The sequence below is a fragment of the Mercenaria mercenaria genome, chromosome 5, assembly GCF_021730395.1.
Source record: "Mercenaria mercenaria strain notata chromosome 5, MADL_Memer_1, whole genome shotgun sequence".
Classification (NCBI taxonomy): Eukaryota; Metazoa; Mollusca; class Bivalvia; order Venerida; family Veneridae; genus Mercenaria; species Mercenaria mercenaria.
In genome coordinates, this window is record NC_069365.1 from 4,567,028 (window position 1) to 4,622,179 (window position 55,152).

At 37.7% G+C, this 55,152-nt stretch overlaps 2 protein-coding genes across 2 annotated transcripts; both read right to left on the reverse strand.

Moving 5' to 3' along the window:
- Positions 1 to 13,608: 13,608 nt before the first annotated feature.
- Positions 13,609 to 24,684, reverse strand: LOC123556306 (uncharacterized). Its single transcript, XM_045346910.2, has 11 exons — positions 24,536 to 24,684; positions 21,333 to 21,559; positions 20,393 to 20,559; positions 18,805 to 19,055; positions 18,414 to 18,553; positions 17,915 to 18,106; positions 16,252 to 16,335; positions 15,706 to 15,987; positions 15,198 to 15,389; positions 14,397 to 14,544; positions 13,609 to 13,943 (listed from the first exon to the last, which is right to left on the reverse strand). Exons 1-11 carry the CDS (start codon positions 24,594 to 24,596, stop codon positions 13,693 to 13,695), a joined length of 1,995 nt encoding a protein of 664 aa, XP_045202845.2. The 5' UTR covers positions 24,597 to 24,684; the 3' UTR covers positions 13,609 to 13,692.
- A 131-nt stretch (positions 24,685 to 24,815) lies between these two features.
- LOC128557237 (protein qua-1-like) lies at positions 24,816 to 26,317 on the reverse strand. Its single transcript, XM_053544413.1, has 2 exons — positions 26,155 to 26,317; positions 24,816 to 25,942 (listed from the first exon to the last, which is right to left on the reverse strand). Exons 1-2 carry the CDS (start codon positions 26,315 to 26,317, stop codon positions 24,816 to 24,818), a joined length of 1,290 nt encoding a protein of 429 aa, XP_053400388.1.
- Between the last annotated feature and the right edge of the window lie 28,835 nt (positions 26,318 to 55,152).

Genomic DNA, 55,152 nt, shown 5'->3' on the forward strand with positions numbered 1-55,152 from the left:
GTAACTTTTGCACTTACCCTTTATAGAGGCTGAATCAAGGTTTAAAAACAAGGTCTCCTGGATTGTATGATCTGTGATGCAAACGTAAATCATAGTCCCTTTTCATTCTTTCTTGACTTGTATTGAGAGTTTTGCGAGCTACCTCATGTGCTTTGGAGATTGCATGTTCTAGTTCAGAGACATACTCTCCAACATCAGCAGTTTTAGATGGTGTGGGAAACATGATGTTTACAGGATGATTTACCTCCTCCCTAACATTAATTTGTTTGGAGTGAAGCCCGTTGACCTGTTAACACTTGATTTATTGCACTGGCTATTTGTGCCAAGTACTTATCCCACTGAGTCTGGTTATTCCCAATATAACAGCGGATAGCGTTCATAAAGGTTAAATTTGTACGTTCTGCTTGACCATTAGAAAGAGGTCTATAGGGAGTTGTACGAGCTTTATGTATATGGAGCATTTCACAAATTTTGTGAAAAGTTGACTCTCGAAATTCCGCCCCTGATCCGTATAAATTTCGAATGGATAGCCGAATCTGGTAAAAAATTGGTTCACAGCAGCATGAGCAGTCACCTCTGCTGTTTGTGAAGGCAGTGGGACACACTCTATCCACTTAGTGAACTGATCGACCATCATGGAATGTATCATTCCCGTTTTCGTTTTGGGAGTGGGCCTAAAAAATCAAGATGTACTCGCTCCATTGGTGACCCAGCATGAAATTTTGTCATGGGAGCCCGTGATATCTTACTTCCCTTTTTACTTTGCTTACAGATGGCACAAGAAGAAATGTACTGTTCAATATCATTTTTCATTCCTGACCAATAATATTTACATTTGACTGTAGCTAGGACTCTATCTCTTCCTTGATGACCTGATGATGGAATATCATGACTCAATCTAAAATAGATGTTTTCAAATTTTCGGGAACAAGTAATAAGTATTTCATCATGTTTGTTTCTAAACCAAATAACATTATCTTTTAGAAAAAATCTTTCTCTATTGTTCCAATATTTCTTAGTTTTGGAATTAGCCAAAAATATAGTTCCTTCGGAAGGGATAGTACCATCTGTAAGCCAGTTTCCGCAAAATTGACAAATTTTGGTCATCCGCTTTTTTTTGAACTATTTCTTGTTTCTGATGTCCCCATATGGTTGTTACACTCCTACAAACCTTGGTTATGGAAGGATTGTGGGAACTAGGACATAGCAAAATGACTGGTCCAGGGGTTCCCACAATATCTAAATGGGAATGCAACAAGATTATCTTCATTTTCACAAGAAACAGTTTTTGTATAGTCAGAATGTCGTGATCTATCGGATTCTGCGTTACTTAATACTGAACTCGGCCAATTCTTGTCGGGCCTATTTTCAGAATAAGTGTTAGCATCCATTGTAGAATCAGACATATTATCTACATCAGGTAAGTTTGGCCAATTCTTGTCAGGCCAACTTATGTCTCTTGAAGGTTCTGACCAATTTAGGGTACATTCACAAATAGAGTTTTGGTCATGAGTAGTGAAGTTTTTCCATGAGGACAACGGAATCACATCATATACATCCTTGGCAAAATTTGACCAATTATCATGGGCTCTTACACATTTTGAACAACCACCACAGGCAGACTTTCTAGAATTTCACTTCCTAGCTTGTAATTTGGACAGTCTATCATGTCTCTATCTGGAATTCTTGACAAGGCATCGGCATTAGTATGTTTATGACCTTTGCGATGCTGAATTTTGATATTATATTGACTGAGCTCTTCTATCCAGCGGGCTATTTGGCCTTGTGGATTTTTGAAGTTCAGCAGCCATGTCAAACTACTGTGGTCAGATCTTACAATTACTGGTCGGCCTAACAAATAATGCCGGAATTGCCTTGTAAATCGTACTACAGCTAGAAGTTCTTTTCTAGTGGTACAGTACTTTTTCTGTTCTGCAGTCAAAGAGTAACTACCATAGGCTATGACTTTTTCTTCATTGTTTTGAATTTGTATGAATTCACACCCAATAGCCAAGTCACTGGCATCACAATCTAGAATGAATTGACCTTCATTATTTGGTAGAGCTAAGACAGGTGGTGAGGTTAAATTTTGCTTAATTTGATTAAATGCAATTTCTTGTTCATTTTCCCACCGAAAAGGTTCTTTGCCTGTGTTTTGATATAGAGGGGCAGCTAATTTTGCATAATCGGTATGAACGACCTATGATAGTTAGCTAGACCCAAGAATTTTTGTACTTCCTTCTTATTTTTTGGAATTGGCCAATCTTTGACTGCAGCTATATGTGTATCGCTGATTTCCAGACCATTTTTATCTACTAATCGGCCAGGAATTCTACCTTTTTCTGGAAAAATTCGCATTTTTTAGGCTTCAACTTAGTTTATATTGTCTTAGCCGTACGAAGACTTTTTCCAAATTTTTAAGGTGGTTTTCAAACGTTCTACCCATAACCAGAATATCATCCAAAAAGGCAAGGACGATATTCCAATTTAGCCCATGTAGGATTAAATTCATGACCCTAGAGAATGTGGCAGGAGCATTGCATAAACCAAAAGCCATTTTTACAAACTCGTAAAGGCCGTACTTTGTTAGGAATGCAGTTTTCTTTTGATCTTCCTTCGCTACTTTAATTTGCCAGTAGGCGGAATTTGCATCAAGTTTAGAAAACCATTCATTTCCCTGCAAAGTATCCAGACATTCTTCTACATTAGGGAGAGGAAAAACATCCTTAACCGTTGATTGATTAAGAGCGCGGTAGTCCAGGCACCATCTGACTGAGTTGTCCCTTTTACGAATAAGGACAGGGGCAGATGCCCATTCAGAAACTGATGGCTGGATGACACCTGCTTTAAGCATTTTTTGTAGATGTGCTTCTTCCTCTGCAGCAAAATGCAGGGGAGTACGTCTCAGTTTTGTTTTGATTGGTTTTGTGTCGCCCGTATCAATTTTATGTTCTATTTCACTAAAATTTCCAAGATCAAATTCATCTCGAGCGAACACATCTTGATATTCAACTAACAATTTACCGAATAAGATTTTTTTGAGATTCATTTAGTTCTAAAGTAGATTTTGAAACATGTCTGTTAGATGGCCCGGTATATGCAATTCAGAACATTCATTCATGAATTCTTGCTCCGCCTCTTCTGAATTTTGAGAGACATAGTTTTCTGAACTTGAGGGCCAACTTCATTTAAGTCGTCAGGCCCAGGCAAGATCTCAGTAAAATTCATTTGCCTCTGCAATAGGTTTAGTCTTTTTAAGAGTTATGTACCTATCCGTGATGTCAACACGCAAATTTTAAGTTCGTTATTTGCAGCATGAACAGTTCTTGGTACCAAGACTTTTAATCCTGATACAGGTTCATCATATAGTCAGGCATGGGAAGTACTTAGTTTGCATTTGACATGTGCTACAGAGTTGGGTGGTATACTGTACGTTTACTCACTGTTACTTTGGCTACTCTAATAGGCCTTTGAGAATGTCCTACATTTAAAGATACATGTTCATCTTTAATCTCCAAATAAGGCATATTATTGTCCTTAATTTCAGGGATACTATTTTCATACCATGTTTCTGCATAAAGTCCAATCCCAGTAACATGTCATCCTCAATAGGAGCTACATGAATAATCTCTGAATATGAATTGTTACCAAGATTAATCTTTACTGGACCTATGACGTATCCGTCCATGGTTAATTCCCTACCCGCTGTGAAAATTTTGATCTTTTTCAAATTGGAGGCTTTGGGTCTAGCTTGTTGAAGATTTTATCAGATATTAACGATACCTCAGCAGCTGTATCTAATATTGCTGTTGTATCGATATTTCCCAGATTAATCTTCAAATTAAGCATAGAATTTGAACGTAATTGACAGATATTTATGCCTTCAGTTTCGGGAATTGAGTGTAATTCAGGATTTTGTCAGGATTGTTATCCGATTATTATCCTGCATACAACACAGAAGGGAATCGTTTAAAAGGGAACGACTACCATTCGGTATTGGATAATTATCCGGCTCTAATTCTGATTTTAGCATCGGTCATAGCCGAACTATTTAAATCATTTTTGTCAACTGGATGTTATCCATATTTGACCTATTTTTTGGCAAGTCGAGGCCTTCTAAAGACTCATGAGACGGGGTCGGGCTTAGGCCTCGTTGTCCGACCGGATTCGTTTAAAAGAATCTTCGTCATTTCTGTATTTGAGACTAATGATACTGATTTATTGTTAGGACATTCATTCTTATAATGACCCTCTTTACCGCATCCAAAGCAGGTAATGATAGTCTTATTCCTAGAAGGGGAAGGACTGCTATATTGCCTACGAGATTGCCTACTGTTTACTAAGGTTGTCAAATTTTGACACGCTTGTAGCCAAAGTATCTTTTTAGATTCCATAGCAGTCATTCTTTCTTCGAAACCTTTAAGTGTTCCATTTGAACGTGACCTTTTTGCCTGACCATAGATTGTTTGAAAGTACAGACTTTTTCTGGGTATGGGCCTCACTAGTAGATCTGGTCTTATCTGATGAACGGCTTTTCACAGATTGAATCAGAAAAGATATCTTGATCAGATTCATCATCAGAACTTTGATATTGAACCGATCTGATGTCAATTCTGTTCCCAGTTTCATCAAATTTGACCGATTTCTTTTACCAAAGAAATTGCATTGTTATGTTGGAACCATCGGACTCGGTCAATAGCGTCCTCAATGGTAGCAGGACGTATATTTGCAGCATATTGACCACTTTCCCTATCAATACAGCCCTGGCAGAAACGCATAACGGCCATTGAACTAACTTTATTGTCAGGTAAATCAACGTATGCCCTATGTGCGAGATCTAAAATCCTTTCAGCCCATTCATTTAGATTTTCGTTAGGGGTTTGCTTGGTATTGTGAAAGGTCAGTATCAATGTCTCGGGTAGATCTCTGAAGTCGAATCGTTTTTCAAACTTTTTGATGAGATCGAAATATTCGATCTCCGGGTTTCTACTAGTGACATGATAATAGAATTCACTGGCTTTACTTTCTAAGACCCAACATAAGGCACGTTTTTTTTCCCTGCCAACCACTGCATTTCTTCGGAAAATGACGAGAATTTTGTATAGAAAGCCCGCCAGTCCCGGTACCATCATAACAAATAGATTTGGAATTTTCCCAAACTTTGGCTTGATTGGGAAGGTCTTTGACCCTGTCTGTCTACAGTAACATTGTCACCTAGATCCGCGGTTTGAGTCTGGATATCTAGAGGACTTAGATCTGTTGCTATCATCAGGATAGTTTCCAACGTTTTGAGGGAAAACTATCCATGTAGTTATTTGCCCAGTTAGAATTTTCCCGTATTTGCTGGAGTGTTAGCCCAATAGATTCCAATGGGTGTGGAATTCTATTATTTGGATTGTATGGAAAATTTGGGATATGACCCATCCCCACCATAATTTCAAAGTTTCTAGACATTTGATTATATGGGGGTGTACGGAGTACTATATCTTTGATTCGAATAATCCTCAGATTGCATTGAAGGATTACCCATAGGAGTACTCGGGTATTCTGGTCTATATGGTTCAACTAGGGGTGTGTCCATATGCACATGTGGGGTATTATAATTTCCTGGAAATCTAGGGAGTTGTTGCCTTTGATAAATATTTCCGGAAGTTTCTTGTTTCAATTTCTGGTTTTGGGGAAATATTTTGATTCTTGTCCCAGAATTGCCCATCATTTTGTCTATTAAAGATTCCCTTTCAAACTGATTTCTATTAAACTCTCTAATTGGTGTATCTTCATGAGAGTATCTTTTGCCAAAATTATATTGGGTTCCCAGTTAGCTTTGGACGGGCCCCTAATTGGCGATTATCTTGTTTACCAATTTTCCTTTGCTAAATTTACTCCCCTGGAATTTCTCCTGGTAACTACCTATTACATTTGGCTGTTCCCTTCCGTATCCCCCATGACGTCTGGATTGATTCGCCGTGGTTCACGGGTTTCGTCATCCGCGTCAGGACGATCCATTGGGACCCCTAATGTGCCACGTGTTTGGTCTTTTCCTTTTGTTCTTGAGTATTATCTATTTGCCCTGGGTTGATCTTCAGTTTGCGTGGAACTGGGTTCATTTAGCTCTGAGGGCTTACTTACAGGAATTTCCAACAGGATCCTGCGCATTAATATCTAAAGGTTCAGTTTGGTTGGGATTTATGACATTATCTACATCTTCCTGAAAGCTTATTAATTCCTCTTCTTCGGCAATTTTTGGGAGTGTAGGTTCAACATTTTCCGCCATAATTTCAATAGGGTTAGTGGAGAAATCAAATAGAGAACTATCTACCCTTGGTGCTATCTTTTTTAAATATTCAGGTTCAATAGTGTATTTTCGCCTATAAGTCAAAATTTTATTGGCTATTTTGTTTCCAATAAATGGTATTCTCAATAAATCTGATCTTGTAGCTATGTGTATGTTAAGTTTCGGTTGATCAGACATAAGTTTTAACAAAAATAGCTCCTAAACCTTAAGATTAGAAAGAGCAGGTTTCGTTGTTAAATATATCCTGAAGACTCTTAATAGATATACAATATCCAGTATAGCTGGATTAAACACGTGGTCTTATATGTGAATATATCCAGTGATATCAGTATTTTCATGTAAAGCATGAAAACCAATAATCTGGAATTTCACTTCTGTTCGGTTTTATCACCGATAATTGGGCTGAATCCCTTTGCCAGGGGGATTCAGAGACAAACTATGACCAAATATTCTCCCCAAAATTTGAAGGAGTAATATCTAAGGTCACAACCTACTTGGTTTCAAGTTGTCTTCTCTACCCTTGATATGTGCGGCTTGAGCCTTGCTACACAGGTAAATCGTACAGCTGGCCTTTGCTGAGTGTTGAACAGTATCAGCGCCTATAAAAATAAAAAAGTATTGGCAGTAAAATGTGCCCAGTGAATTTATAAATTCATAGATTGAACAATTTTTATTCAAAGTGTTCTTTTTGAAAAAAATGGTTAATATGTATTAAACAACTATTTTAGGCCGAAATGTTTCGAGATTATTTACCCGGCATATCTAACCAATAACTATTCAAGTTGAATTCCGGAATGAATTACAGCCCATATTAATCAAGTAAAAATACCAAGAATGAACAAAGAATATTTCACACATAAGTTCCACGTAAGAGACATAAAAATATTTATCTAGCGAGACTGGTGAATACTGTAACAAGTATGCCCATTGCAATCCTGTGGTAAAAATACAAAAATTTAACACAAGATCTCACCAGTGCCAGGGCTCCTTCAGGGATCTATTATAACTCCTAAGCCTGTCGGGAGTTTTATTTAAAAACATTTACCACTGTTTGAGTTCCGGTCAAAAATAAAAAATTATAACACATATATAAGCAATGAAATTTTTAACAGCAACACAGTTGTCGATTTACATCAATAGATTAAATCTATATGCCATCTCCCCTTAGAAAACTCAAGATGTGTGAAACAAACCTGATAAAATTCAAAAAATCAATATGGCTGAAAAAGTATTTCCGGTTTCCGGTTTCTTGAAATTGGAAAATGAAGCTCTCAAAAGTAGAATTTATATCTGAAAACATCCGAGCCCCACAGCTAAAATATAATTGAAATACATAAGAACCTATCATAGTAATTAATTGAAAAAATATTTCTAACCAAATTTTTCAACTACAAGGTGACATTCACCTCAAATCGATGGCCGCCATATATGCACATATCCTTTTGAATGGATATTTCCATTCCTGGCAAAATGACCGCTACAGGCCGCGTAGCAGCGCCAGTAAAGTAGCTGTTGCTAGCTACTTGTAATTAACAATCATAAAGTTGTATTAAATACGACTTACCTGTTCGTAGTCGACTAAAGTCGGTAGAAGTAGAAGTTTTGATGTTTACTGAAGGAAAGCTGGTGAAAGAGTGGGGTTTGACAACTTCTCGCGCCCACGTACGTCAGTTCCGGTATGCTTGATGTAAGTAAATAGTGGAATGGAACATGTTCCTCCCATAATCGAGCTGATGATCGTCGGCAGTAGTTACCTCCGTAAACTGACAAAGTGTAGGGCTACGACATTATGTTATGTTATGTTATATAACTTTCATGAAATCATACACAAATTTGGTCATTAATGGAAAAAAATGGTTAATCTCCTTTTGTGTTATTCTTGGTACTGGATTACATGATATGGTTAATTACTCATGTCTGTGTATTTAACTTTTAAATGATGCCGCATGATTTGTTATTGTAACCATGAATGCACTTCGTACCAATTAAAGGTGTTTTTCACAATTATTTCTAGCGGACAGAATTTTTTGTAACTTTGCATATTTATAGATTAATGTATGACAAGTTAAAATAAAAAATAAAAATGATAGGTACCCGTGCTTCTTTTTTCAATATTTAAAGTTTATTAAGAACACCAAATCGGTATTTTTGTCTGAAGAAACAATACATACATGTCATAATAAAGCTACTGCAAACAACTATTTATTCAAAGTTTCACTCTGATGTTACTGTTTATGCATCACAATTAATGAAACCACTATAACTATGCATAAAATGTCAACGTATAGATATATTAACTCAGAAAAGATACTCTTGACAGATGTCGAAAGTATCTGAAACTGAGAAAAACACAAAGTATTTCTTAATGATATGAAAAATCTAGCGGACAGAATTTTACCAAATTTTATATTATGTAAGCTAGAACTAAAACAAAAAAAATCTAAACCAAAAAATTAATATCAACCCGTGCTTGTTTTCAAGAAAAATTAAAAAATATTCACTCCACCCACAAAAGTATTTTTTCATTACCCCACCCACCTAAAAATTATGAACATTTTTTTCCTACAAAACAAATTACACAATGTTATTATCAGTTTCTTAACCAGTTTTCTTACTCACATGCGGAATAATGCTCCTTTAAGGTAGCATGCCTCTAGGTCAAATACTTTTTGAGATACGTGCTACACAAGCTTTCACATGCCGTTTACGTATATATTTGTCCACGTCAAGGGACACAAATCTGTTTTTACTGAGTGAAACCTCAAATAAAAGCACTGGTGCACAACTTCGCATGCTGAATTTAATTCTTGTGTGGTTTCATGACTCTTGACGCATATACTTTTGAGGTACATGCGACACAAATGTCTATACCCTTTATGTACAATTTGACTGTCAAGGGCCATAACTCTGGTCTTACTACGTGAAATGCGGGATGGAGCACAAAAAGTATAACAACATTTTTAGGAAGTCACATTTGCACTTGAAAGAGATAGATCTACGTTAAGATTTTCTGGAATTTTATTTGACTTGTAGTCGGCTGCATCATTACTGGACGAAAGAGTTTACTTTCAAATTGACTGTCCACAATGTATTCGATTCGAGCACTTCCTACGACTATTCCTCTAATAAAACACCATCACTTTTAAAGGTAAAATATGGATGCATGACCTATATTGTCATTACATACGATATTTTTGTGCGAGTGCGCTGCATATCCGACAATTTTGCACTTTCGGCGGCGAATCCTGAACTTTACAGTGGTTATTGCTTGCTGCGCGATTGAGCTGCGCACAAAATATTGTGACGAACTCCTTTAAATCTATCTATTTTTCTATGGAGATTTGGACTGTAGTGTTATAACAACAATATTAGGCCAGTTACAACTGTTACAGTAACACTAGATATATTGTTATGTTACAAGCACACAATTCAATATTCCTACTCGTACATAAATATATACAGAAAACTACGGTGTTCCGTTAGGGCCAGCGCCTGCTCCAGGTGAACGCGAAGCGCGAAGATGCGGCGGTACGATGGTGAAGCGCGACAGTACCATGGTGACAACACGACAGTGCGATGGCGAAGCGCGACAGTACGACGGCGAAGCGCGACAGTACGATGGTGACAGTCCGTCGTACTGTCGCGCTTCGCCATCGTACTGTCGCGCTTCACCATCGTACTGTCGCGCTTCGCCATCGCACTGTCGTGTTGTCACCATGGCACTGTCGCGCTTCGCCATCGTACTGTCGTGCTACACCATCGTAGTGTCACCATCGTACTGTCGCGCTTCGCCATTGTACTGTCGCGCTTCACGGACTTTTCTCTGTTTATTAGAGGGCCGACTTTAATGTATAGAACTGTACTGCCGAACGGAGGGACGTGCTTTGGATTTACTTACTAATTATCTTGTTTAACATAAATTTACATTTTTATCCGATGCGTTTCTTCTTTTAAAACTTTAGGGTCAATGGTAAAAAGACAGGGTCGGTCGGATAAGCGGAAACAAACAACTGTATTCTAAACACTTTTGCATAAAATTTACTCAGAATCTTTATAAGCAAAATTTATACAACAACGTATGATTTATATTAGTTGTAGCTGGCAATATTTACTTTAACGTTTCATGGCTTGAAATATATGAGATGATTAAACAACATTTTCTCACAAAACAATTAATTTTGAATACAATGTTATTTTGTTCACAAATAACACTCGGTTGGATGATATTTGTTTTTATTATCCCTCAAGTAAACAATGTAAAATAGCCATAGACCAACGGAGCCTATTTTGGAATAGTACATTTCAAAAAGTATTAAGGTATGATATTTTTTAATATCATCATGCCAGATGATATTCATTTGAGTGACACTCTAATGGAGAATTTTCATTTGCATAACATCAGGTCTGGTGATATTCATTTCAATAATACCCGTGCCGAAAGGCGTTCCAATTACTTGATCATTGGACAGAGTTTACAGTACTATACAATACAGAGTTTAATTAAAGTCGACCATTAAGTAAACAGAGAAAAAAATAGTAAAACGCGACAGTAGGATGGCGAAGCGCGACAGTACGATGTTGAAGCACGACAGTACGATGGCGAAAGGCGACAGTACGATGGTGACACTACGATGGTGAAGCGCGACACTGCGATAGCGAAGCGCGACAGTACGATGGTGACACTACGATGGTGAAGCGCGACAGTGCAATGGCGAAGCGCGACACTACGATGGTGAAGCGCGACAATACGATGGCGAAGCGCGACAGTACGACGGACTGTCACCATCGTACTGTCGCGCTTCGCCATCGTACTGTCGCACTTCGCCATTGCACTGTCGTGTTGTACCATCGTACTGTCGCGCTTCGCCATCGTACCGTCGTACCTTCGCGGTTCGCGTTTACAGGGAGCAAGCGCTGGCCCTAACGGAACACCGTAGAAAACAAAGAAATTTGATACTTAAGAAAAATTACACCCCAGGTTCTATGCCATTTTAGCCTTACTACATAGCTTTAACAATAGTCCTCAAAACTCCATGTATCTAAAATGACATTCCTAGCCTATTAATCTCATTTCTTTTATTTTAATTTTGTCCCAATCTTTTGAGATGTTTTCATATAATTAAGTTGATACTCTTCAGGTTGAACTTTATAAAAATTAAAACAACGTACATTTGAATGGTATGTATCTTGGTGTTATTTCACTTATATCGGTAACAGGAAAAATACTGAAAAAACTTTAAAGAAATCGATAGATTATAATTAAGATTCTGTCAACATATACTAGGAATACGAAATGAAACTTTTGCAAGCTTGGTCGTTTTCCACTGACAGTTATCATGAAAGAGAGAGCCTTGAAACATCGAAGAGTAAGAAATGCCTATGTAGGTGGTCCGGTGTTCTAGACACGCTTGATTGTCAATCCGGAGGTCCGGGGTTCGAATCCCGGTCCAGGCACTGGAAATTTCTGAGATGCTCTTGAGTTTCTCCCACCTAACTAAGAGGCCTGTACTGGTTCTTCCCAGGAAAGACGGCTTCGCGTGTATAGGTGCTATACACCGGGCACGTTAAAGAACCAGGATGTCTATTCTCAAAGAGCTAGGCTAAGTTTGCCGGACAGACATGTATCTAAATCCGTTCTCTCTATCTGTTCAGGTGGCTTTATCTCACTCTGTCTCTCTGGGCAGATCGCTCTGAGTCTGTATTAGTAGAGGATGAATTTCGCGCCCTGTGTGACTGCGCTTGCTATATGCAACGCGCCTTTGAACGTGTTTATCATGAAATGTGTGCTATATAAATCTGGTATAACAATAATAATATAATAATAATATGTATAGAATTTTCAATGAGCAATGCAATAGCCGAAATGATGATTCATGGTCTCGTGAAATTAAATCTTTGTTCGATAGTTTATGATTTAGTGAAGTGTGATTGAATTTGGATTTCAAACCGCCTCGATAGCCTAGTGGTAGAGCGTCCGCTTCGAGTGCGGGAGGTCGTGGGTTCGATCCCCGGCCGCGTCATACCAAAGACGTGAAAAATGGTACCAGTAGCTCCCTTGCTTGGCGCTCAGCATTAAAAGGGAAACTGGCCTCTTCTCTCATACCCTCGTGGCGATGGATTCCATCAGGAATGAGGTGTCGAGAGTGATTAATATAAGTTGTACAACTTCCTTCACAATCGACCTAAAATAAATTATGTATAAACTAAATTGCACATACAAAGTTGGAAAGCGTAAACTAAAAATGTATCAAAATTGGAATATATTAGAAAATTTTATATTAAATTTTGTTATGAGAAATACTTAGTTATTTTACAAAGCAATTTACTGAGAAAACAATACAAAAGTTTTCGAACTGAATTACATAGCTTAGAAATTGAAGTGGGCCGATACACTGGTATTGACAGAAAAGATCGTATCTGTAAAATATGCTCTAGACAGTTTGTTGAATCTGAAAGGTTTTATACATTTTGACTGTCTATTAACAAATTCATAGAAATTATGTCCTCTACTAGGAAGAATTGTTAAATAAAAGGTGTGAAATAAATAAGTGAAACAAATTTTTGAATGCAGTCTATACCGTATTTAACTGTTCTATTTAGTTTGTACGTATGTCTTGGCCATATTGATAAAACTCATTGTAAATGGTCAAAGACATTTGTAATGCTCATTTACCAATAAATGAAATCTATTAAATATATTCAATTTTTTATACCCAAAACTGTATACTTTTTCCTGCCTATTTCTGTACAACAGGTTGACAAATTATGTTTCATACCATATATGGATATACGAACAAACTGCAAGCAGAACATGAACGATGATTAAATATTTTGTTAGCGTTGAATATACATTATGTATAGGGAGAGAGTGTCTATACTGCTAATAACTGTAACGAAATTAATCAGGTCAATTAATATGTTTAAACCAAAACAACCTTGATACTTGATCTCTCTGATGTTTTGTGGCCAAACTAATTCTTAAAAGTTCCTTGAAGATATTTTTAGGAATTAACCTTTGATATGTTACTTTTATTACTAAATTGAACGGTCATCACTCAAGCGTTCGGAAAAAAATATACGACACTTTATCTGGCTTACACTTGGATTAAGGCAAATGTCTTTCTCGTTGGACAGTTAAGAAATAAATTATTTTTTTATATTGAACATTTTTTTTGTGTTTGTATTATTTGATTAAAATATGTATAGAAGGTTTCATGAAACGGTTTTCTACAGCCATGCCAACGATGCAAAGAGGAGGGGGGGGAGGGGTCATTTTTGTGCGAAAAATACTCAAATCAAGTATCAAAATGTGTTTTGCCCGTTTTTTTGATTTACAGAAAGTTGTACACATCAGGTTGTCATGGCAGTCTATGCGAAAACAATCGGTAACATGTATGCTATTGTGATAAATATGTTTGCATCGTCGCAACAACTAAAATCATTAACTGTGTAGATGCAAACACAGAAGCTCCACTTGTGCATTTCTTATTTTCTGAACCATCTGATCTTTTATCTGTAAACTTCCAGTTACCACATCTAGGGAAATCGTGAGGAACACGTGGCATGTTCTCAGCTTCCCCAACTTGGACAAGCAATCCCATTCCGATAGAAAGATGAAATTGAATATGGCAGTGGAAAAACCAAAAACCTGCAAAATAAAATTACATATATCTTGTCTTGGACTCAAGATAAATTGATAGCATCCGGACTAAAATCAAATACATAACAATCCGCCCACACACACGCTTATTGATTCGAAGAAACACTTCCCGTCTTGTAAAATAAAGAAAACTGAACATAAAAAGTGCATATTTAAAAACATGCTTACATTGTAACAAAACACGGTCTATGATCTCAATCTAGGCTTAGTTGCTTTTATAATGCTTACAGATATTGGCTTACAGTTGGTCAGGGCGGAGGAGGGACCTTCGCTTGTATTATGATAGACATGTTTGTTACATATATGGCTTTATTAAGCTTTAAGGACGACAACTCTCTACAGCACAAGCAACCCGTTTCAAAAGATGGTGTACTGTGTGGCAAATTGTGTCGTGTCGTCACAGACATAAGTGCTATCTGTCTAGATGTTCATAATAGATACCTGGGTTGTTGGCCTGGAAACGGACAATAGTATATCCACCATCAGGGACTGTTACCGTGTCCTTAGCAACGGGATCAACGAGATTACGAGCAAGTCTACCTTCGTTGTCAAGTTGTTTGATCTCCTCCATCGAGGTTGTTTCACCTACCTGAATGTAAGAAACAACTTGTACAGATGCAATAATAATATTATTCCAGCTTTGTATGCACAGCTTGAATCCAAATGCATCCACACATCGCTAAATCATAAACTGTCGAACTAATATTTAATTTCACGAGACCATGAATCATCATTTTGCATTGCTCATAATTTTTTTTTATAAATATCATTATTATTATTATTATTATTATTATACCAGATTTATATAGCGCCCTTTTCATGATATACCCGTTCAAAGGCCACACTGGGTGTCATTTCCATCAACATCAATTTCAAAAGGTTCCTAGTGCCACTGCTGTATATTTGCTTAATTATGCAACATATAATCTGGATCTTGTAAAATGAAGAACAAAAATCACGTAAACCTGGTTACGGATTTGTGGATTTTACAGACATGGTTCAGCATTTCATACTCTGTAAACTTTTATTTTATGTCTGATCTTCACCACACTCGGCATTTAAGTGCTACCTATATAAAAACAGATGCCTGTATTTTTAGACATTTAGTTGTACATGTTTTCTAAATGATTCCCCTCCCAAAACAGAATAAATCTAAGTTATTTGTTTCCTCATGTAATAACATTATGTGCTTAGATTCCCAACGGGATTTAATAATCCAAAACCACTGGCAACAGTACTTACAATGTCCATTCCAACAACAAAGAATCTGTAGCCGTGTATGTGCATTGGGTGGTTGGCTTGGATATTCACACTTTCGCCTATGATAATAAATTCTACGACATCACCTAAGTCAACCTTCAGCCGGTGAACACATTCGCAAAATTCCCTCGAGCAATTCCGTGACCCCAGAGTCTCGTAGTTACAGTATATGTTCTGTATCGTTAACAAAAATAACTTTCGCGTGAACTTTTTTGACATACATGGATAACTCTTTATTAGTTATTCCCACTTATCTAGCATGCTGAAGTGTAGAAGAATGATTTTATCTGTCAGAAAGACATGTATATAAATATTGAAAGCATGTCCTTCAAGACTCTTTGTAGATTTCTTTTATTCCTTTACAGACATTAATTTTGTGTTTAATAATTGCTTTTGATGTTAACTTCTATTGTGTACATACTGATAGTTTAAACAGGCTTATCACTTAAAAATTGTAGAAAAGGGATTTCATACAAATCCACTACAATACCTCGTCCAGCTCTTCATGTTGATACAATGGCGGTGAATGAGGCAAAGTCAAAGACACTCGATTTATTTGTGGCATGTATGTTTGCAGAGATTGTTTTGTTGCAGAAATCGGATAGTAGGTCTCATGTTGGTAATAATAGTTATCCACCTTGTTGAAGTCCATAGCCAGGTAAAACTTTTTATCTGGTACCGCTTTTAAGGCATCCCCACCGGCAACAAGCGATTTCAGATTTACCACGGGTATGTATGTGTCGTTGGCTTTTTTGTTCAGAGGATTCAACAGCTATGACAAAAAGATTCTTTGATTAAAGTATCAAAATATAAGAAGCAAAACCGTATACAGAATCGATTCCCTTCACTCTGTGGGACCGATGTTAACAATAATTATATTGCATGATAGTAGCCTATATCAATAATGTTCAGCATACAATTTTTATTTTTGTTGTTGTTTTTTGTTAGAGTACAAAGACCAATGACTTGGGATAGAGTTTGCCTGAATACTAAATGGTCATAAGGTTAATAACAATGATAGTTTAAAAATAATTACCTTCCCTTCACGATCACCATCTTCCCAAGTTATCGTTCCGGAAGGATTCTTGCTCTGTGCACCATTGTAACGTAAAATAGCAACCTAAAGGAATACAGTAAATATAATAAGCCACATAGTGCACTGAGGTAAGCATTCCATTTGTCAATCTAACAAAAACTGTTTCTATAAATTGTCAAATACCACAGAAATATCAGAATCCCTCAAGCAAAAAGGTGATAACTAGTGTTTTAAATAAGACTGTCAGACACACATTTGACAGTTATACACGATACATATTGGAGGTGTGACAATGGCATGAGATTTGTATCTTGAACGTTTAAGTGAACAGACGGACGAACAGAATGATGACCGATTCGGTACTGATGTGCCGTCCTCCGAGGCTAAGTAATTACCTTCTTTTTCAAGATTTTTCTAGCATAGAATCCTGTACACTTATTTTTGCGTTTCGTGTGAGGAATGAATGACATAAGAGAAAAAGACGTTAATTATTTATGATATTATATATTTCTAACAGAAAAATCTATACTGAACAAAACTATATAAACTGACACAATTAAATTTTGGATGTGATGTTATCGTGTTTTATCTTGACCGCACTTGGTCATTAAATCAATTTTGCACTAACCGCAACCCCAATCTTGTAGACATGATAAAATAAAATAAAAAACAGATTTGCTTTATTTAGGAATCTAAAGTATGGCATATTTAAATGCCAGGTATAATATATATCTCGTAAGCTGTAAGTAGATAGTGTCATCCATGTTTGTTAAGTGCTAAAAGTGCATAAGCGATTGTTCGTGCTAGACTTTGTTTGTTATATGCCTTCTAGTGAAGTTACATGTCTTTGTGTAATTTCGCTGTTCTTTCCGAATTTGAAGAATTTTACTCTTTCTTAAAAGTATCATAGGATATAAAATCATTACCTCATGTCCATGCTGTAATGGGCTAAGTGCTCGTAAAAGGGAGTACTTAAACTTTGTACATTGTAATATGACAGAAAAATGACCTCTATATTGTTTGACAGGTTTCTCAGATATTTGTTGAAAAAAAATCTAAATAATGGTATGATGATTATAGCGTAACAGGGTAATTTTTGTTTATTTCTTTAAAAGAATATAAGGTTTTGGGAATATAAATTTTTGACCTTTTTCAATATCAAGTTAGTTTATTATTTTTCAATTTCTCTCAAGAAATGAGTTTACCTTTCAATCATGTCAATAAGTAAAAGTGTCACTGGGTTTTATCATATTTACAATTTATTTTTATACAGTATTTCATTTATTTATTTATTAAAAAACGAGTGTAAATCGTGATAAAAAGGAAGTTTGGCGATATAATAAAGTAATATTGCACGGGCCGTCTGGCATTTTTTTCCATATATAAACGTAGCTTTAGATGCAAGGCACAAAGAGGTTTGAATTAGAAAGGAGATAGCTAGATAGGCTTTGTTTACTGTCAAAATGAAATAAAATACTCTGTCAGTTATATTTGGTAAAGATTGTGTTGAATTAAATTTTATTGTGAAAATAAAATTAATGTTGAAACGTTGAGATTGTGTTCTTGCGTTACTCTAGTTGTCTTAAAACTGTACGGTCAAATCAAAATCATTCTCCTCGCATTATACAGGTTGCAGAATAAATAAATAAATAAATAAATATACTTGTGTAGCTTTCTTTTCCCCGCAGTCGGCGAGACCCCTTAACCTGATCCAGTAGTTGTCGACGGGCATTGACGCATTCAGCACAAAGTCATATCTTTCGCCAGCGAAAATGGTGAATGAATCTACGTCGATCTTTTCAAATGCACCTCCGTCGGAAGCTATCATTGTTACAGTGTGCTCGTCAACGGAGACCTATATGAAAACTGAGTTCTCTTTTATTCACTTCTAATAAAGAATGTAAGCGTCTGTCTTTTCATGATGCTGTTTGGCTTATCCGTGGACTTAGTGGGAATACGCAGTAGCGAATAACATTATGCTCAAATTACAAACTAATGAAATAAATGGAATGAATGCGAAACGCTGAGGAGGGAGAATGTCCGTCTACAATCATACACAAATAGCATCCGTTTGCTCTATGACTTTGAATTATACACACATGCATCAAAGTGAAATTGAAAAAAAAAAGATACCAAATGTAATAATTCTTCAAAAGCCTCACTTGAATTGGACAATTCATAGTTGCAGCGCTGATAACTCTGAACCGGTACCGTTTGCCTCGAGTAACATGAAACACTTCTACAGGCGTGTATACCTTGGTTTGGTCAACAGTGTTAACAAACTCTCTATACATTCCCTTTCCTGAACGAAAAAAAAGACACAAAATTCTTGACATAAATTCGTTTAAGCAATACATTCATATCTCATGAAATTAGGTTTCTTATAAACCCCAATTTGATGCAAAATCAGCCATCTTGGTCAAGTAATCGAAACTCCATATGACAATTGGCGCCAGAGGCATATCAGAGGAAAGCTCTTTTATTACTTTTTTGTTCAATGACATAATTGTTCAAATAGAACATATGATACGTTCAGTGATTGTAATATTTTACCATTTACGAGTATAGATTCCGGTTCGTCGTCGCCGTCGGAATGCTGGTAGTGAGCATATCTCTCGATACCTATTTCACCTATCCAATCATTGATAACAATCGTATGTTCTGGAAGGTCCTCTTCGTACAGTCCTAAATGGTCTTCGTTGCCGTCTGCTTGCCGGACCACAAATGCACCAAATATACCATCTGTTCGCTGCATACCGAGATGTGCGTGCCAAAAATGAGACCCTGGATTTTCAGCAATGAATCTGAAACAAGAGAAAACTAAATGGAATGAAATATGCACTCTATTTCAGTTTTTGTGCCTTGTGTGTCATTTTTTGTCCCTGATCAAATATCTCTTTATCATTCGGTACTTTAAGTAAGGTATTAGGTACATTTTATTCATCAACTCGAAATTCATTGTAAGACCGACACACATCAAACGTATGGCGGATAGATCCGGACAGTGCTGGGAATGCAGGTGAAACGAAGTGGTACAGTGGCGAATATTCTTAAAGGGTTTGGATGCTTATTAAAGGGAACTCTGTTGAACGATAAGTCGAAGAAGGGATTCATCTAACTCGAAAATCACTTAAGCGACGTATATTACGTAAAATAAATAAAAAAATCTTGGGACAAGTTAGGTCGTATTTTGTTACGTATAAAAGTGTCATCTCATCTCCCTAGATTTAACTTAAAGATGAAATACGTATCGTATATACGCTGTCTTTGTTTATCCGACGCTTTAACCTTTAGTCTGCTTGCGGCAAATGATTCCGTATTTGCGACCAGTGTAGATCATGTTCAGCTGCACTTCCTGATCATGACCTGCACTGTTCGCCATTCAGACAGTTTCTTTTTGGTAAGCACCCCTTCAAACAGTTAATGGTACTGCCCAAATTGAAAGACAGACAAGTTCATTTTAGAAATTTAGGAGGGTGATGGTTAATGAAAAACAGTCTCCACTATAGCAATAAAATTACCTTAAAATTGTTATTAAATTAAGAAATACACATGGAAAAATATCACAGGTTTCTTTGTATTTTACCAAGATTATTTCCACACATGCTTTAGCACAAAAACACTAATAATATAATACCCTAATGTACTCAAATATACGTGACATGGACAGGAACTTGAGAAGTGTTTTCATCAAGTTGTATCCTATAGCAGTTAACCTAAAATATTATATCATTGTAAGCGAAGGCAGGATAAAAAGTTGTACAATCTTACATTTTAATGAATTTCGGCTAAAGACGTAATTGTGAATGCAGTTTTTTTTTACAAATATAATGCAATATATTTTATATTCATATAATTCCTTAGGCAAATTATTGTATACTCATAGTTAGGTAACTCTTGGTTGAAAAAATCATATGAAAATAAATATTTGAAAATGCATCCAGTGAAAATCTAACATGAATTAAGTATTTAATGAACAGAGTTAAGCGTAAATGATCAGTTGTTAAAATTTCGAACAAATCAATGACGTGATCAAAATCTGTTTGACCACACATATAAAACTTAGCAAAAAAGAACAAAGGAAAAGGAGAACAAGTAATATGTTGGTTCCACATTGAAACTGTAAGAAAAGAAACTAGACCTGTATTCAAACGACGTTTCCGCTTGTATTGGGCATTGTGTAACCATGCCAACCCCGTCCATATGTTGGGAACCATGCTGTAGGATACCATGCCAATGTATGCTGGTTCCCTCTCCGCCAGCAAGGTCGTTTACAACATTTACAATAACAGTGTCACCTTCGCAGACCTATAGAAGAATAGAAGATGTATATTTGGCTGGGCATAAGACGAAAGTGTGTATGCACATTCTTTTATCAACATTTATGTGTTTAACTGCAGCATTCAACTTTATTTACAAGTCTCTAACCAATCAAAGGCCATACATTTTTGAAGTTTCCATGTAGTTATGATTTACATCCAGTTGAACAACTGGTTTATCTGTCTTTAACATAAAACTAAAAGCCTTAATGAATTTTAAATTAATCCGATCTAATATGCTGATTTCACTAGTGATAGTCGAAGTATGGCACTGTCGCATGTACACTTCAAGGGAAACTCGTGTTGTAATATATGTAGATCTTTTTAATTTACAAAAATCAAATGCCAATGAATTTAAAGGTCCATAAAAACTCATAAACAACGATTTCTTCAAAGAAGTACCAAACTGTGAAAAAAAACTTAGCATAAGTTATCGTTACCGATATTTATTCATTTAATTCATGCCCAAAGTAAGCGTTTTTACGCCAAAACGACAAATTAGCTTTCAGTGAACGACCGAAAGTATACAGGTCTGGACAGACTGCGATACAGGAAACCTCGTGTCAACGTTTTCAACGGATCTAACACACGGGCCACAGAATAAGAATCTGACGCTCTGTCCGAAAGACATTCAAGTCTGGTATTTAAGTTTCTGTATAGGAGCATTAAACATTATGAAGACCAATTGTTAGCCTATGGTATAAGTCGGTCTTTGTCAATTTGATACCACGCCGTATATTTTTACTTCAAGAGAAAACTTACGTGTATAGCAGGACCGGGCAACATTCTATTAACCACGAGAATACCACGTGGAACTCCATCCGCCGGTATACAATGAGGCCGAAAGCAGTCAGTAGTATTAAAGGGACATCCGTAACACGCCTTTGTAAGTGTGAAATATAGCTCCAGATCAAACTCATACACACACTCGCGAGGTTGGTTAATTTCACAAGGTCGTATACATGAGCTGTTTCTGTATGTTCGTAACTCTGAAATTGAAACTGTCACCTGATACCGGAAAAAAGTTTGATGGTTGAATATGGTATGATTCTATAAAAACTAAGAGTAAATACTCTGTGATGATAATAACATGCCTACGGTCTTTGGAATGTAATCCTGAGGTGAAGACATCATGACGCCTACAATCTCAGGAATGTATATTTGAGGTGACAACAATATGTAGCCTAGTATCTCAGGCACTGCCGCAAGTAAATTTCTCAGGAAGGTTGTTATTTAGTTTGGTGAAAATAAAATTATAAGTGAGTTTGTCTTTTTGTACGACTACCTTAAAATCTAACATTTTTTCCGATATAACCGCCATCGTTACCAAAAGCTTTAAAGAAAATGGATCAAACCACAGTTTTCTAACCGTATTCACAAATAAGACCATAGCATTTAAGTGTTCTAGAAGTTCTACAAAAACAAATACTAGTAACCTCTGTTTATGATATACCTTGTATATTCAGTGTCACTTTTGTTGGGAAAAAAAACTTTCATAAAAGTAAATATACGATATAATGCTGGTGTCTAACGCATTCTCTCATGTGCCAGCCAGACAGGAAAGATTTGGTATGATAGGAATGATACGACATTAAAGGAACGACAGCACGATATTATAGAACGCCTAATACGACACTGATGACTTATTGTCATTTGGCTATGGTAAGTTTTCTATCGGCAGTGCCATCTTGCCATTTGGCAGTGCTAAGCTGGCGTTTGACACAGCTTGCTTTTCATTCTAATGTTCTCACTTTATTTCTTTTGGATGTGATTAGTTTTCATTCGGCATTATGTCTTTCGGCAATGCGAACTTGTCATTTGGTAATTGTTACATGACATTCGTTAGTGGTAACTTTTCATTCTGATGTTGGCACTACATTATGCTATGGTTTGATGTTATTTTACAATGGGTATCTTGTTATTTTGCTGTGATAATGTGTGATTCAGTATTTCTAAATTGTCCTTTGGCAGTGCTAATTTTTCATCTGGCAGTGCTAACCTACCCTTCAGTAATGCCAACTTATCATTCGTTAGTTGGCACTTGTCGTTTGTTGGTAACTTTTCATTCCGATAGTGTTGCTTTACATTATGGTGTGGTAATGTTTCATTCTGATATACATGTAGTTTGAACATTCGCTAGTGGTTATTTTTCATTTGACTGTGCTAATTTGTTATTTGGCAATGCTTACTCGACATTCAGCTATGCTAATTCATTATTCGGCAGTGCTAACTTGACACACCCGAATGTCAACTTAACATTGCAGAATAATTTAGCACTGCCGAATGACAAGTTACCTCTACCAAATTACAAATTAACAATGTCGAATTTTACGTTAGCATAGCAGAATAACAAGTTTATAACACTTCTGAATGACAAAGAAACCGCTGCCAAATGACAAATAAGCACAACCGAATAACAAGTTTTCACTGCCGAATGACACCAAGCCACATCATAATGAAATTGTAACACATCATAACTAAATGAAAAGTGATAACATCAGAATGACCAGTTAGCATTGCCGATTGACAAGTAAGCATTGCCGTCTGAGAAGTAAACATTGCCAAATGAAAACTTACCACAGCCAAATGATGTTAAATGACAACATCTCAATAAAACGTTAGCATTGCCGAATGACAAATAAGCACCATCGGATGAAAATCTAACACAGCCAAATGTAAATAAAACAACATCAAAGTCGTGTTTGGCGTTCCATACGATAACGCATCGTTGTCGCATCGTTCCATTTCTAGTTCATCGTTAATGTCGCGGCAAAATTGCTCAAATGCGTTATTTTCTCTTCACAGTACATTGATATGAGTTTGGGGAATTGTTATGTTGGGTACTTATACTAAAGACACGTTGAATATTTCTAAATAATCTCTAACAATATTTCTGCAATATTATTTTATTGTAACGGCTTACATTACATTATGTTATTAATATGTTCATTACTGGTATCATTTTCTTTTATGCAGGGCAGTTTCAATAATTGAAAACTCAACCTGTCTAGACCAATTTGTAACCCCATATGCATTTAAAATATAATACCATATCTACACATATGTTTCGTCAGTTCATCTTGACTAATGTTGATGTATGTGTTGAACATGACATTGCATTATTACATCTTCTTAAGTATATCTTATAAACTCATTGTTTTATGGGCCAAGGCTAAATAATGATTTAAACTCAAATATATTGACTACTTAACTTTCACGAAGAAAGCTTTTGGGATATTCAACAGAAGAGTGGTTGCATCTTTTAATTTTCAAATAAAAATAATTCAGCGAAAAACATTGAAATACAAATTTGAATAGTTTTGCCTTAAATATTTTATTTCAGTCTAAATAATAGCGACGTCTGTTTTCTCCTGATAGCAAAAACTTAACGCTGCTTTTTATTGCCGCTTTTTTCTGCTTTGTTTTGTTTACATTTATTCTTACAGCTTCCTGTTATTATCGTTTACTGGTTTGAGTCATAAATTCGGCCACTTTTTGTGATTTTTCATAAATATTTCTTTCCTTGACTTATAACTCCGTAAGACACCCTGATTAAGAAAAAAATCATTTACCCGAGTTTGTCTACGTGCAGAAGTAAAACTAATGATTATTATATGTTTCGATAAATGTCTAGCTGTCAGCAATAATCCCTTCCTCCACCCCCCACCACCCACCCCACATTGTAAAATTTATATAGACAAAGATAGTGAAAATCAAAATATCAAGGCTAATGTGTTCTAATTTGTAAACTTTGGAAAAATTCCTGTCCGAAGGTTATATGTAATTACAGGCATATACTCAAGATGCTTTCTGACGAAATATATACAACATTTTGATATTAAATTTTTAAATACTCATATTTTCTGCATTTTTAATTTTAAAATTTGAATATAGCGAATATAATTTTCTGAAAAAGCAATTTATTGTGTCAATAATATTCAACGGAGACATTTAAAAAAACTTACCTCGCCCCGCATAACACAATGCAAAACAAATACAGAGAATAACTACACTCGCCGAGTCCATGGCTGAAAAGATTTCGTTACATATAATGTATGGTATTTTATACACTGTCAACTGAAAGCATCTTTATAACAATAGTTTAGTATTGGGTTCATGTCATGACTGCCATAAGCGATAATTGAAAAATGCATTCTTTTTTACACAGGTTTGTTGAGCTACTGTACAGCGACACACATAACTTTCCCAAAGTCCCTCCTTCCCCGAGTCCCTCCTACTTCTCTCCTACTCCCCATCCCTGAGTCTCTCCTGCTGCCCTTGCCCGAGTATCTCCTGCTGCCCCTTCTCCGAGTCTCTCCTGCTCCCCTTCCATAAGTCTCTCCTGCTCCCCTTTCCCGAGTCTCTCCTGCTCCCCTTCCCTGAGTCTCTCCTACTCCCCTTCCCCGAGTTCCTCCTGCTCCCCTTCCCCGATTCCCTCCTGCTCCCCTTCCCCGAATCCCTCCTACTCCCCTTCCCCGATTGTTTCCAGCTCCCTTCCCCGAGTCTCTTTTGCTCCCTTCCCCGAGTCTCTCTTGCTCCCTTCCCCGAGTCTCTCCTTCTCCCCTTCCCCGAGTCTGCCCTGCCACCTTCCCCTAGTCTCTCCTGCTCCCCTTCCCCGAGTTCTCCTGCTCCCCTTCCCCGATTCTTTCCAGCCCCCTTCCCCGAGTCTCTCCTTCTCCCCTTCCCCGAGTCTCTCCTGCTCCCCTCCCCTTCCCGAGTTCCTCCTGGTCCCCTTCCCCGATTCTTTCCAGCCCCCTTCCCCGAGCCTCTCCTTCTCCCCTTCCCCGTCTCTCTTGCTCCCTTCACCGAGTCTCTCCTGCTCCCCTTCCCCGAGTCTGTCCTGCCACCTTCACCTAGTCTCTCCTGCTCCCCTTCCCCGAGTCTCTCTCCACCTTCCCGAGTCTCTGTCCCTTCCGAGTATGTCCTGCCACCTTCCCCTCTCCTGCTCCCCTTCCCCGAGTCTCTCCTGCACCCTTCCCCTAGTCTCTCCTGCTCCCCTTCCCCGAGTCTGTCCTGCCACCTTCCCCTAGTCTCTCTTGCTCCCTTCCCCGAGTTTCTCCTGCTCCTTTCCCCGAGTCTCTCCTGCTCCCCTTCCCCGAGTCTGTCCTGCCACCTTCCCCTAGTCTCTCTTGCTCCCTTCCCCGAGTCTCTCCTGCTCCTTTCCCCGAGTCTCTCCTGCTCCCCTTCCCCGAGTCTGTCCTGCCACCTTCCCCTAGTCACTCCTGCTCCCCTTCCCGAGTCTCTCCTGCTCTCCTTCCCCGATTCTTTCCAGCCCCCTTCCCCGAGTCTCTCCTTCTCCCCTTCCCCGAGTCTCTCCTGCTCCCCTTCCCCGAGTCTCTCCTTCTCCCCTTCCCCGAGTTCCTCCTGGTCCCCTTCCCCGAGTCTCTCCTGCTACCTTCCCCGAGTCTCTCCTGCTCCCCTTCCCCGAGTCTGTCCTGCCACCTTCCCCTAGTCTCTCCTGCTCCCTTCCCCCGAGTCTCTCCTGCACCTTCCCAGTCTCTCCTGCTCCCTTCCCGAGTCTGTCCTGCCACCTTCCCCTAGTCTCTCTCCTGTTTTCCCCCCTTCCCGAGTCTCTCCTTTCCACCTTCCCCTAGTTCTTCCTGCTCCCCTTCCCCGAGTCCTCCTGCTCCCTCCCCGAGTCTCTCCTGTCCCCTTCCCCGATCCCTCCCGGTTCCCTTCCCCGAATCTTTCCCACTCCCCTTCCCCCCCGCTTCTTTCCTAGCCCCCTTCCCCGAGTCTTCCTCCATTCTCCCTTCCGGAGTCTCTTTGCTCCCTTCCCCGAGTCTCTCCTGCTCCCTTCCCGAGTCTCTCCTGCTCCCCTTCCCCGAGTCTGTCCTGCCACCTTCCCCTAGTCTCTCCTGCTCCCCTTCCCCGAGTCTCTCCTGCACCCTTCCCCTAGTCTCTCCTGCTCCCCTTCCCCGAGTCTCCCCTGCTCACCTTCCTCGAGTCCCTTCTACCCACCTTCTCAAAGCAGTTCCAGTTCCTCCGTTTGCCTCAACTTGATGAGTTTCTACTACAGTAAGAATCAATTCAATATAAGTAATGTGAGAAAACAGCGATCAAAATTATTGTTTGTCAATAAATTCCTACAATGTTCGAAAAATGATACTAAAGGTCATAATAATTTACCTATAAAAAAACTTGTTCTTTGCTCTATATAAGTTTACAATAAAAACAGTCTTTTTAAACACATTTATAAATTTTCACGCCATGGCAGCCATACCTCCTCTGAAACCTCTATCTCTCTACAATAGAAACATATATAAAAAAGTGGGTGTCGAATAGTATGCAGTGAAATGCCGGTTGACTGAATCTATGCTGGTTGTGTTTACACCAGTATTCCTCCGCAAATTCCAGAAAACCTACTTTCACTTTGCACTTCCTGTTTATGTAAATACCCAAACAACACTAAACTAAACATTTCTGTTAAAGGAAATATGTCCAATCAACAATTAATTGACAATTATGTATATATTGCAATGAACTTTGCTTCTATGTCCCCAAAAAGATTAACTATTTTTTATATTGGCACTCTTTCGACTACACCACGGAGCTTCAACCGAATTATGCATATAACCTATAAGACAATTCAGCCCTTTTTTCTATAATCTAACTGCTTTTTTCTTTAGTACTATTCAACCTTGAATCAAAAATGTCAATTTGAAACGCGTTATTCAAGCGGTAAAATTTTAAGAGGCGAAACTGTAAGGTCATGTAAAAGGCCGAGCTCTCGGGAAAAAATCTCATCTTTAAGTAAAATTTAGGACCTTTAATATTTTTAATTTTTCATCATTTAAAGTATTTTTTTATGCAAATTACAGTTTCAGTGAATAGAAAATAAACTGTTTTGGTGAAAAATGTCTTTAAAGAATCATAGTGTGAATTTCAAATACTATTAAAATAAAAAAAAAGATCAGATTTTGTGGAAAAAAAGGCACTTTTTTCCATAAAATTTCTGTTTTTGATAATATTTTCTAGGTTTTGAATGAAACAAAGGCTAGTTAACAACTTTTGTTCTTTGAATTGGTGTCCCACAGGGGGATATACTTGATTAAGAAAATTGCTTAGCTTGCCCTTTGGGTAAGGCTGCTTACAGCGCCATTCCAAGGGGAGCAAGAAAGGACTATAAGCCCTACTGGAGTGATGAGTTGGAGAATCTACAGGCAAAGTTATCAGAAGCCAGGGAGGAAGCAGAAAACAATCCCTCACAAGAAAGTAACCTCTCTCTACAGCAAGCCAAGGCCAAATTCCTCAGGCACAAACGGGAAGCACAGAGGAAGAGCTGGAGAACCAAAATATCCTCGCTCAACCTAGAGCGAGATGGCCAAAAGCTGTGGAGATTGACGAGACTGCTGAACGATGAAGAAACAGGAAGAGGCTCAGTAACTCTGGAAGAGAATGGTGAACTGTTGACGGGTAAACAAGCGGCAAACACTTTTGCCTCTAACTACAAAGATGTTTCAAACATCCCCATCAACAGGGAACGGCAAAGGGAAGCCCGAAGAGAAAAAAGGGAAAGGCAGACAAGCCAAGTGACACAAGAATGCCTGAAGCAGGGTCTTAAACTGCATGAGCTACAGACAGGTCTTAGGCAGTTGAAGACAAAGAAGTCTCCTGGACCAGATGGAGTCACAAATGAAACGCTGACCCATCTAGGCACTGAAGCAATTTGTAAACTCCTGGAAATTTACAACTACAGCTGGGCACAAGGACTGCTTCCACAGATATGGAAAGAGGCAGCCATGATCCCCATCCACAAGAAAGGGAAGGATCCAAAGAAGGCTGCAAGCTACCGCCCAATCAGCCTAACCAGCTGTGTTGGAAAGACCATGGAGAGAATTGTGAATGCACGCCTGAAGTGGTACATGGAGACTAACAACCTATTCGCAACGCAACAAGCTGGCTTCAGACAATTCCGCTCCACTGAGGACCAGACCACTTACCTATCGCAAGAGATAGAGGACCCCTTCCAAGAAAAGAAAGTCGTACTTACAGCATGGATTGATCTGCAGAGGGCGTTTGACAAAGTCTGGACTGATGGCCTCCTCGTCAAGCTGATGAAGACTGGAGTAGGAGGTCATATGCTGAGGTGGATTAAGTCATACCTCCACAACAGGAGAGCAAGAGTCAATTTAGAACATGCCAGCAGTAGGAAGTTCCTGTTGCGTCATGGTGTCCCACAAGGCGGAGTCTTATCCCCTACACTCTTCTTGCTTTTCATCAATGATCTGGTGTCTGAACTACCGAAAGGAGTTAAGGCTGTAATCTACGCTGACGATCTGGTGTTATGGTGTAAGGAAGAACATGCCACTACAGCCACATACAGGATGCAAGAAGCCATCAAAAGCTTTCAGCTTGGGCTGAAGATTGGTGTGTATCGATCAATACAGAGAAATCGTCCACCACACTATTCTCCCTTTCGTCAAAGCAGAGGGCGGGAAAAATCAAGATGGGAAATACTTTGCTGATTGAAGCAGACGAGGCAAAATACCTCGGAGTGACCTTTGACAAACGGCTAATCTGGAAGCCCCACATTAGTCAAGCAGAAGGGAAGGCCCGTAGGAAGCTTGCCATGATGCGCAAACTTGCTGGAACAACGTGGGGAGCAAATGAGCAAATACTCAAGACAGTATATCAGGGAACAGTGAGACCCCATTTAGAGTATAGCTCAACGGCCTGGTCCATTACTGCCAAAACTAACCAACAGGCTTTAGACAAGGTCCAGAACCAAGCACAGGTGCTACAAAGTCTACACCAATCTCCTTCATGGAGAAGCTAACAGGCACACAGCCGTTACAAGACAGAAGACATGCAAAGGTTTTGCTTCAAGCAGAGAAGTTCAGGTCTTTTCAAGACCATCCCATGAAAGCCAAGCTAGATGGCTACACAAAGAATCGGCTCAAACGTAGCAGCTTCGTACATGAGGCAAAGAAACTCAACCGAGAGTTCAAAACTGAGCTGAACATACCAACGACTCCCCTAGGTAGTGAAGACATTATACACCCACTAGCGAATGATCTGTCCTCAGTGACTGTGAGACTTGCTGTTCCTCGTCTTGACCGCGGGAAGCAAGAGCCTCACACTTGCTATGATCAATGAAGACTATCCTCCGGAATCATGGACTCATGTCTATACAGACGGATCAGCCACATGCGCCGTCAAAGATGGAGGAGCAGGAGTTTTCATTCAATACCCATCTGGCAAGAGAGAAACACTACATGCAGCCACAGGAAAACACTGCAGCAATTACAAGGCAGAGACTGAAGCACTCATAAAGGCCGTCTCAATGGCTGAAGACTCGGCCGAAGAAAGCTCCCCAGTCGTCTTTCTCACAGATCCACTGTCTGTCATGGAAGCTCTGACCAACAATAAAGCTCCGCAGCTAGCCAGGAGAATGCAGAGCCTGAGTATAACCTGCAAAGTAGCACTTGAGTGGATTCCATCCCATTGTGGACTTGCAGGCAATGAAGAGGCAGACAAACTGGCTAAGCTAGGAGCTCAGTCAGAACAACCAACAGAACCTGTGAGTTACAGGGAGAAAGTCACCATCATCAAGGCACTAACGAGACCAAGGATGGAGGAAGATGCTTTTCATCTCCTTGATTGGTCTGAACAAGTGATGATGGTCAGGCTCCGCTCAGGGCACAATAAGCTCAATGCTCACACCTACAAGAAATACAGACTGACATCATCGCCAACTTGTCCATGTGGTGAAGAAGATCAGACTGCGGAGCATATACTGATGTAAAAGGCATGACCAGGAGCGAGTTGCGACTTGGCCGATAGATACCTCAATCCACCAGAAATTGTATGGAGGCATTGAGGATCTGCGGCAAACCACAAGTTTCATCGAGGCTACTGGTCTGACAGTGTAGTCGCGAACGATAAGAAGAAGAAGAAGCCCTTTGAGTATACCAATCAAATTTAATTGGCTTATCACAAACAGAGAAAATGTGACAAATTCCAACCCATCTTTATTTAGCAGTTTGAACTTTTGCATGGCCTGACAGTTATTGCTCAAATGATTTGGCTTATAAAAACAAGAGAAAAAAACTTATCAGGCATTCTGGTTTTGGTTAAAGTCATAGTTCAAATCTAATGTAAGATGCCAAATCTCACGGCTCGGCAGAGGGTCTCAAAGAAACACGGCTTTCAGAAAGGTTCAAGTCATGTAAGAGGTAAGAAGTTAAACTACACACCAAAAATGTAAACAAAAAATATGTAAGGCTTAACAAGACTGTTTTTGATGCTAGAATAAAGGAACAGAATAATGTACTTACCTTTCAAGATGTTGATGGGACAGATACTCCTGTTTCACCACTTAGGCATAAACCAAGGACCCGAACTTTGACACAGAGTTACGCCACTCCAGAATTTAGTACCCTGATCACTTGACTAACAGACTGTACAGGCCCTTTGAGGTCAATAAAATGTTCAACTTTGAAATAAAGAAACACTGTTTAGGCAATAATTCATGTGTTGGTGATTTAGAAATTGACCCTACGGCATCTCGTAAATGGGGCTTGTGCTGGTACGAGCGGCTCAAGTGCTCTGTCTGTAACTATACAAGTGCATTCTATACATTATTTGAACAGGTTGAGTCTCACAAAAGAGGTAGAAAGGCAGCTAAAGCAAATATAAGCTTGCAGTTAGGCTTAATGATTACATCTATCAGCAAGTACCTGTGCTTCTAGAATATTAGCAAATACAAATATTACATCCCCTGCCATGACCGGTATGGTTCATCAAGTAACAAAGTCAGTCAGGTCATGGCAGACTTAAATAAACAAGATATGACTGAAATTAGGCAAACCATTGAAACTGAAAACAAACTCTGTGGGCATAAAAATAACAACCATTTGAATGTTGAAGGTGATTCGTGCTACAACAACCCCCTGTTTAATTCTGATAACACACCATTTCAAGCCGGCACAATTGTCACCACCACTAAGTGTGAAAACAATACCCGTGACAAAAAGGCCATAGGTGTTTCGGTTCAGAGCAAATTATGCAAAATTGCGCCCGAGCTAAGAAACAAGGGAAAACAGTTGTATGTCCTAATCACAGGGGCCACTGTACGGCCACCATTTCTGAATTTGAGCCTTTTGGCAATGAGTACAGATGGAACAGCTTGGTTACAGCTGACATTGGTGCAAATCTAAGTATTCACTCTTTCACTGGTGATGGTGACTCTAAAGGACATAGTGGTGTTGACAATGGCCAGACTCTCAAAGCTGAACATCTTAAAGACATCAGACATTTAAGCAATTCAATGAGGCGGCAAATAAACAAAGCACCTTTCAGTAAAAAAACATGTTTCCCGGTACAAATAAGTCTAATTTACGCAACAGATTCTCACTTTCTGTAAAGGCCCGGTGGGTTTCAGAACTGAAGAAGGCACATACTATTTATAACAGTAACATGACACTATCACAACAAAAATGCACAATGTTATGCTTGCCATTATCATGTGTTTTAAGGGTTACTGTGGTGATAGCTGTGTTAAGCACAGTCTTGTCTATCCTGGCAACTACAACAGAGCAAGAAATTATCAAATACAAAACTGAAAATGACAAAATCAGATGAATCTCTCCTGTATGCATGCATGCAAGTCTTGCTAGGCCCAGCAGCAATTACACTGACAAAACACATGTCCTCAACTCAGAAACGTGAGGCAGTTAACAGATCATATGTTTCTTGCTTGCCGAAATCTGTAACTTTCAGTCGGAACTGTTTTGGCCGCATACACTCTCAGATTCACAAACTAAATCATGGCTATGCTGGTTCCGCCTTAATGAAATCACAGTATCTGGGTGCTGGCTTAACAAAGGCACATCAGTTATTAAGTAGTTCATGAAGGCAGAACAAAACAGTCTGAAACTGAAGTCAGCACAAAGAAAACTGAAGGCAATCACTGCTCGTTACACCGGACGACTACGTCGGTATAAACTTATGCCGAAGCCCACTATTCTAAAGGCCTCACCGACACTAAACCAGACTTTACGAAAATACCACAGCTCTCTAATCACATGTATTCAAAGTGAAATGTGCTAAATATAATGTGCTCAACAGTACAATCCATAATAAAAGCTGTGTGAAAATATTCATGTCCAATTTGGCTGTAAAGTTCTATAAAAATCTGTACATATTGTAAATATTAGAATTTAGAATCATTGTGTTATTTTAAATTATGCTTTTTGTCTTTATTGTAAACTCTGTATGGAAATGTACCAAAATAAACAGTCCGGATACTCTCTATTCTGCCAGCTGTGACCAAAGCAATGACTAACACAGGGCTGCCGCTGACTGTTTACAATTTGGGGTTCGAGGCTCAAGTGATCCGCATTACAGCATAAGGAAAATTTACAAAGATGTGATACATGTTTATCTTCTGGAAGCTGGTACATATTTTTTGACAAAATATAGGCTATTCTGTGCAAATAATGATACTTCGAACTCTCATCAAAGGGAAATTTCGCTCTAATTTTCCCGTATTTTGGCAATTTTTGACCACACGTAACACCGGTCCATTTCAAACCTACTTTCACTTTTGCACTTCCTGTTTAAGTAAATACCCAAAACAACACTAAACTAAACATTTCTGTTAAAGGAAATATGTCCAAATCAACAATTAATTGACAAATTATGTATATATTGCAATGAAATTTGCTTCTATGTCCCCAAAAAGATTTACTATTTTTTATATTGGCACTTCTTTCGACTACACCACGGAAGCTTACAACCGAATTACTTCAATATAACCTTAAAAGACAAAACTACATCGGGTGTTACGGTGACGAATCGGTAAACTCGATTATGAACGGGAATCCAGGTGCTCGTATTAGCTAGAACGTGGAAACGCCACACAAGAAAGCAACAACACTGACTTTAGTTTAAACGTATATGCTAGATCTATTTCGTTTTCCGTTCTTTTTGTCTTTTTTTAACACAAATCTAAAATAAACAAGAGCTGTCGAAGGACAGCAACGCTCGACTATTCAACAGCCTTTTCATTTGAATGAATATTAAAGTAAAAAGTGCTTAATTTTGTAAAATTGCGAAACATGGTTGTGGAACCTGTACAACGCATATCAGCTCATGACAATGGACAATTGTGTGAAGTTTCAATCCATTTCCATTATTGGGTACTGAGATACCAGCTTACATACAAAACCGTAACCAAAAAACTGCTAAGTCAAAAACGGGGCATAATTTTGTAAAATTGCAAAATAGAGTTATGGAACATGTGCACTGCATGTCAGATCATGACAGTGAATAAGTGTATGAAGTTTCAATCCATTCCCACAAGTGGTTACTGAGATACCAGCTAACATACAAAAACGTAACCAAATTTGGACGCGGACTCGGACGCAGACGCGGACGCCGACACATGGGTGAGTCCAATAGCTCTACCTATTCTTTGAATAGTCGAGCTAAAATGACTGGCAGAACGACCACTGCACAATATATTTTAGATTATTTTGTTTTTTAATAATTTATTCGAGTCTTCAGTTTACGCTTCTTTTTTCAACGCGCAGACGGGTTGAAGAGTATTTAGATTACCATCAAGTCTGCCCCGTGTGTAGTGTATCCGAGTACACTACCACGACTTAAATCCCCTAGATCTCGGCTACCATTGTATGCTCAGTACGCTCTGTCAGTCGAGAGGACGAGAGGCAAATTGAAATTGTAGATATATAATATTATATTTTGTCACCGACCTAGCCTTACTTTTTACGTGTTTATTTTAAACGCGTAAAGACTTTGTAACGTTTCTTGGGTTATCTCCCAAAATGCGCCGACTTCTGGTGTTGCTAGGCAATATATATATATATATATATAGGTGTCTCCCCATGTTGTCTGTTTTCATTTACATGTTTTCCTTACTTTGTATTTCTTCGAACTCGAAATGTTTCGTATTTACTTCATCATTTGAAACTGGATTTAAAGCATTTATAAATATATAAATAAACTTTTCTCTTTTTATCTCGAAAACAACATTAAGACGTTAAGACATTAAGAATTACTATCGACCTAAATAAAGGACCATTCCATTATTAAAAGTACAAAAATATTGCTTACCTGAAAACCGAACTGATAAATGATATTTAGTCCCATTGAAACTTCTTCACCATTGAAGACAAATGGCAAAGTGATGCCTGTTGTTTTTCTACAAAAATACCCTTTTTCACGAGGATCGTGTAAAACCAACTACAGGGCGAAGTGACATTGCGATATATCGTACAACTGACACGAGACAACACGACAACGCGACATCATCCCGTCACAAAGCGAGTGTTGTGTTTCATCTTAGCATTGCCGCGATGTGCTACATCGTATTGTCGTGTGTCGCCTTCCGAGGGCGGCGGGCGACCTTACAACTGGCATGAACAAGATTCAGGATGAATATGCCAATGGTCATTGAGGGCAACGTACGACAATGCGAAGTGAATTGGCAATTGGCAACGTTACTTGACAATAGAAAGTCAAACGGTATTGCGCAAATGCTTCTTTGCATAATCGAGATTGTCGCTTCATTATGTCGAGTATCGTATGGCATTGCCGTACGTTGCACCGCATTGTTATTTGTCGATGTCAGCAAACAAGTACGATACACGGTAATGCAAAGAGACATCTCAACAATGCAAAGTGACATCGCAAGTGTAATACGATGCACGACAACGTGAAATGACGCTGCGATATTTCCTTTATTGACATACGACAATACCATCTATTTATATTAGGACTGGGACGATTACTCGGTTAATCGGATCCGATTCGATTACAAGGTGAAACCGGTCTCAATTTTGCAAAACCGCTAATCGCCTCAAACAATAAACATCACGAATCGTACTTTATCTTTATACATTTCTTTGACCAGCACATAGACCCGCAGTATATTTCCGCTAAAACACATCAACTTGAACATAATCAATAGTCTTGGATTTGCATGTCGTGATATATCTAAAATAAAATACACCAAAATATCACTTATTATCACACTGCTTTCAAATGATAAAGTCCGTAAGTTCCTAATGAAGTCAGCTGCTGGAAGTACCTTTATACGCTCGTCAGGAAAGAAAACAGCATTTCAAATATGGCGGCCGATTAACCGGTTCGATTCGATTTCATACAAATGATTAACCGGTTTCAAAATTTTGAAATCGTCCCAGCCCTAATTTATATCTACTATTATATCCTCGGTATGCGAAAAGAAAAGCGTTTATTCAAGAAATTATATATCTCATTCAGTGATTTGCCTTAGAATAAAATTGTTTGGAGTTCAGATGCAAAGGAATTATTATTCAAGGGTTTGCAGGTTTCAGTGTTGTTATATTTTCTGGTCCCTTGGAACATGTTTAATAGAGTTAATATAAGCCGGTGCTAGGGGGCTTAAGAAGTGTTGCATTTTTCATATCCTCTCATGAACAGACTCAGTCAAACTGAGCCGCTATTATTTTGCTTAGTTGCATTCTGTGCTTCTAACGGCTCTTCTTGCACATTTTATTATACCAGTCTAAACGCACAGAAAACATAGTAGACATCGCGACATTATCCCATCTCATTGTCGTCCGTCGTATCGCACTGTCACGTTGTCACAAGTACTGCAGCTAGCGACTTTACAACAGACATGAACAGTATTCGTAAGACCACTGTAACCGTTCTGCATCGTTAATATCTATCAGCTTTGGTAATTGTCTGATGATTAATGGGCTACGATTTCACAACTCTGGTTATGGGGGAGTTTAGCTCTCATAGTAAATGTGATATACATGTATAAGAAATAAAACTGTTAAAACAGTTCAGACGGTACATACATATCAAGTAGTATAACATGCACTCAAGATATAATGGTCTAGCGTTGGAATCCCCCTCATTTTTTTTATTTGTTCAGGATTTTTGAGAAATGTGTCAGGTGCAATAGCTAGGAACTTTCGCGACCGAGTGGTTAATTTCACTGACTTCGAATCACTTGCCCCTTACCGATGTGGGTTCGAGCCTCACTTGGGGCTTTGAATTTTTCATTCATGTTAGGAAGACATCCACCTGGCTTACGGAAGGTCAGTGGTTCTACCCAGTTGCCCACCCGTGATGAAATAATGCACGGAGGGGACATGGGGTCCTCTCCACTATGAAATCCTGGAATTATGTCGGTGTGACGCTGAACCCAACAAAAAAGTACAGTAAGTCAATGCTGTTGAGTTTGAAAAATTTATGCCGTTGAAATTAAATACTTCATTAGACACATTATCGACCGAACTTAAATGCTATGAATTACGGAATAGCATTATTGCCAGTTGCATGTTATTTATTAACGTCACTCGAGATTTCTACTTTGAAGTCACTTTATTGACTATTATTTTCTAAGAAAGATGTAAACTTTACATATCAACCTCTATATTTTGTTATGGTGTTGGCCGCTCAACTCGGGGCTAAAATAAATTAGTACAAACTAAAACTAAACCTATGAATCCATGTATGGTACCCAGGTTGTAGGGACCCATGCATCAAGTTATTTCAGAATTCAATCTGTACCCAGGCTATTTACCTTCATTTACATCAGTGGATGTTCCGGTGGTAGGGGCTCCAGTCAGGTCGGAAACACACGGAATTTTTCGAGTAAGTATCTCGAAACATACCTGGCACTAATTATCTGCCGTAGGTACCTAATCTTGGCCAAGACCTATAGATCTATGTCCATACATAAAAATTAGTAAGCCGAAAGGACATCGGACATTTTTATTTTTAGATTGCCTACCCAATAAGTTAAAGTTGAGCTGGGGCCATACTTCTGAAAGAGCGTAAGAAAGATAGTAAAAGATCATTTCTGGATGTATTCTAGTAATTTGTACAAGTTTGTGAACAAAAAAAATATGACTTTATTGACATTTCTCATTCCCATTTCTATTGAAATGTGAACAATAATCATTTTTCCATTATAACATCCTTCCTACCAGTGACAAAACATTTTACATGCTTTAAGGGTGTTTCTCTTGTTGCTCTGTCTTCTGAAAAGGCATTGAGTACATACGTTTTTGGTTCTTAAGGTTTGTTTTTTATATATTTATATACGAGCATTTTTGTGTTTTACATGCCATGCCTTTTTGTTTCAATTACGTGTGTAAGAGATTCACCTGGAGGGGATTACTTTTATTTACACTGTCCCTTGTCTTTGGAACATGGTGGGGGTAAGAGTGAGGTTAGGTGCACCATAAACCGGTGTAAGCTCCCCAGTGGTGTTTTTGCCACTGACCGTTCCAAGGCGGTGCTCCACTGTGTTCCTTTGTTTGTTCGTTTTGTCCTTATGTGTTGGCTTTGTGTGCATGTGTGTTGTTCGTTTTGTCCTTATGTGTCGGCTTTGAGTGTGTGTGTGTGTCTGTGTGTGTGTGTGTGTGTGGTGCACGCGTCTGCGTGCTGGGGGTTTCGTTTTGAGGAGGCTACGTTTTTGGTGCGTGGCATTCCCTGTTTGATATTTTTCTTTGGGTTTTTTTTTGTAAATAAATATTATTATATACGCGTGTTGCAAAACGGGGTCGGAGGGGTGGAAATGTTCAAAATTGAAAGAAAAATCTACCTACAGGGTGTGAGTACATTATTGTTAAATAAAATAATTTTGGCAATTATTGCATGTGTGTCCTAAACCTTACATACCGATAGTTTTATATGTTTTTGTAAATATATCAAACATAGACAACACCATTGTATATATATCGAACAAAATGTCAAAATACCCCGGCGTCATAAGCACTAACACCGACACCCACAGAATTAACCAAGACATCAGCGGAACTAACCCCGACGTCGCCAACACTTATCCCAACCCCGACGCAACTGGTAGAACTATCTAACCTTTTTCTTTTTCTGTATAACTTGCAAATGCAAGAGTTGCATACTACTGAAGTTACATCCACATTAATATCGATACTAGCTAGATGGGTTCTGGGCCATTGATATGCTGGATCACTCAGTGTTCTCCTATCATTATATGTTGTTTTATTCTGTTTTGTATTGGAGTAACACAAAGCACATTTATCTGTTTTGCTAGCCATTATAAAAGTGCATGTATATAGTATACAACTCTCACTGTAATACCCGGTCAGTATTGTACATGACTGTGTACTGCATGTGTCAATACAGTATAACAATAGATGTATAGAAAACAAACAATAGGCTATGATCAATGCACCAGTTATCATGGTCACTCGGGTGAAAAAAACTGAAATACAGTTGTGTGACCAAAAGTCTTGTTTCACTTTTATTTTTTCTTTTCAGTTATTTTTAAAAAATGTTAATAAAACTAATAATCTGCATTGTAAAAGTTTATTTATTGTTTTAAAACTTTTTATAATAGACATACCTTAAATGCATATGCTTATTTCACTGAAAATACACATTGCACATTTTACAGAAAATATTACCCGTAGTCGCAAAATGCTAGAATTTCAACAAAACAAATATAAAAATATAGTCACGTGATCAATATTATGGCGAACAGGGATTTTTTCCAGAGAGAAAGAACTGGATATTTCTGATATTTATTTGGACGTACGGTTATTAGAATGTGATTCTCATTGCTTGAAATTTTAGCCTTATGGGTATTCGAAATAGAAAAGCAAAACAAAAACGTAGAAGGAGTAGTTACTCGGATTTGGAATCAGTAAACACAAACACTCAAAACATGGTGAGTCAAGTGCGCAAGAACTCGATTTGAGTCTAATCATCAGTGATATTCTTAGTGAAACGAACGTTGTGCAATTCGCAAGTATTTGTGTCTCCTAGTGATCAGGATATAACGCCATTTCCGCAGAGCAGCATGTCGACAGCCATGGCTTCAGGCTCCAGTGGCTCTGGCCCATATGAACCATCTAGTAAGTTAGATATTGACAGACTTTCTCCGAAAATGGACTGATTTATTGATTCTGTTTTGGATATTAAGAAAGTGCAAGCTAATTTACGTAAAACACTAGACAGCAAAATTGATAAACTTCGTAATGATCTCCTGGTAAACATCGATCAAAAGATGAAATCTTTGCGGGATGACGTAACATTAGAAATAAGTCACGAAAGTGCACGCATCGACAATTTAGTGAGCGAAGTTCTATCTCTTAAGGGAAAGGTCAACACGGTTGAAAAGTCTTGTGATACACTCAAACGTAACGCCTCGGGTGATCAGGGGATTAACAGAACATATAGAGGCGACCCCTCAGTGACCCAGACCTCTCCATTGTTGAAGGCGGATTACCGTATACTGAAGGCGAAATCATTTGGATAAAGCAAATGCAATTATCACGGCCTTAGGTAATGACGTTTCACAAAACGTAACCGTTACAGCAGCGACAAGACTAAGGTCAAGGGCGCCAAACAAACCAGGGTTTGTGAAAATTGGCTTCCAAACGCTAGACGAAAAGATCTTGGTACTCCGTAATAAAATGTCATTAAAAACAATCAGCAATAAAGTACTGAATTAAACACGAGGGCTTTGTTACTTGAAATACCACAAGGTCACAACTTCCGGGTGGATGCTAACGGGAGGCTCAGACAGCGCCGGGGCGTCAACAATAACCAAAGAGGTACTGGTCTCAACAACAGCCAGAATGCGTAGGGCAGAAACCGTTTCCAAGGTAACCTACGTGTCACACATTTAAACGTCGGAGGATGGACGCGTAACAATCATGACTTAAGGTGCGCTATTATTAATGCTATTGACGCTGACATACTGTCGCTTTGTGAAACTCATTAACTGATAATAATGCTATTGAAGTTGAAAACTATGTTTGGTATGGCCATAATAGGAAAGAGCAGCATAGGAATGCATAAAGAGGGTCCGGTGGTGTTGGTTTTTTTAATTTAAGCATGGATTTTTGACACGTATGAAGTGAAAGTTCTCGATAAATCATTCGAGGGAGTTCTACTTCTTGAACTTCGACATCGCTCTTTGGATTATAATATTCTTATGTTCTCTTGTTACTTACCACCAGAAAACTCTGTTTGGGGAAGAGATTCGCAAAGTTTTTTCGTGCACATTTTATCATTGATTTACCTGTTTAGCAACAGTGATTTTATGATAGTAAATGCCGACTTTAACTTACGGAAATTGACCATTAACCAAAACCTGTGCTATTAGATCAAAGTGTTAATCAGCACGGCCGAGATTTTCTAGATTTTCTAAATGACTCAAAATTTTGCGTGCTAAACGGTAGATTTACAGCAGATTATGGCTATTTGTATTTAATTTTGTTAGGCTGACTGTCTGGTCTATAAGTTCCATTAATGTTTCTTCATGGGCTTGATTACCAATGTCAATTTTGAACCCTTTTGGCAGGTAGATACTGTTGTGGACCCAGTTATTGTCTGTATTGCCTTTACATACTCCAGAATTCATGCCACATAGGATATGATTTCCAGCATAGCAGTTCTTTATCATTACCATGCAGTCCCTTGTCTTATCTAGCAGATTGGAAGAAGCATTTTTTTACTATACAGCTCATTTCTGCTTGACAGCGTTGACTGCGAATTTATTCTGTATTGCGGAGCGGATAGCTTTAGTGCTACCTGGCATCATATCTGTGGCCCGTGCTGATGACTTAATAAATTTTTGGTGATTTGCTCCAAGATGCCTTGTGTCTAGTTGTTGAATTGGTTCGACAGTTGTAATGCCTTGTTCAAACACACACCGTGCGCCCTCGCAGGCCTTCCCACCATCACCATTACTTGTTAGGTATTTAACCTCTATTCTCTCACTCTTAAGGTCTTCGAAACAGTATTCGGCCCACTTTTCCTTATTACCGATGTTAGTTTCCATACTGGCTGTTGCGGAACTAGTATCAGACTTAATATTGCATTTGTCATCATCTTTCGTATGAAACCCACTTTTTGAGCATAATTTGTTAATAGTATTTACAGCAACAATTTGCTTTTTTTGGGTCAGGTTTTCGCATACGGTCAGCGTGCATTGTGTGGCTGGCTGGAAGGGAGTTCGTCCAACGTCTGAATAGAGGGAGTTGTTGTAAACAGCATCCACTTCTGCCGCAATATGTGTCTCCGGGCGCCTTTTCCACTTGTTTAGCCTCTTAAGCTGTTGTATACGTTCCGACATGTCGCGTCTATTTTCATTTATTATTGTATTTTTCACCTTTCTGTTCATATGGGTAATTCCTCTTTTTGATGGCGGCTTGATTTTCCCACCAGCTAGAATTTTTGTCAGGCTTGATGCTGCTATAGGGGTTTGTGTAAGGGCAACATTGATACCTACATTGGCTGCAGCTGCTTTACGACCTGTGGTATACCCAGTGTTAACCTCCTTATATAGGTTAAACATTTCTGATTTATACGGGCAACTGTCACAGAGCACAGCCTCTCGCCAAACGATGCCCCATTGCTTCTCTCTATGCGGATCAAAGGCCAAGTCACCACGACTACTGGGGTTACTCTTGCGATGCTGCCGGGTCACACATTTGATCATTTCCCGAAGTTTTCCGACATGAAATAGCATGTTGCAGTCAGTGGTTGTACTGAAAATACATGATAAACACTGTGCTGTACTGCTTAAATGATGTGAAACAATGATTAGATAGTATACTGGGCCTGAAGACTCTATATCTGAAATTATATTGTTTATGCATTGTTGCAGTTGTCTCCCTTGGAAATGCAGCACTGTCATTTAAAACCAAACGAAATGACCAAAACACCATTGGAAATTTATAAAATGTGCACAAAATGGTAAATAAACATTGTTTTGAGGTTCGGCATATTTTGGGTGTAAAAAAAGTGAAAACAAATCTACCTTTATATTAAGAAATATGATTTTTGGCAAAAAATACAGACATAAATCTGTTAAAAATTAAGCATTGGAGACTAAACTGTAAACTGTAAATATGTTGAAATTCCCTGTCTGTAATGCTTATAGTAATATCTTTGAACTTACTTCACTTCGGGATCCTTCGTCTCATTCTGACTTGCATAAGATGTTCGCTTACTGCTGCGGCGTAGTACCTTGACCACGGGGTGGGCGTCATCTTGGGTGAATGGTGAGGACATTGGTGCATCAATAACCGGGTCCGATTCGAGGAGCTCTGCTTCAAACTTTGTCGGTCTAACATACTGCACTGCTGCACCAAGTGACAAACACTTCTGTGATCCTTTTGAATACTTATGGCCACGTTTGAAGCGTCTTTTACACCTAGATCTGTCTCCTTTCATTTTAAACTTGTAAGTCCCAAATATTTTAGCACATCAATTATGTTTAATTTCTTCTGCATATAAGCTCAGAATGATGCTGGATAATGTTATCAGTGCCATCAGCAAACAATTGTTTGGTTTGGCCCACATCTGGGAGTCCTCTGTGGTGAATTTATAAGTGAAGAAGATTCACCCACCAAAGTCCTACTAACCATTAATTCTGTAACATAAGACAGACATATCTTGTCTTCTCATGATATTCATATAGATAGCTAGTGTAGAAGTCTTCCCGTTAACTAAATACATGTTTGTTTCCTATATGATATAATTTAATTTCAAAATTTCACTGTTTAAAGATATATTTTTACTGAAAATTGGTTATATTATTGAATATTACATAATATTATGTAATATAGCATAATTATGGTTCAATCATCAATTAAAATGTAGGGGACACTTTAAATTACAGTTAAAAGTAAATATGGCCCATCCCGGTCACATTAAAGTTCACTCTGCAATGAAAATTTTAAAAACAAATTAAAGGGAGAGAACTACAACTTGTCTATATACTGTATTATTAGAAGGGGGTGGTGTTGTAAAAATGTGATTTTCTCTGAAACCGCTCGATATTTTTCAATGAAATTTGGTAGTTATATGCGGAATTGATTACTATTAACAAATATGATTAGATAGATGGGTAAAATTCAAAATAAATATCGACTTTAAGTAACTGGGCCTTTGATTGGTTGAAAAAGTATATGGTATTCTGAGACAAATGTTAAAGATGTAAAGTGGTCTCTCATTGGTGAAATATCTGTTGAATATGTTTGAAACCTGTTTTATTTCTTAAATTGAAGTTCTAAGCCATGATTAATTGAGGAAACAATATTTGAAGGTGTATTATGTTTGAGAATTTTGCTTGTTCTAGTGATATAGTATTTTCATGAAATGTAAACAAAAATTCAGTGCCGAACTGGGGGTTACTGACTTCCGGGTGAAAAAAAGTGCAGAAAAATGATGGTCAACGTGTATATTGCTGGCTGTTTTCTTTTAGGTCTTGAATAGTTCTATCACCCTGGGTAGGTGGCATCAAAAATTTAAATGTTAGGAAAGGGCTATAACCCAAAACATTACAATGTAAGTCCATGGGAAACCGGTTATTTCCCTTTAACCATTGAGATTGCCTGATCATTCTGTATTGCTCGGACGATTTACAGTTGAGGGATTAGAGAGTCCGTCATTCACCAGTAACTCTGACGTCACGGCCAGTAAACCGAAATATAATTTGGATCATATTCTCTTTGATGGAAAGTGAAATATCCACAAACGCTATCCTTGAAATAATTTCTTTAATAGACTGCAGTAGAGAAACTCAAGATGAGATTGACCAGATTTATCTTAGGTTATGTGAAACAATTAAACATGAAATGCACAATACATACCCACAGTTAGCCTGGCTCCCTGGCTGCATGGTTATTTTTTATATAAATACTGGAAACATTTTATAAAAAAAATTTAAGCCTCTAAAAAAGCACAATTTTATCTGATGGCTGAACCATACATCCTGGTGAAAGTTGGCAAATGAAACCCTAGATTGCCCCTGTAAACTGTTAACTACTGAGAACCCTATCAGCTGTAAGGCAATTAACTACCCTATGTAATGACATGTTCTCCTTATCAATTTGATAGGGGTCATTTGAGAAAACATCAGATGTTGCTATATTCTAGAAGAGTACAATATTGAGCCCATTTATGATTCAACAGTTTACTAGTAAATGTAAGTGTGAAATATTGTACATGTATGTGGATAATCATTTGGAGGTAACATAAACTCAGAATCTTTTTTATGAGTTTTTAGGTTTTATTAAATATCAAATATGGAAACTCCAACTACAGAAAGTGTTTACTGTTATGGTAAAATTAACCCTTACATCAAAACAGTTCAAATGTATTTTAGGTAGAGAAATGAAAGAAAACAGAAAAGAAAGACAGCGCTTGTGTTTCATAGTCAAGAAAAACAGACTTGTACTGGTACATAATTGAGCAAATGTTGGGTACAGTGCAACCTCTGTAGAGCAACACCCTTTGGGAGATACAAATATTGACTGTTATGTAGAGGTTGTGGTTCTGGAGAGGTAAATTTGATTTCAGCTTAGGGACATTTTGTTGATGTTGTTATAGAAAGGTTTGTGCTTAAGAGAGGGCTGCTCTGGACAGGTTGTACTGTATTAATATTGTTTCACTGGAGAAAAGATTGTAGTTTAAATGAAATTTTTGTTATTAAACAAAGAAAAATAATAATGAAGGGTGCTAGTGATGTTAAAAATACTTAGCGCCTTGAATTCTGTTTTGGTCATCAGTGAGATGTCTTCAGCTACGGCCAGTTCTTCATGACACCAGGAGGTCATAGTTTAAAGTTTCTAACGTTAATGAAATTTTACACAAAGTTTTAAATCAGTTCATCACAGTCTGATGAACTGTGTGTATTATAAAGAGTTTAAATCATAAATATTGTTATTAATATATTTGGTCTATGTGTTTGAGTGTTATTCTTAACAAGAGTTGTCCGTAAGGCAGCCAATGTTCGACTATTCAAATTGTTTTCCCAGAAGCAGGAATATTACCCTATTTTAAAATGTTAAAATATCTACAGAGTTTCAATCCAGTATCTGCATTCGTTTTTGGAGATGGGAACTTGCATGCAAAATTTACTTTAACTAGGATTAGTCTAAAAGGGGGCATAATTCAGCCAAAATGCATGTTAGAGTTATGGTACTTGATGCTATCACCTAGTATTATAACCCTGAAGACATATGTGAAGTTTCAATTCTGTACCTGCAATCATTAGTTTTGGAGATGGGAATTTGCATGCAAAACTTTAACCAGGATTTTCTAAGTCCAAAAGGGGGCATAATTTGGCCAGTGCATGTCAGAGCTATAGAACGTCTCCTCAGGTACAAGAGGTGACTCAACAATAATGGTACATTGTGTGCTGTCATAATGAAAATAAAAAAAAAATGCAAATGGGGCAATTTCTAAAGTTAAGCTTTCGCCACTGCCAGTTGGTCATCAGAATAAAACATAACTTCCCTTTAAATATTCTTTTACAACATGCTCTTGGTTTGGTCTTATTTGTTCATACTTTAAAACTTTTAAGTATAGCTTCATAGATTTCATCATTAAAAGTGAAGTTTAAAATTATTTAATTCTTGATCATAAGAACACAAATCCTCTGATAAATATGTAAAAGCACATTCCTGTTGTCTGATAAGCCAATACAAGCTGAGGGCAGGCCATAAATCGGTAAATTAGCTGCGGCTCATTAAATGACGAAACCCTTAGGTAACACCTCACAGTAATAGCAACAGATTGTCACTAAATGAAATTAATGGGAATTTGTCTCACAAATTTGTGAGACACTGGTAGCCAACTTTCACCAGTCCCTATGTTTGGAGCCAGGGGCAATAAAAATGTCCATGTAGAAACAACCTTCTGGAGTTACTTCCCTCTTAAATGAAGAAAACTGTTATATGTAAATAAGAACAAACATAGGGACGGGAGCCAGTCTAACCCACAGTATAGAGCAACGAGTCGTACAAATAAACGCGCAAACATAATAAGCCTTACTGGAACGAAGAACTGAATAGATTATGGAATGAAATGCGAATCTCTGAAAATGAATTTATCTTTTGCCATGGTCTAAGATCAGAACGCACAGCGCGGCGAATGAGATATCTCAAGGCGAGGGCCCTGTTCGATAAGCGACTTCATTAGTGTGAACGCGATTACAGACGGACAATAGCAATCGACATTGAAACTACGTCTACCTCAAACCCGAACGATTTCTGGAATGAGATAAACAGACTTGGTCCCCGTAAAGAGTCAATTATTCCCGAAGAAGTGCTTGAAGATTCCGGAGGTGTCGTGAATGATAAAGATACTGTTTATGAAACATGGCGACGCGATTTTGAAAACTTGTACAGTGGGAAAAGTAGCGAACAATTTGACAGCGATTATTATCGCCAAGCTAAAAAAAACAAAGACAAATATCAAACAGGGAATGCCACGCACCAAAAACGCAGCCTCCCCAAAACGAAACCCACAGCACGCAGACGCGCACACCACAAACACACACACATACACGCGCGCACACACAAAGCCAACACATTAGGACAAAACGAACAAACAAAGGAACACAGTGGGGCACCGCCTTGGAACGGTCAGTGGCAAAAACACCACTGGGGAGCTTACACCGGTTTATGGTCAGCCCAACCTCACTCTTACCCCCACCATGTTCCAAAGACACGGGACAGTGTAAATAAAAGTAATCCCCTCCAGGTGAATCTCTAACACACGTAATGGAAACAAAAAAGCATGGCATGTAAAACACAAAAATGCTCGTATATAAATATATAAAAAGCAAACCTTTAGAACCAAAAACGTATGTACTCAATGCCTTTTCAGAAGACAGAGCAACAAGAGAAACACCCTTAAGGGCCCGACGAAACAGGCCAGAAGACAGATATCAAAACAGTTCAGTCCTGGTAGTATTTAAAAACTGCTTATCATAGAGTCCTCCCCCTCTTCCGACAGACACAATCAAAGAGGGAAGCGTAGTGTCCAACTGTAAACGGGTTGAACACTAAACATGCGGTATGCCTCAAAACAGTTTGGTCGTAACCTCTTTTAATAAAACGCTTTATAAATTTACCAAATACATTTGGAAAATTACCATGACCCAAGATCTTACGAAGTTTGTAAACCACATCCCCATAAAAAACGGGTTTAGAAATACCTTCTCGCAGAAGTGTCTTTAAATTACTATTGAATTTTAAAACTAAATCAGAATTACGATAGTAAAATTTAGCAAAATATTTACGCAATTTGTAATAACGGTAGCCTTGCTGAAGATACGCAAGCACATACTAGAAATATATCGGGCCCCCGATATGAATCTGATAACACACTTAATAGAAATATAACTATCGAGGAAATTGCAAGTGTTGTCATGGCAACCAAATCGAAATCAGCATGCGGCATTGACAACATATCATATATGGTGCTGAAAAAGGCTCCTGTAATCGCTGTACTGCATAACCTGTTTCAGCTTATATTTGTTACTGACATTATCCCTTCTGAATGGAGAAAGGCAATAAAATATCCAATATTAAAGGACAATAACTCAGACCGTCGAAAGCCTCTAAATTACCGCAGAATAAGTCTTTTATCATGTATAAGTAAAGTCTATAGTGCTTTTATTAACAAAAGACTCATAGCATTTCTTAATAAAAACGACATACTTGCTGACGAGCAGATCGGTCGTGTGAAGACCATGTGGTCGTGTGAAGACCATGTTTATGCTTTAAATAGTATTGTTCGAAACAATGATAATGTGTTTGCGGCATACATCGATCTAAGAAAAGCATTTGACTTTGTGGACAGAGATATGATGTTATATAAATTGTTATCCATTGGAACAGACGGTAAATATATCAAAATGTTAAATGAATGTATGAGCACACTGTGGCAGCCGTAAAAGTCAACAGAACGTTAACCAACTGGTTTGATTGCAAGACTGGTGTTGCTCAAGGAAGTAATGTGTCTCCGACTATCTTTGCAACATTTATTAATGACCTCGTTCAAGAAATGAATGACCTTGACCTCGGGATTACTTTAGGAAACACAAAAGTCTCTCTCCTCTACGCGGATGATATCGTTCTGTCTGCTGACAGCGAGACAAAGTTACAACGAATGTTAGATACCCTCCATCAGTGGTGCAAAAAATGGCGCGTGTTGATAAATGCTCACAAATCAAAGTGTATGCACTTCCGCAAAGGTCGCGCATATAAAACAAAATTCAGATTCCATTTGGTGACAATCTGTTAGAACTCGTTTCTGAATACAAATATCTTGGAGTTATTTTCACTGACAAGGGTACCTTTAACTTACACTGTGAATCGTTAAGTAAAGGCGCAGGAAGAGCTCTCCGTGGAATTATCAATAAGATACATGGGTATAAAGATTTTGGATTTAACTCTTATGATAAGCTTTATTACAGTTGTGTTGTTCCGATTTTAGATTACTGTTCGAGTGTATGGGGATCCAAACATTTTCAAGACACTGATAATGTGCAAAACCGAGCAATTCGTTACTTCATGGGAGTTCACCGTTTCGCCCCAGTTGCAGCTATTTCCGATGACGTAGGTTGGCTACCATGCCGATATAGGCGCTGGTTGAATATGTTGCGATATTGGAACAGTTTGATATCACTTGATAATAACAGAATTACATGTAAAAATATTCGAAACAGACTATAGACTTTGCCACAATAACTGGAGCAGTGAATGAAATCAATCATGAACACGCTTGACCTCGGGGTTTGTTTTCAAGATAAATCCATTGTTGATTTACGGCTCGCTAAAATGAAACTGCACGAACATTATGGAACTATTTGGAATAATACGGTACAAACTTCACCGAAGTTAAGAACTTACAAATTGTTTTAAAAATGAGTTTGAAAAGGGGCATTATGTGCTGCTAAACTTCAAAAGAATGAACGTACAACAATGGCAGAGTTTCGACCAGTAGATCACTACATTCTTCTTATGAATCTTCGTTCAGCTGGACTTGGTGATGACATTTTAAGATGGTTTCTGTCATACCTTTTAGAGACAACAGCTGGTGGACTTCATTCTGCTACTGCTCCCTTTACATGTGGAGTTCTACAGGGGTCCATACTAGGCCCTCTTTTGTTTTTAATTTACGGCAACGATATGTCACCTGTGGTTAAAAACAAGCTTTCGTTATATGCAGATGATTCTGGCATACTTGTTTCAGGTTAATGTAAGTCATATGTAGAAAAATCTTTGAAAGATTACCTGCATCTTGTCAGTCAATGGTTGGTAGATAATAAGTTGTCACTTCATTTAGGTAAACCTGAGTCAATCTTATGCGGCTCTAAACATAGAATAAGGTCAAATCCAACTCTTGATATTACATGTAATGAAACAACTTTTGAACCAACTTCTACTGTCAAATGTCTTGGTGCATCCCTTGGTCAGACCCTATCTTTCGATTCTATGACTCCATCCGTATTAAAAAAGGCTTACGCAAGGTTAATATATCTATATCGGAGGAAACGTTATCTTACTCAACACACCAAGAAACTTCTTGTCATGGCCCTAATCCAATGTGATTTTGATTACGCCTGTTCTATATGGTACCATAGTCTGACTCAGTTACATAAATCCAAGCTCCAAACTACACAGAATAAGTTAATAGGTTTGTTCTGGACCTTGATGCTAGGTCGCACATTGGCCCAGAGCACTTTAAATCTCTCAACTGGTTACCCGTCAACAAATGTGTAGACCATAATTGCTTAGCCCCGGATTACATGGGAGACAATTTTATCCCACAGGATACTGTGCATTCATATAGGACAAGGTTAAGTCACAAAGGAGCTTTTGCTGTTCCAAAAGTCAAAGGTTTTGGGGTAAAGTCCTTTTTCTTTTCTGGTATTTCCCTATGTAATAAGTTGCCTGCTAGTATAGCACAGACTGAGAAATTACCTGTTTTTAAAACATTAGTAAGGAATTATTTACTGCACAGTTTAGCATAATAATGTGTTTTAAAAGCTATTCAAATTGCTTTCGATGTATGAACATTTTAATTTAAGCTCGCATTTTACTTTTTGATGTAGCTGTGCAATTTCCATCTAGTCACATAATTCTTTAATTGATATAGCTGTGTAATTTCCATCTAGTCATATACTTCAATTTCCATCTAGTCACATAATTGTGTAAACTGTTATGAGTTTTTTCTTTTTTTGTAATCTTTGGTGACGGTGTGCCTGTCATGGCTATTTATAAATTCATATATGCATTATGTTATCATGTTTTTTACTATACATGTTGTTTTTACTTGTCCATGTATGTGCACTCCTTACCGAAATAAATCTATCTATCTATCCGTTGCGGTATCTTGCCGCTTCGAATTGAAACGGGCAGATATGTAAATGACAGAACCTGTACTCTGTGTAACTCTGGTGATGTTGAATCTGAAATTCATTTCATGTTAAATTGTGTTAAATATGATATACTCCGTCATGAAATATTTGGTAACTTGTTCCATGATGATAACGTTTTTTCTAAAACCTGTGAGGAAAAATTAGTTGTACTTTTAAACGATTTCACAAGAAAAGCTGCGAAATACCTTGTCAAAGCTTTTCTCCTTAGACGTAGACTTTTGTATAACACGTCATAATTACAAAAATATGTATATATATTTTCATGTTTAGTTCTGATTTATAAGCTTTAAATTACATAGGCGTAGTTGCTATTTAAGAGCTTGATTAATTAAAGGCACAATGATATATACAAATGTATATAAACAGGCATAATATAAACAGTACATCAATGTTATTATAAAGTGTATCATAATCATACCATAACTGTTATCATATCAAAGAATCCAGGGTTGTAGATGGTCACATATAGGTATGGATTGACCCAATCACTGTGACCGATGCACTGCTGGCGGCACTGCGTATGGTAGCAGAGGGAGTAGAAACTTTTATATATTACACAGTTTATAATTATATGTATCACGTTTGTATTTAATATTTCATTAGGTATTTCCATTTCTAAGTTTTTGATAAACTTATTCTCTAACTTTTAGCACATTAATTGCTTAAATGACTATGCTTATTAAATCGTCGTGATATTGCATTGAAATTACCGCAGTTCTAGACCTCTTGAATAGTCGAGCTTGGTGTTTAACAATATATATAACATGCAGTATACTCTATATATACCTCTGTAAGTTTCGCTTTTGATGAATGTATATACCATAATATTTGATCTGATAATTATTGTTAAATGTGTATTTATCATGTTTGTACATTCTGTTCAATACGTATCTTTTGTAGGTGACATATAGGCCCATGGGGCCGGGTGTTTGTATTCACATAATTTTATTTACGTGTATGTATGAAAACGTTGTAACACATTTCACTATAATAAACAATTACTTATTACTTACTTACTTACTATAAAATAAAATCATTTTTGTGACAGTTTGATAGGAATATACCTTATTTATGAGTATTTGAAGCCATTATCAAATTATCTGTTATTGAAATCATGAAATTGCATTTAAATTTAGGCAAACTCCATAGAATTTTGTCCGATGTTCTTCTACTATCGTAATTAAGATTTGGTTTTATAACGACACTTCTGCTAGAAGATAATATATCAAAATCCAATTTTTATGGGAATACGGTTTACAAACTTCGTTAGATTTTTGGTTATAGTAGTGATTAACAGGTAACTGCTCTGATCGGCAGATTTCGGCGGAAGGGGTTCGATGAACCTCACCCCTTCCATTCCATATCAACCTCGATCTGAAAACATTGATATCAAAAGACAGTACCCTGCCATTCTCTATTTAAATTGACAAAATGGAAGGAAAATAGAATGTAAAACGAGATTTAGCTTACCAAAAGGTTCTTTCTAGCGCATATTTAATATTCTAAAAAGAAAGGGATCTTTAATAAAATAATTATGAACTATGTTTTTTGCTAGTTTACGTGCATTCTTATCTATTTATTATAAGAATACTATTAGGTTATTTAACATTGTTCTGTACAATACGGAGATATATTTGGACGAGTACCCAGCTGAGAAAACCATATTGGACGAGCCGCTAGGCGAGTTCAATATGGTTTTCTCAGCTGGGTACGAGTCCAAATATATCTCGTATTGTACAGTACAATGTTAAATAACCTTTTTATTCTACATCTATTTTATCTTATTATAATAGTAGTTTAAATTAAAAATGTTTCACTGAATATTGTATTCCTGCCTTTTCTAGTTTCTCCCAGCTTGGTACGAGTGCAAATATATATTATACAGAACAATGTTAGACCTTAAATAACCTTTTTATTCTATATTTATTTCACTTCAAACGTAATATACGCAATTCATTGAATGTTGTTTTTTGTGCTTATCATCATTAAAAAAGTATATGGTGCAACCTCCCTACAACAGCCATTTGGCGATTTGGGTGATAATAATACTTGGCCGAGATATTATGCCCACAAACATTGTCAGCAAGTTTGGTGAAGATCGGATGAAAACTGTTCGACTTAAAAGAGCGGACAAGGCTAAATCCCCGGTTTTTCGAGTAATTCAAGGACTATAATCAAAAAGTGTCTGGTACAATTTGGCTGGTTATCGAAACTGGCCAAAATGTAATGCCCACAAACATTGTCAGCAAGTTTGGTGAAGATCCGACGAAAACTGAATTATAGAGCAGACATGTTTTAGATGCTGACCGCCCGTCCGTTGCCATTCATAATCTTCTCCATTTTGTTTCTTAACCGTTAAATAAAAACTGCTGTGGTAGCTATTCAGACAGTCAGGGCTGATACCAATTTCTAGGTTTCGTCCGGAACGGCTTCTTTAAGCGACTTTTCAAATATTCCAACATCTGATGATCCTTTTTACTGTATTTTTAAGTTTTTGATTATTAACGAACGTTTTAATATCTAAATCAGATAGCATTGTTATCCCTTGAATCGTTTTTGTGTGTTGTAAACAAAAAAAAAAACTCGAATTAAATCCAGATTTCAAGACGCATAATCAAACTCTGTACGTAGAGCGCCTACTTCATCCGATTTACATTCGGAACATTTCCACGCGTTTCGGGGTTTATCGTATGTTTAACATGGGACTGCTGAACCGTCCAAATACAGAAAATACAGGATTTTTTGTACGCGCGTGCGTCCAGATACAGAAAATACAGGATTTTTGTACGCACGTGCATCCAAATACCGTAATATATTGTACGGTCACGTGTTGCAAATGAACGTTCGCGATTGGATAGATAAAATAGGTATAGAATAATTAAAGTTATTTCACACAAACATTTATTTAACTTAAAATAATAAACAAACACCTTCAGATGAGCAATCATACCTAAATATTATCAGCGGACAATAAATATCATCACTCTGTCAAAATTTTGGGCACCAATGTCGACAGCTGTCCTAGTGGCACAGATCAGAGTTTGGTCGTATGTTTGCCTAATTTTAATTAGCAATACAATGGATGAAAAAAGTTCTGCCATGTGCCAGTAATTGCATTGCATGAATGGATACTCACAGCTCCAGAACGACTAAACCAGGAGAAAAGGGGCTTTTATAGAAGTCGACACCAACAAACTGATGGATTTGAAAAAGTGCGTACAAAAAGTTCACAACTTGAAAATTACAAAACAATTAATCAAAAGGCATGAAATTACAAAGTTCGAAATATTTATAGCTCAGTAAAGTGAATAAATGTATTATACAGTTCTAGATAAAAAAGCAAGGGAAGTAATTGAAATGTCGTAATCCGGCGACGGTACGTATCGTGCAATAGCATTCACAGACAAGTAAAAAATCTCGAATAATTTTATAATATTCATTTAGTTAATCTCTATTCTACAATATGACATGTAAGATTTAGGAGTTAGATAGTTTAAACTAAATTATTGTTTTTGTAGGTCTGTTTATTACGTAGTTGTATTTCACTAAAGATTGACTTAAAGATGCGTAAAACACATTGGCAAAGAGGTTATTTTTAATGAATATGCATGAGTACAAAATGACGGCGCCTACTGGGATTCGGATGCCTTTGATGATACCCTTGTACCCATTACCTGCTCAGTCAAGTGTGACATGTTCACCATAAGTGTTCCTTCTCATAAGAAGGAACAATAAAGTTCATCGGGTATTTTCAAAGGTGGCATATTTTACACGTTAATAGTTAAATTTCATGATTTTTTTACAAATCGCGAAAATTTAATAACTTTGCATGAACAGTAAAAATGATTTCTATTTTTGCCATTCGCCTACGTTATAGTCTCTTTATTAGGATGCGATAACACTTATTTTCGCCATAATTTTCAAGAAAGTTATTTGGTTATTGTATGCAGATATATGCCGCCATACGTTTGAAATATTACATTTTCTAAATCTATAAAAATGAAAAAGTACCAAAATATGCAAAAAATGTCCTCAAAATAAACAAAAAAAAAACTGTAATATTTTTGTGTTTCAGAATCCAGCTTTACTTTATTTTAATTCCTGAAATTGATGAACTAAAAATTACTTCATCCGTCACTATTGTAAAAACGCCAATTGTTATAAATAATTGTTCAGTTACACAGGTATTGACTGGTTGAGTAATTGTGGTCCGGTAAATACCTCCTCGTTGATTTTAATGGAAACTATTAGGAACTGCCTCACATTCTAGTAAATATTTTTCAAATATCTCCATTCATACTTTTATTCGTACCAGGCTTTCAATAAAATATACTTGGATCTTAATTGTTTAATAAAATGTTATACATTTTAGAATTA

Bases quoted from the DNA above. Each gene is read 5' to 3' on its own strand.
- LOC128557237 (XM_053544413.1), bottom strand. From the start codon at position 26,317: ATGGAGGAAGACTCGGGGAAGGGGGCTAGGAAAGAAGCGGGGGGGAAG. The intron at 25,943-26,154 runs GTGGAAAGGAGA...GACTCGGGGAAG, and splicing joins GCAGGAAGAACTAGGGGAAG to GGGACCAGGAGGAACTCGGG.
- LOC123556306 (XM_045346910.2), bottom strand. From the start codon at position 24,596: ATGGACTCGGCGAGTGTAGTTATTCTCTGTATTTGTTTTGCATTGTGT. The intron at 18,554-18,804 runs GTAAAATATTAC...TTTTTCGTTCAG, and splicing joins GGAATCTATACTCGTAAATG to GAAAGGGAATGTATAGAGAG. The intron at 14,545-15,197 runs GTAAGTACTGTT...TCTTACATTCAG, and splicing joins TTGTTGTTGGAATGGACATT to GTAGGTGAAACAACCTCGAT.